The 72,089-nt window shown below is 38.3% G+C and overlaps 3 protein-coding genes across 7 annotated transcripts in view; 2 read left to right on the forward strand and 1 right to left on the reverse strand.

The window, feature by feature from the left end:
- Nucleotides 1–3,640: 3,640 nt before the first annotated feature.
- On the forward strand, nt 3,641–11,479 carry spi1b (Spi-1 proto-oncogene b). The gene is made up of 5 exons (XM_032560732.1): nt 3,641–4,044; nt 4,600–4,690; nt 5,742–5,938; nt 7,842–7,992; nt 10,279–11,479. Exons 1-5 carry the CDS (start codon nt 4,003–4,005, stop codon nt 10,590–10,592), a joined length of 795 nt encoding a protein of 264 aa, XP_032416623.1. The 5' UTR covers nt 3,641–4,002; the 3' UTR covers nt 10,593–11,479.
- Nucleotides 11,480–13,903: 2,424 nt separating this feature from the next.
- Nucleotides 13,904–46,997, forward strand: mybpc3 (myosin binding protein C3). Of its 5 annotated transcripts, XM_032560146.1 has the most exons (32): nt 13,904–14,044; nt 17,886–18,155; nt 20,818–20,943; nt 21,272–21,349; nt 21,793–21,941; nt 22,273–22,390; nt 22,480–22,528; nt 25,424–25,483; nt 25,608–25,610; nt 27,102–27,274; nt 27,363–27,495; nt 27,628–27,630; nt 27,717–27,841; nt 27,919–28,024; nt 28,699–28,865; nt 29,979–30,144; nt 30,248–30,354; nt 30,453–30,482; nt 30,561–30,700; nt 31,055–31,126; nt 32,984–33,143; nt 33,233–33,337; nt 34,939–35,127; nt 37,814–37,948; nt 38,156–38,323; nt 39,046–39,134; nt 42,864–43,059; nt 43,152–43,291; nt 44,550–44,709; nt 44,805–44,941; nt 45,870–46,056; nt 46,614–46,997. In XM_032560146.1, exons 1-32 carry the CDS (start codon nt 14,020–14,022, stop codon nt 46,649–46,651), a joined length of 3,804 nt encoding a protein of 1,267 aa, XP_032416037.1. In that variant the 5' UTR covers nt 13,904–14,019; the 3' UTR covers nt 46,652–46,997. The 5 variants fall into 5 exon arrangements, with proteins under 5 accessions (XP_032416037.1, XP_032416038.1, XP_032416039.1 ...); XM_032560147.1 differs by lacking the exon at nt 25,608–25,610; XM_032560148.1 differs by lacking the exon at nt 31,055–31,126 and having other exon boundaries at nt 13,905–14,044.
- Nucleotides 46,998–49,984: 2,987 nt separating this feature from the next.
- The window catches only part of lgr4 (leucine-rich repeat containing G protein-coupled receptor 4), a 29,668-nt gene continuing 7,563 nt past the window's right edge, over nt 49,985–72,089 (reverse strand). The window contains exons 2-18 of the mRNA XM_032560151.1: nt 69,053–69,124; nt 64,568–64,639; nt 64,040–64,111; nt 61,557–61,772; nt 59,905–59,976; nt 58,862–58,930; nt 58,296–58,367; nt 58,085–58,156; nt 57,840–57,908; nt 57,668–57,739; nt 56,133–56,198; nt 55,971–56,042; nt 55,801–55,872; nt 55,580–55,705; nt 54,169–54,266; nt 53,355–53,408; nt 49,985–53,229 (exon numbers count right to left, since the gene is read on the reverse strand). Of these exons, the coding sequence (XP_032416042.1) occupies nt 51,824–53,229; nt 53,355–53,408; nt 54,169–54,266; nt 55,580–55,705; nt 55,801–55,872; nt 55,971–56,042; nt 56,133–56,198; nt 57,668–57,739; nt 57,840–57,908; nt 58,085–58,156; nt 58,296–58,367; nt 58,862–58,930; nt 59,905–59,976; nt 61,557–61,772; nt 64,040–64,111; nt 64,568–64,639; nt 69,053–69,124 (2,752 nt within the window). The 3' untranslated portion in view covers nt 49,985–51,823. The remainder of the gene's footprint in view (nt 53,230–53,354; nt 53,409–54,168; nt 54,267–55,579; nt 55,706–55,800; nt 55,873–55,970; nt 56,043–56,132; nt 56,199–57,667; nt 57,740–57,839; nt 57,909–58,084; nt 58,157–58,295; nt 58,368–58,861; nt 58,931–59,904; nt 59,977–61,556; nt 61,773–64,039; nt 64,112–64,567; nt 64,640–69,052; nt 69,125–72,089) is intronic.

Genomic DNA, 72,089 nt, shown 5'->3' on the forward strand with positions numbered 1-72,089 from the left:
GGAGGAATTCAGTGAACAGCAAATACTGAATCAGCAGATGGTTCAACAATCCAAGAATACAATTTCTTGGTACAAAAGTGAAAATAGTCTAGGAGTGTAGGGAGTTTGAGAAAATAACAGTACAAGCCTGAAAACTACCAGAAATGTTTGTGATCTTAGGAGCTTCAGTCAACACTTGATAATAAAAAGTCTATGATGTGAGCAAGAAAGAGACTTAGATAGTTTCTGGATAGTTTTGGTGTATATAAATGCAATTTGAGTCTTTCTCATGCAAAAAAAGGAAAATAATTACAAAATAACATTTTGGGATATTTTTGGAATCAGTTTATGCTCAAGAAAGCAGTCTTAGATCATTTGAGCTTTGCAATGTGGTGGATTACCCTGCTGGAACTGTCCATGCAGAAGAGGAGTAGAGTATGGGATGGGCATGGTCAGCAACATTACCCAGGTAGTCTGGGACATTGAGTAATGCGCCATTGGTAAGGGGCCATCGTGTATGAAGAAACTATCCCCCACACTATTACACCACCACTAACTTTCCTCCCTGTTATGTTGCTGTAGTTAAACTTCTGGAAGTCGACTCAACCAGTCCTTACTGCCATGTCATTGACTATTTTGCAACGGAGGGTAACAAGCAATTGAGCAGTTGTAGCTAATTTGTTCCTAATGTGTCAACATTTTCTTAACCAAGATCTCTAAAAAAAAAATGTTCATCCGATATACTGCACATGTGTTGCATCTCCACAAAGCTCTACAAAAACCTCTATCTATCTTTGAAAGCTCAGAAACATGTAACATTTTAAAACTCCTGTGATAGATAATAAACTCCTTCTGTAGGAGTTTTAAAATGCTGTGCTTTACAGCTAACTACTCCCCAAATTCATCTGGTTTGCTAATTAGAAATGACTGATAAACTGACAGTAACATTAGTTAGACTCATGTTCAGCAACCTTCATAGATGCCATGTAACATTTTCTTCTGTTATTGGCTCAATGTTGATATGACTTTTTATTTTATTTTTGTTTCATGCTTGTATTAAGCATGAAACAAACCAGAATCTAAGTTTTGGATCAACTAAAAATAGTCATGATGGAAATAGTGCTGGTCTAGCAGTAGCAGCAGCAGCTCTCTGTGTATTAATACAGTCGGAAAATGCTGCTGTATCAGTTATGCTCAGCCAGCTGTGATTAAGACGGACCAGTGAAGGGGTTTGGCCACACTCTGTGTGGTTTTAACAGCTCTCCAAACAGCGAACTCTAACCAAGATGATCTCTCTACAGTTGAGTTGAAAAAAAAAAAAAACTCAACAAAAACGCTTTTTCGCATCATATAAACATAAGTGCTTATATATAAACTCATCTTTATCTAACACACATGCTGCTGAATTATGCAATGATCATTCATCTCCCTTTTCTCTATGTTTAAAAAGACTTTGTCTTTTGTGCATAGAGGAGAACTCTGCAGATCAAAATAACTTCAGTATTTTAAACATACAGTAAGTAATCTATTCACTGCTCTGTCTTATCACAAAGCTGCATTCTTCCTCTTGAACAAGCAGCCCTAATAATACACATTCAGATTTGTGTCGCATGCTTACTGTAGTATTCAACTGGTAGTTTAGCATAAAGGATATGTGTGTTTATTTTCAGCTGTTACAGTGGCCTCCTGTGACACTTGTCAAAGACACACCTAACCATAATGTCAACCAGACATTCTGACCAGAGTTTAACAGAGCATATTGCACATAAGCATGCTGATAGATGAAAAACGAACCATCTTTTATCAATTTGCTAGTATGACAGAAGAGCTGTGCAGTTCCTCTTGTGGATGGTTCCAAACAGTGACTTCTCTGTGAACTGCTGCAACACTATAATCCTAATCTTCATTCACAGCTCAGAGTGGTTTCAGCAGAGAGACTGTACCTTCATCTTATCTTCCAGCTGTGCATGGGGATATGTTGTGGCTCTGCAGAGAACGGTGTGGGGTCCCGGCTTATATTTTTTATTTTATTTTTTTTCTAAATTAAAGAAGTTTAAGAAGTCTGTTGGTGCAACAAGACTGCAGAATTGAGAAAAACTCTTAACAAAAGGAGGGGACTAGAAAATGTGTTATGCATATTTTAATGTATTTCTTTGAGGTCGTGTGTGGGCGTGTGCATTTTCAATGCATCTGACTCAGTCAGTCCATTTTTAAAGTCTAATTCAACAAATTACCATCTTGTGTCTTCTTTCTCCCATTTGGACCCACTAGACATGATACAAGTTATTCTTATAGGGTGTTGAGGAATTAATAGGATGAATGGTCACAGAAATGTCCAGATAGTAAGGAGGTATATTTTATATAAAAACTTTGTTTTACTTTGTTTTGTCTTTATTTTTTGTTCATCTGGTTCCTATTTGGGCTTAATGACTCCTTTAAAGCCTGGCATGTTGAAAACTTTGATGACACCTGAAAAATTTTGAATTGCCACCTGTTGGTTTTTAGAGTCACATAGCCACATTTCATTAAACTAAGCTATAAGTGGAAAACAGAAAATTACTTTCACTGTGCAGTTCTCAAAGTACCAATGAAAAACTCGCCTGGCTTCCCCAAACAGAGGCATAGTTGGTGCAAATTGACCAAAACTACAAAGGTACGAAATGGCAAAATAATCAGTCTACTTAAAATGTCCCTTCTGTTTACAATACTAAGCAGTGGGTTTCATTTTTGTTCTGTTTGTTTCAGGTCTGCAATCAGAATCTGAACGCATGATGGCTTACCATGACACACATGCCACCCAGTTAACAGACATTGGACATTATCACACCTTAATAAATCATTACTAAGGCACTGAGATGAAGCTTTTCTATGCATGGGAAGGAATACTGCTTTCAAGTTTGTCCAATAGTCAGAACTCGTGTCATTTAACTAATTTTATGTGTAGGAACACGCAGCAACATTGAATGAAAATCTCAGGGGTGCTTTTCTGTCTCCAACTTTCCTAACCAGAATTCCCACTTTAGCGGGCATTCATGTTTTTTTTCCCCACTGGGAACCTCAAAGATATTATTTCTAGTTTCAAAGACATTGCACCCCAACTCTCAGTTTCTGGAATGAATCTCAAAGCTTCTTCCTGCTTAGCTGGGGGTCTCCTGTGCTAGCAACAGGAAGGAGACCCTTTAGATTTGCTGCACAAGTTAACAACTTAATCGGTGAAGCAGATAAGGATTTACATTGAAATTTTTCATTTTAAAATTTGGACTTTGGAGGATGTGTTTTGGTAAATCTAATTTTAGACTTCCTGTATTAGCTTTTGCTAACAGTATAAAATGTTTCTGACAGAGGTTTAAACCCTTACAACTGAATAACAAGCTCTCTTTAAGCTCCCACCACACTAAAAACTGTCTATTGTGTTCAAAATACATGAACATACATAGATGTCCTGATATTGTGCATCAAAATATCAAACACTGTTTAAAATGAATGTGCAGAGTGTAAGTTTAACAAGTTAAATATATTCACACAGTAGTTCACAGTAGGCTGTTTATCACCTGTGAAGCAGATCTTTGAGTGAGAAACTGTCGCTGAGGAGAGTCCTTGATGATGATTGGCCACTGAGGGAGGGGACAGTATATTCTTCACTGATAAATGTGAAGCTTCATGATCTTCTCTGACAAATCATCAATAGCCAGGAACCTGTAGCAGGCACACTTGAATGCTCCCACCCACCGACATTTTACAGAAGTTAAAAGTTCCTTTTTCATTTCACCGGCAAACAACAACGAGGCCTCGTTCAGTTTGGTCTTTGCCTGACAGAGCAGCAGGCCTACGAGCGCGGCTAAGGTCACAAGCTTCTGCTATACAATAAGAGTGAGGGAGACATTTTTTTTTGGAGTTGGTTTTCGTTGAGTGAGAGGAAATTTTGAAACATTGTGCAATGGTGCCACAAAAGTTTTGAAAGGTTGTGAGAGCGTTTTTGCCAGCAAAGCGTCTGAGAGTCGGGTTGCTGGAGAAGAGGTCTCCATGTTGCATCCATACAGAATGGAGAGCTACCTCATCCCTCCTGTAAGTATATTTTTTTCTTTCTTTTTTTGTTATCGAAAACCTCAGTAGTCTTAGGTTGTGACAAGTGAAGCAGTTCTGGTTCAGTCTGATTTAAACCAGCTTTGACAAAGACTGAAAAATCTATTTCATAAACATGAAAATGGATATTAGATTTTTTTTCATATTAGTTGACTTATTGTGGTCTCTGCTTCAAGTTGAGTGAAAGACACAAATTGTAAGAGTCTTTTATACTACAGGCGACATGAAAATGAAACCCAAAAGTTCGAGGGAGTTTCAGAACTACAGGGATAAAAAAAGAAAAAAAAAGACTCACAATTATTCATGATTACATTTAATTTATAGTCATTTTTTCTAATTTCATTTAAATGAAGGCAGCTGCATTGTTTATGTGAAGATTTCACAAAACAGAAGTCTTTTTTAATTAAGTTTATAGATTGATGTTTTGTAGGAACATGCCGCTTATAGAATTAAATATCACTAGAGGAGTAACAAAAATGTGTTTTCTTTCCCTATGTTTCTGAAAACAGTTTTTTCTCTTTCCATGTGTTCTTTCAGCACACAGAAGAAATGTACGAGTCTGACATCTACAGACATCAAATTGCAGAATATTATAATCCATATGTATTAGATCCTGATATCCAGGCAGGTGAGTTTTAGTTCAACATCAATATTTAAAACGGTGACATTATAGTCAAACTGAAAAAAGAATCCCATCTGAAGCTGAAACAAATACATATGAATTTTTATTTATAATTATTAATCCAATGAAGGCAGATGGTTTCCAACAAATTGGTCTTACTGTTCAGAAGATCTTATTTTTCTTTTTTTACTTTGCCAAGTTAATCGTCCAGATGTTTTATATTTTAAGTCCATGACCCAAGGCGGTAACACAAACTTTTTTGGTTTATTGTACATAAAAAGAAAGCAGCGTGTGCAGCTGGAGCGCACCACATTAGGGTGTATGGAAACACAGGAAACAGATGCCTTTTCTTTCGGCCGCTACAGCTACAGACATAGAACAACTTTCGCCCCTTGGGGTTTTTGTTAATACATGAGAGGGTGCTTTACTTTCTCTTGAAATCAACTGTTTTGAATGTTGCACCAAAACAACTGAATTTGGGTGTAAGTGGGAGGTAAAAAAATGTCTGATGTGGGCGTTGGATAAAGTTTAAAAGCGATCCTGGAACAGCATCAGGTAATGGAAAATGCTCATGTGGATGTAGTAGTGAAAGAGTGGCTTTAAAGTTTTGCTTGAAGTTAGCTTAATTCAAATACCTTGTACTGTATTTGATCAACTTGTTTGTGTTGCAGCCCACTCTGTCTATTTTTAAATTTGTTAGAGTTCACACTTTAGAAGCATGAAACAGGTCCAATTCAACAATTGCACTTTCAAAGTGTAGGCCTTGTTGTTAAGTCCAACAAGCAGTATGACTTAGCAGGGTTTAGTGCAACTCTATTGCTTCTAATGGGGTATTTTTAAATGTGCTCAGCCCGACATCTACATGAGTGTCTCTGCTTTATCAACTTTTGTCGAGGGCATTAGTTTGGCGTGGAGGTGTGACTCTAAATTAGTATCCGGGGGTTGCCGTCAGTCAGAAGACAAGCTGAACATGTTGAGAACCACATCAGACACAGTGTGAAACAGAAAAAGACTTCTGCTGCTACCATTATCACTTTTTGCCATTGCCTTTGTTTAGATCACTGGGACTACCATTCGCACCCGCATGTGCACCCCGTCGAGTTTGAAAACCTCCAAGAGAGCAACTTCACAGAGCTGCAGAGTGTCCAAGCTCTGCATCCACCTGGGCTCATACGACACGATGCCCTGCGGTTCGACCCAGAGAACCTCCTTGACCCGAACCTAGCAGCACATTCACATGTGCTGCAGCAACCAGTGAGTTTTCCTTGTCACCCAACAACTTGAGCAACACATTTCAGTTGTGTTGTCGTGAGGTGGAACCACAATATTAGCTCTTTTTGAGGCGATGACTACAAATGAGGAAAAGTTTTCCTCAGGAGGACGACTTTGACTGATCTTAACGTTTACTTGCCACGGCTCTATCTGTGAGATAACAGAGAAATGATCAGTGAACAGAAATCTTACGTTTGCTATACACTTCTATCCTTGTACCACTAAACACCCTTGTTTTCTTATAGCTTAGAGTTTGGATTAAAATCACATGGGAAAAAAAAGACAGATTTGAAGCAGCAGAGTCTGCTTTCAGGACGCGGAGCTAAAATCAGGAAGTGAATCTTTGGGTTACAAGAAACACTTCAATTTTAGTGTTCTTACTCTTTTTAATCAGTTCAAAAACAGCGTTTTCTCTGAATAGATAATGTCGACTCAGCTATGCTCTTTTCGCTTCGACCTCTTTTTGTAAGCCATTGAGCTATAACAGAGGCCTAAGGTTTTTGGATAACATTTCAGCTCAGCATTTTCAACAAATAAACATCCTAAGTCTGAAACGATTTCACTTCTGCACTGCGTATTTGCAGCATTTTACAAGCTACTTTTCCCTTTAATATAGCAGATGATTAGTAAAAACAACCTGCACTGTATCTCTGTGTCAAAATGTACTACAAAAGTTATACTTTATGCCAGAGTTAGTAGATTAGAGCTGGAATTTTTAAGGATTTTTACAAACAATTTGCAAAGGGCAGAGAGCATGTGTGCGTTCGGTAGATTTTCTAAGTTTCACTGGAAATGCAAAGAGTTTTTCCAGTGTTTAATGTTAAGATAATGTGTGTTTATTTAAGGGAGGGGAAAATGAAAGGTGTCACTTCAGTAATAAAAATGTCATATAAAAATACAATGTGAAAACCACTGTTCCATTGCAGCTCCGTTGTCCTCCTTTGACTAGTCTTTTTTTTTTTTTTAACAGAATGTTATTAATAGATTGACAAGCTTTACCCGGCTAGGCACACAGATACCGACGTGTGCACACATCACAGCTCATGCAGAGAAAAGTTTGTGCCAAAGTCTTTTACTCACAGTGAGAAATACATAATAGAAACCCAACACAGTTTGGTATTTTTGTCCGCTGTTGGAGGTATGGTGTGAAATACTGCGTCTGTTACAAAGCAATGTAACTTCACCCTGAACATTTAGATTTAAAAATGGAAAACGTTGACATAATTACAGAGAACTTCAGATACTATGTAAAATATAATGTGAATCTGAAATTACAAATTATTTTTTCAATTATTGTAAACAGGGATAATCTAACATTTTCTATACTTTAAAAGTATTAGAGAGTGACCTGAAACTTGTTACATGTTTTAACAAAAATTGGCTAACAATGGAGATAGTGATTCAGATTAGGAATTTAAAATATGGTCCGTCATTTATTTATTTATTCATGTAGAGTTATCCTGTGTGCTTCCAAAGTGTGATGGTATGTGGGGCACCATATCTGTTAGTGATGGATAATACATGTTGGTTCTGTAGTAACAAAAGCTGCAATCCAGATAAGATTTGTTGTGTAAGAGGAAGATATTTCTTATTTAGGCAAGACAATGCAACCAACAGATATTACAACAGTGTGGCTTCTTAGAAAGACAAACTGGATTATTGTTGTTGCCATGACAAGACTGTGTACATTTTAAAAGGAAAAAAAGGATATCTTAATCTTTAGAGAGATTATACATTACTGAACATAATTTTTAACTCTGTGTATAATACAAAAATAGGAATAATTCCCATAGCAAAGATAGTTCAGTTATTCTTAGGCATTTTCTATGACAAGTGAGTTTATAAGTGAATTGTACTGATGTGAGACTCTTTGATTCTCATATAGGTAGCCTTCTTCTCTCGAACTGTATATCCGCCCCGTGTATCCCAACGCAGCTCTGATGATGAGGACCACGGAGGAAGGAGTCCCCCGCTTGAAGTGTCAGATGAAGAGTGCTTCAGAGATCGAGTCCCTTATGTCACATCAGCAGAGCTCGGTAAGGATTCATACTTCCTTTTCATCTACAGTGACGTGTTCTCAAAAAGCCATTCATAGTCTTAATTGTCTGCAAATCAGAATTTGCATGTAGAAAGATTTGCTCTTAAAATAGCAAAGCCGTCTCTCTCTCTGTAATAAAGCAGATTTGAATAGAGCAATTTGCATTAAAAAAATCCCCAATATTAAATTATTTCTATTTAAGCTGCACACTTTTTAGGGCGGTGTTCAATTCTCAAAACCCACTGTTATTTGTGACATGGAGATGGCATGAAACAAACACATAGGTGCAAGGAAGTATTGAATGAAAAAATTAAATATTACCCCGCAGGGAAGTCTATAGCAGGGGGGCAGAATGGAGAAGTGCAGAGCAAGCAAGCGAATGCACAACCAGGACACCATCCTCTCCCCTTTTATAAAGTGTGGACGTCACATTTAAAACATCTAAATACATAGTAGAAACAACTTTCTGCGTTCCTGTTACACGCAAAAGCTTGAGTCTTATCAGGACCCTGAGTTTACAGAGGGCAAATATTTTTCCTCTTTGAACACCTCTGCACCTGCTTGTGGTTGAAGCAAGGGCAACTCTGAACAGTGACGCATAGGTCCAGGTCGTTCATCTCTGCTGGACGTGATGAGAGTGTTTGCATCCACACGCCTGTATTTACTGCGTGAACAGGTTTCAAGTATTTTCTTTGCAAAATGAGCTGAAATACTAAAAACAAACATGCAACAAAGATTAACTGCAACGTGGGCAAATAAAGAAGAGAGTAACACTGCTGACATATGCACGTCCCGCTGACGTTAGTCTGCAAGGTGTTGTTGCAGACTAACTGTCTGCAACAGTTCCTACCGAACTTGGTAGGAAGGGATTTGAGAGGCGGTTTAGTTTTTCATTTTGCGGGTTTATTGTTTAAATTTTTGTATAGCACATTGATCTGCTTTTATTATTAAGGATGCTTTATAAATAAGATTTATTGGTTGATTGATTCATTCTTTGATTCACTGGATCTACATCCATCCAGTCGCACTAAGAAATGTAAAGATTGGTTGGCAACTTGGATTAAGTACTTTGGCTTTACTTTGGCTAGACAGAAATGACAATTGGCAGGAAAGAGAGCTGAAATCCAACGCACAACCTTTTGATTGCAAGATGACTACTTGCCCCATCTCTTAACTCTGAAGATGTTTCATATCTCATTAAAACAACTTAAATTCTGAACATGGGTTGGAGGTCTCAGGCTTATGCAACTTTGCAGACAGGATAATTGCACCAATATGGTCACTGAATTTTGATACTTGTTTCCTTTGTTTAGAACTGAAGTCTCGAAAATAAGAAGTGAAACATCTTTAAGTAACTTAAGGAAGGGGTCCAATTGCCTTTTATTTAAACTCTTGGAGCAACCGTCACAGCTTGGTGAACTTTCACCCATCAGCCTACATGTTACCATTTCCAGGTTGTTCAGGCATCAGGAATTTTGCTGTGTTATTGTTATTTATGATTGATCAAGTAATAGCATGTTTGTGTTAATCTTAATAAACTTGACCAACAAAGTAAGAAGGGAAAAGACAAAAAGCTTTCTTATCTTATTTGTTTCCGACCTATGTTGAGTATTTACTCAGCTTTTTTGTTTTGCTGACAACTTAAGCAAATTTTGTAGAATGGACTATTGGTTGCACAGCTGTTTTTGACAGTGCTGGTTTTCCATGTTTAACTGAGGAAACAATAAAACTACAGTATGTGACTACATATTTATTGTAGATTACAGGAATTACATTATATTTATACATATACATTATAAGTGTTTCAATGTTAGAATGTTTGGGGGATAATTTTCTCCATTCAGCATAAATGTGACTGTCACCTGTGTGTTTAATTTTGGTTAAATCCGCCACTGTGTCTGTCAGCAATATTTTTGTCAAGCTATTTGAACATATTCGTATTTATATAAAAATATAATAAATGTATATACAGAGAGAGAGAGAGAGAGAGAGAGAGAGAGAGTTGGTTTTAGCTGTGTTTAAGTTGAGGATTGTTTAACCACTGCAGTTTATTAAAATATTGTGGTGGCAGTTTCTATCTGAACTAGTCAAAGGAACAAAAGAGTAAGAGGAGAATGGGTGTTTGTGATTTGAAAATGTGATGAGATGCGTCATTGACACATGTGCTTAGTAACCAGTGGTTTTTTCATAAACACATGACCAAAATATTGAGACAAGTTGTTCTTCTTAATGTATTTAGGCAAAAGATTAAAAGTAATAATGCAACACCATGCTATTTCCAAAGGTAACAAAAAGAAGATCCGTCTGTACCAGTTCCTGTTGGACCTTCTAAAGAATGGAGACATGAAGGACAGTATCTGGTGGGTGGACAGAGACAAGGGGACATTTCAGTTTTCCTCCAAACACAAAGAGGCCCTTGCACATCGCTGGGGAATCCAGAAGGGAAACCGGAAAAAAATGACATATCAGAAGATGGCTCGCGCCTTGCGCAATTATGGCAAAACAGGCGAGGTGAAAAAAATCAAGAAAAAGCTGACATACCAGTTTAGCGATGAGGTTCTCGGGAAGAGTCATCTGGAGAGAAAACCTTACATGTAGAGTGTAAAAATTGTTTCTGGTGTATCTGTTGGATAGCATTATAGAAATGAAAAAGATGATACTGTACAGTACCAGTCTGGTACTTATCCTGGCCATCCCGCTTTCATGATCTCCTGACTCGTTCTTTGAGAATATGTGGAGGGAAACCACTTGCTGAGCGTTTCAAAGAGACCTTTAGAGGCCAAACTCAGTGAAATGCATCAAATAAGAAGTATAAAAAGGGTTGTTTTAACAAAATGAAATAATTAATTTGACAATTGGGAGTAGTTTCTAAGTGAAGTGTTAAAAAAACACAAAATAAATTACATAAATGAGTTAAATACAACTTCATAAGCAAAAGCAACCAAAGCTATTAAAAATACATTTTGTTCCTTTTCTTTCCTTCATATTTCCTGTGATGCATTTTTTCCTGTATTTGCCTTTTTATTTAAGAAAGTAGACTTGCCCATAAGGTTTATTGAGGATCCTACAGTTAAGTCGTAAAACAAATTTTATGTCTGCAGCTAATTTGTTTATCTTATGACAGTCACTCTGTCCTTCTTTACCTGTCTGAATGTTATTAGGTTGTAGATTTGTGCTTTTATAAGAGCAGCATCAACTTGAGTAGCAGAAGACCATCACATTTTGTTGGGCCTTACTCATTTTCTCCACTTTCTGTGACTCTTCTCGTTTTTCATATGAACAAGTTCTCTTAGTTGTGTAAATTTACTATGTTTATGTAGCCTCTTTATATAAGAAGGTTAGTATTTAAACAGCCTGGAGGCAAAGAGAGGAATAAGTGTAAAGATATCCTCTGTATTCAGGTAATATTGTGCCTTGTTATATTCCAATAATTGTATAAACTGTACTGAAAATTGCTTGTAAAGAATAAATTGTGCATTAATTATTGTGTGTGTTGTTCTATTTGCAAAGATTACATGGAGGCAACTTCAGCAAACATTTGAAGCTCGAAAAGAAGAAGAGATCAAATATGAAGTTAAAGAGTGCTAAGTTGTTCAGATGAACTTTATTATCTATCATTACATCTTAAAGATAACAGCCAGACAGCTAAACTTTAAGGAACTTTGAGGCTAATGGAGGCCTGAGGAGGTGAAGTGTCTTGTCACTTAATGGTTACTATAACTGAATCCTAACAAACTGCAGGCATCGGCTTTCCGCTCGTGGCTGGTGTGACGACTCTGCAGTGACACGTCTGATTTCTTCATGTCTGTCGCTGCAGTGACAAACTTTACGTCTGTGTCCAATTATTGTCTCTTTGTTTAGAGAAAGTGTTTCATTGAAGACATTAAAAGACAGACTAGATTATGTTTTACTGAATTCTCTTGAGATATGTTGTGTTTATTTCTTTACATAAACAGAAAATATACATTTTACAGTTTTATTTGTAGTATATTTAAAACCAGTAGCAGAATTCACCTAGAAGGAATGACTAAATATTACAGACCTCAAAGAAATAATATTGTTTTAAAAAGGACTTACCAATTTCGTTAACATGTGCAGAGCAGTGTGCAACTATAAACCAACTCCAGGCTTCTTGAGAGCCAACAGCTCCCCACAATGGTCAGCTTGCATCCAATACTAAGAGATGAGAGCACTGAATGAAACATGACGCAATAAAATGCAGTGTAGTGAGCTGGTCCACTTATTGAGCTGTTATACATGTTGAAGGCATGTTTTGACCTGTATACACAGCTGTGCAAAACTTTTAGAACAACTCTCATCTCTTTTTTTACATTCATGTAATTATTGCAATGTTTATGTTATGTTAGTCTGTAGTTCTTTAAGGTTTCTAATGTTCAACACATTTTCAACTACAACCTCATTGGGTGTCAGTCACCTGGTTGGTGCCCAAATCCTCTTCTGTCTGTCAAACTGATTTATAAGAACTGAGTTTATGTGACACAACTAACAAAAACTATTAATTTCAGAAATTCGCTGTGCAATAAAGCAGCCAAAGCTCCAAGAAAAAACTCTGAATGGCCTTTAGAAATGAAAAACAATAAAACATAAAAAAGAACAATCCATATTTATTGGTTCTATGAAAATAAAAATATGTATAAAGTCTTAAGATGAGTTGATGTTTTCATTTATTAGCATCATGTCTCACTAATATTTGTTTTAAATATCTATTTGGAAGATATTTATTTGAAGTGCAAAAAAATCCATGCTTAGAAATAAGTTTTTTTTCACAAAATCACTGATGCCACAACAAAAACTAGCATGAACATGTACAGAAGGATCACAGCATTGGTTTTTTTTTTACGACTAAAGCATATCAAACATTAATGTTTCTTATTTAGCAATGATGGACAAAGGTAAATTGTTTCATATAAGATTATTAACAGTGATTACTCACATGAAATGACATTTAACATCACTGGTACAGAAAACCTGACAAACGTCCAAGTCCAGCTTCCTGTAGCATTTAATCTGCCCCAAATGTCTTGAGAGGCTCCAGGAGCAACAAATATACGACCACACATCGCTACTGTCAAAAGAGTCACTGTTATAACAGGGATTTCCCCAGCAGGTGCGCTTTTGTGGTGCGTTCAAGTACAATGGATTTAAGAAAAGATCTCCAAAAAGTAAAAAAAATTTAATCAAAATTTGGCATGAATTAATGAATTCATAATCTACAACAACAAATTTAAATGATTTATTGTTATATTGAATAATCCTACTATATATACTTTGCTTATTTCCTCTTCGATCCAAATTTCCATTGAATTTTATTCTACCCCTTTTTGAAATATTTGAATATACTCTACATTGTTAAGACAATATTTATATGTTTTTTGTTTGTTTTTCATTATTGAAACATACTGAATTTACTTATCCATGACTGAACTGAGGTACATGATTTTTGTGTACTGATTACACCTCTTGTCTTGTCAGAAGATCTTTACCCACCTCTGTAGCAGAATAGTGGTTCACCATCAAATACTTGTTCAATTTGTAGCTAAAGTTTGACACCTGAGCTTCCACTGAAATTTAGTGGTGGGTCCAGACATAATCCACAGTCAAAAAGAAACAACACACCACCTTCCAAGTCTCCTTGTCAGAGGTAGATGGTGACAGGGTGCAGCACAAAACCTTCTCTTAAATTCTTTGTTCTAATTATATCCCCTGTGCTACGTCCCTTCCTCACACTCTCAAGGCCTATCATTCAGCAGAGGTGGCGCGGAAAGGATAGTCGAAATATAGCTCAAGGTCAGACATGACCAGGGTTGGGTGGTGGGAGCCAGGTCATTGCTCTGATGGAGAAACAGTGGGTGTTTTTTTTTCTTCTTCATACTCTGTTAGGTCTGAGGTGGAAAATGGCTGAAGGAGTGGGCTGGGTTTGGAAACAAGACCACTATTAAAGGCTGAGGCTTGACCCCGGGAGCAAACTGAGTAGCACTGCAGAAGAGAGAGGATATCGTTCAGGATGCCAGAACCGGCCAAAAAACCAGGTATGTTTCTTCATTTAGCCGCTTAATGAGACACTCAACTTACAATAACTTAATGTCTTACCTCACATTATGTCTGCTATTGTTACAGTCACACCAAATGTACGTTGTTTTTTTTAGGAAATTAAAGAAAAATGGAAAATTATTTCAATGCGCTAAAAATTTAGAAAGTATTTGTGTGAATTGGATAAATGAGACAAATATAAAACTGCATCATAAGTAAAAAATAAAAGCTTGACATGAGTTCAAACTTAAAGTCACTGACAATATACAGAGTTAACAACTGTAACTTCTACATTATAATTTTAGTTTTGCTAATTACATTTGTTTCTCTGTTTCATAATTCATACTGCTGGTTTTAAGATTTAACAATGCCCAGGTGGGAGCCAAAAGAAGCACACTAGGTGCAATAATGTGCGCCATGTTCAAAGTGCTTTCAGCAGGAAACGACTTGGTCACTTCAGGAACTCTTGTCAACGCGCTCCAAGGTGGAGGCTTTGTATGAGATGAACTCCACACTTGTCACATTTCTGACATGGCTGCATACACAAAATGATCCAGAGATCCAAAATCCCCAACAGGATTCCAGCCTGACAAATGATAGCCACAGTTTCCCCTTTGAGGGTGAGGATGAGCTGCTTGTTTGTGCTATCGGATGGCACAGTGGTGTCCAAATGGCTCACTTGTGTGTGGTAAGACCTGCAGTGTGAAGGATTTGAGCAGCACAGAAACTGTTTGGATCATCTTGAGCCTGCAGTTAGACTAATAGCTGTTATTAACACCCTGCGGTCTGTGTGATGCAGAAATCATTTGACAAGCAAAGCTAAATAAGGAATCCACCTGTTTCTTTTTTTAAACAATATTCATTCAGCTTCTATTATGCTAAAGAAATACACCCACATTTACAAACTTAGGGAACATATTGATATTTTTCCCATGACCACATTAACTTAAAGTGTTTGTTTGTGATGTGAATAACAAGGCACAACATCCTGGGCATCGTGCTTTCACAGGATGGTACAAGCTTTCAGAAAAAAATTAAATAGCTTTAGCTTCCTTGTCCAGTCAACTGTTAGTATGGTTCCCATGTTGTACCCATTATAATTCCTGTAAGAAAATATGATTATAAACATTGTCTGGGCAAAGATGCCAGTTCGAACCCCCAGGGGCACCGCCAGGAATCTTGGGCCCCATGACAAAAAATGAAACCTTTCTCCCCTATATGGCGCCCCTGCGAACCCCCACTCTCTGTGTCTCAGTCATTGTGACTGCTTCGTTTCTTTCAGATTGCCTCAGGGCAGCTGTGGCTACTTGTAGTAGCTGACCTTCAGCATGTGAATGGGTGGAAGTCTGACCAAACATAGTGAAAAGTACTTTCTAGTCCTCAGGACTAGGAAAAGAGTTATACAAGTAAATGCCATATTCCATTTATTTAACCCCGAACAGGGATAATTCAAAACACAGCTGAAGACTACTAAGGCATTTATTATATTTACAAAAACAAAAAACTGCATGAATTTAAAATTAATTCAGATTCTTTAAAACACTATTATTTCATGTTAATCTGAAATTATTTTTTCAGTGTATAACTTAGAAAAAAAAACTAAAATCCCCCATCTGCAAATACGAAAAGTAGGGAATTAATCTGCATATGATGACGTCTCATAGCAAGTTAGTAAACAGAAATAGCTTTAAGAATGCCTGGTCAAAGTGCATTACAATGAAATTCATGGAAAGATAACATGCAGTGGAAAGTATTTTGACAACCCCTGTGGAAACCAAACTAGACATCCTTGAACATGGGTTGTGTTAAGAGTCTTCTTAAGAAGTGTGGCTTTCTATGTGACATGCGAGTAACAAAACAGCGACACAGGGAGAACATATGACGCAAGTAACCTCAAATATGGAGAGGAAATGTGGTGTGTTGAACAAAGCCATTATTGCACAGTTTATAAGATGCCTTTAAGCAAGCATGTGGATCTGTGGAACACACCAGTCAAATTTATGACACTTGTCAGGTTGGAGATATTTTGAAAAATCAAAGACTGCACTATGGTGTGTAGTGGTTTGCATTACTCCACTACAGAAAGATCCACCCAACCATCCATTCATCCATTGGAGTTTAGGTTCCTACTTTTTAGATGATAACACCCTTCTAATATGTTGTGATGGCTGAAAACCATCAAAAATATTTACTGTTTTAATATGCCTTGCTGGAAAGTTATGGTCTTATACGGTTGTATTTTATTTTTTAAATTAATTTGTTAGTCTGATTTTATTATTTTCTCATTTATTGTTAGTACCACATTGTACTCCTATGCTGAATTGTCCCACATTTAAATCTGTAAATAGCATCTGTATCTATGTAACATACATGCAGTTCAGGATTCCAGGCACACCATGCTGTGTGTTAAACACCTCCACCGTCAGAGCTTTCAGTCGCACTATTTTTAGACCCCTTTTAAAGACGACAACTGTTTGCCAGCAACAACTTTTCCAAACAGGGACAAAGCAGGAACTTTAACAGATGGCGTATTACGCAGGCACAGCGAGAAGACCTTTACAAGGAAATATCATGGTCAGGGTATCGTTCTTTCTGTAGGTCGTTAAAGACACTTAGTCTTGCCATTTTTTCTCTCACATCAGTTTTTTGAACATATTGTGTTTCTGATATTTCAGAGCTTCCTATTTTGATTTATGACTCACAATCAAAAGTATTTTAGCCCATAGACTTAAGAGACACCCTTATTTTCACCCTCAATCTGAAAAAAATGTTGGTCAGCATAATTTAACATCAACTGCATTTTTTTTATATCAGTAGTGATTTCAGGGGCATCATTCTTGGGTATTTCATTTTAAAAATGTTCACATCTTCTTTGAGAGAGTTAGAATAAAGTGTCAGTTTTTTCTGCTGGGTGCTTGTGTTGCAATAGTTGGATTTCTGAAACGTAGGATGGAAATCAAGAAGGTTTATACATGTGTGGGTGTATGTGCAAGGAGAATGGATTAGTTCTTTTAAATAGGAATAAATAAAGAGGAACTAATATGAAAACTGGACATGAAACTAGCACTACACAGGCAAAGATAACAACAATGTAGAAATCTGACAAAGAGAAATGCTGCAACAAATCTAAAGAGAAATTTAAGACAAAAGACGACAGATGTAAGCACAGTGCAGAAATGGCAAGAAAATAAGATGGACGTTTCATTTCATTCTTCAGCACTAAAGCAAGAAAGACCAAATTTTTTGCATCAACGCCCCTTTGTTGGACACCACACATGAATTAAAAAAAGTTCTGTCCATGTGATATTTTGAGAACAAGCTGCAAGAATGACTAAACCAGGACCATCAGAACAAAATTAAATTAGGAGTGGACATTGTTACAACACGAGCAAGGCAGCAAGAAGAGAGAGAATTTTGTTCTTGTAGCCCAGGGAGAGAGAATCTTACTTTGCAGAGCATGTACATGTGTTTAAATATGTGCAACCTTTCACTAGCAACCCAAAATAAACCCTAAAGTGTGCAGGCAGATTTGGGTCACTTTAATAGGATGTAACATTGATGTATTGTTTTGAACAACTAGACATGCACATTTTTTATTCTGTTGTTTATAATGAGTCCTTTTGTTTATTAGCGTCTATGATGGCTCCGAAGCTTTTAATCTCAGCTTTCCCCTGCGAAAAGAGATCAACATAAGAGGAAGCTCCATATCTCTTTGGCATTGACACTATGATTGATTAATCACCACTCAGCAAAAGAACGAAGAACTGAATTCCCTAATCAAAAAGATCACACTCACTTTTCTACGCTTCAGTGAGTGTACTTTGACTCCAATGTTTTTAGTTTCAGCATTTGCCAAGAAACCAAAGACTCAGGAGGCAGAGGAAGGCTCCTGTGTGGTTTTTGAAGCTGAGACAGAGAAGTCTGAAGCTAAAGTAAAATGGCAGTGCAACTCAAAGGACGTTGCCAGCAGCAATAAATATGCAATCACAGCCGCTGGAAACAAGCACTCCCTCACCATAAAAGACATCACCATGGAAGATGCCAATGTCTATGCTGTGATTGCTGGTGGTTCAAAGGTCAAGTTTGAGCTGCGGGTCGCATCAAAGCCAGGTGGGAGACTTTGATGCTGCAGCTGTGCATTTGAGGCCTCTGATCACTCATCCACAGCTCGTGTAGCCGTCACTGAGCACAAAGCACAGCACTCAATTTAGAAAACCACTGAGGCAGTAAACACTTGATGCACTGCATGCGCTTGATGTTACCATGATTCTACATCCTCTGATCAAATTTCTGAAACAGCCTGATGTGTTTTTTTTGTTGTTGTTGTTGGCTTTTGAAGAGTTAGTAGAACATGTTGAGAAATTAACGTTTTCTCCCACTGAAGGTTTTCAACTAATAAATTAAAAGCCAACCTTTGATCAGAGTGAAAGCTACAAATTTTCAAAAAATTGGTAGCTTAAAGTCTATGTTTATAACTAGGAGAAAAATGGAGCAGCATTCACCTGTCGAAAAAACTAAAACATTCAAAAATAGAAGCTTTTCTTTACGCCATAATGAAAGAATTAATTTGCCATTTTGAGAAACAATTTAGACCTAAATTTAAAACAGTACTTCTTTAACACTCCACACGTTTTTAAATAGTTGATTATCCTTCTTCATTGTACATAAAAACACAAATTTCAAAGTGAAGAAAACAGATGTGCAAGTAATAATAGTTTTTTCCTCCAGATGAAAGTAAAAAGCTAATGATGAGTGTTTTCTTCACGTTACTCGGTTGTTCATTAAAATATCTGTGGTTTGAGGAAATGCTCCTAATGTGTTTATTTTCCCCATTTGTTTAGAAATTCCTTAAACGTACCAAACAGTCCTTTAACGAGTGCCAATTGTGTTTCATTTCTTCCAGAATATTAGCACTGCATTTTCCCAGGTTTTGCTTGCACAACAAATTTGGAAGTGTTATTTCAAGTCCTAGGGAGTTGAATTCAACACGGTGAAAGTGTCTATATTGGTCCACTCTTGATTGTGTTAAAGTAACACTTTTAAAAGTGTTATTTGTGATAGAGTTGAAGCAACACTCTGAGCAGTTGAAACTTGACACACATCAGTGTTGATTTACTTAACACTAGTGTGTAATGTCAAAAGTTAACACTACGGATGTGTTAATCTAACACAGAAGTGTTAAATATAGATCAACATAGAAATCTGAATTTTAAACTACTACTGGTCGGGTGTGCTGTGGTGGTGTAGGGGTTACGCACAACCCACATATGGAGGCCTTAGTCCTCAACATGGCGTCGCAGGTTCTTCCCGGCCTTTGAGGCATGTTTTCCCCCCTTCTCTCATTACCCATTTTACTACCAATTCACTATCAAATAAAAGCCACTAGAGCCAATAAAACCTATATCAAAAAATACTACTAGCAGTCAATAATCCCCAAATTCACTTTAAAAAACATTAGATGTCACTTGAATCTACAAAAACACCAACACACGTTGCAGTTTTGAATCTACTTGTATGTCTTAGCTTACAGAAACATCCTGGACAGCATTAAAAGTTCTTTCTTAAGAAATGTGTGGAAGTCATCATAACAGGCTTCAGTCACCAACATGACGTACTAATGAAGAAAAAAGGCAGCCAATATGTCATCATTTAGTGTATGTATAGAAACATTTTGGCTTAGCTTTGATCGCATAGATCAACCCACCGGTCCAGCACAGTCACTCTCCCCATTATGCCGTCTGAAGCCAAAAACATCAAAAAACGACTCCGCAGCTAAATAATGTTAACTCAAATGGACTTTCTTACAGTTTTAATGTTCGGTTAACCACCCGACACCTCGTGCTACACCTGCTTGGCTAGCTGCTAACAAAAATACTAAACCAACGGTGCTGAAGTCCAGTCCTCGACTACGGAGCCCTCTAGGGGACATGGGGAAAAAATTTTCTTTTGCGAAACTTTTGCGTTCCCTTGCAAAAACTTTTGTTCCCTCGCAAAACATTTGCGTTCCCTCGCAATACTGTACTGATCAGTTTTGCGGCATTATTGAATACTGTAAGCCTTTGCAAAACGGAAAATTAATGCATCCATAAAAAATAATCAAAAACATGATAATCTTAACATGGAACTTATCTTGTCATGATAAGCTCCAGACAAGACGCCATACTGCTGTCCCCGCTCCTCGGGCAAACACGTGACGTCACAGATACGTCACAATTGTGGGAGCAACTCTGTCTGGTGTTGATTTAAATTTAACTCTCCGGAATAACAATAACTCTTTAGGAAAACTAACACTCATGTCGTTGAATTAGACTAAACAAGTGTTGAATTAACACTGTAGTGCTGTGTAGTGTCACTGACTAACATTGCACCAGTGGACTGTCACTGTGACGTACTTAGGATGTTTATATTTTATAATGTAAACGCAAATGTTTTGAAGAAAACCAGCTAAAAGGCAGCAGCTGTCCACTGTCCGCACTGCCGCCACGCTCACTCTTCCATCACGGTGACCTGGACCCCGACACCAGCACATTATTTCCTCATGAGTAACCACCACTCAACAGACCCTGAGCACTGTCAGAGAGGCCACTGATAACATGTGGAAAAGTTAGCCTGCCACTTAGATATGATAAGGCAAAAGAAATATTTAGAATTTAAATGTTCAGCCCAGCGTATTTGCCAAATAAATACTAACTTCCCAGGCATAATGTTTACTTTCACTGCTTTTTTTCTCTTGTGTGTGCTATTGATGCCACCAAAAATAAAATCAACACAGAGGTTCCAGCTGAGGCCCCTGCTGGTGAACCTGGGAAAGCTGACCAGGCTCCTGTTCCACCTCCTGCAGCTTCCACACAGGGAGAAACCTCTGCTGCTCCAACACCAGATGCTCACCCAGCTGAGGGTAAGTTACTGTGTACCATCATCAGGCTTCCATTGCATTTTACACTGAAACATTTGTACAACAGAAGAACTCTTTACACTGAAACAATGTAAAGAGATTTTCTTCACATTTGAGTGCAAAAAATGAGTGTTTAATTGTCTGCAGCATATATACTGTATATAATTTGTTTATTTTCAGCAACTTTAACATCTGTAACTGTTTCTTAAAATATAGACTGAATTAGCCGACATTAAATGCAGATCTTTGTCATGAGGTTTGTTCATTTTTTACTTTCTTTCACTTTGTTTTTAATTAACTTGACCTTGGTTTGGATTGGATTTTTCTTTAGATGCGCACCCTCCAGACACCAGACAGGACTTGACTGGACTCTTTACAGAGAAACCTCAGTGTGGAGAAGTCACTGTGGGTGAGTGGACTGGATGTACCAGACATTGTTTTGAAGGAAATCTTAATTCAGTGCTTCATGGTTTTAGTTTTACCAAGTAGAAAAAGTTCAATATGGTGAAGAAAAACAGAAATAGACAGATGCTGGTCTCTCATTACAGTGTTACCAGTGTTTCAGTCCAATTACTGAATCAGAAATGCTAAGTTAAATTGCTGTAAAAGAGACAGACCATTGTTGTATTTCTAATTCGTTGACAAACAATATAACATAATATGAACTCAAACTTCTCATTATTTTTCATTTCCTCTCCTTTTCTTTTCCACATCTTCACCCATATTTTTGAAGCAGCTTTAAGAAATGACAGAATACATTACTATAAGCAGAAATAATAATTTAGAAAAATGCAACAATGCTGCTAACTTTCAGAATTTCGTCATTGCTGTATGTGTATTTCTTGTACGAAGGTGAAAATATTACATTTGTGGCTAAAGTAAATGCTGACTCACTTCTGAAGAAACCCAGCGTGAAATGGTTCAAAGGGAAGTGGATGGACTTGGCCAGCAAGTGTGGAAAACACCTGCAGCTGAAGGAAACTTACGACCGCAACACCAAGGTGAACAGAAGGCATACTAAGAAACATGTTGATTGTTCATCATTTTAGTGTTGATTGGTTGTATTTGTTAACATTTATTAGCCATAAGAATTTGTAGAAAACAAGTATAAAACTATTAGAGGCAACCTATTTGTAAATTCTGTACTTTTTTTTTTTTGCCAAAGTTAGGCAAGCTCTTTCTTCAGACACCTGTGCTAATCACATATTGAACTGCATATGGGACTCTCTGTATTAACAAAGCAAAGTTGCAAAGTTTTTGGTTGTTTTCTTGAGTAATATAGTTCAGTATTTGTATTCTTGAACCTTGTATCGTCATTATCTGTCGTTTCAGGTGTACACATTTGAGATGCAAATCGTTGCTGCTAAGCCTAACTTTGCTGGAGGTTACAGATGTGAAGTTTCATCCAAGGACAAGTTTGACAGCTGCAATTTTGACCTTGCCGTACATGGTGAGTGTTGCGTATGCTTTGCTTTCGATGTATTATGATTAAAGATGTTTCAGGACAGCTGATCAGTTTGGGACCTGCTCTTGTTTCAGAGGCCCGAGCTCCTGAAGGTCTGGACATAAGAGCGGCTTTTAGACGCACGTAAGTGACTCGGAGTACATAAAAAGTTTTTATTTACATAAAATTATATAGCTTGAATTAAGGATCTGCTGATCTTTTGCTGAATTTGAGCTAATATTGTCTTCTAATGTTGTTTGAAAGAAATAATTTGATATTTTAATTCTAATTTGAAAAAATCATAAACTTTAAAGTCAAACACAAAATATCTTAGTTAGAGGTTAATTCCTACTACTGATGTTATGCTAAAGAGACAAGACAAAAGTAAGTTGATGTCTTACTAAACTATAAATGCCTTGCTGGCTAAATGGAAAAATGTTTATGTCTTATCAATGTAAGAGAAAAAGAGTTTTGGCTTGAAGAGTAACACTGATTTTAAAGAAAATAAAGTTTTCTTTAAAAACTTCATTTTAAAGGAAAAATGATTTTTTTTTTAAAGAAAATAACCAATATTATGGATGTCTAACCAGAAATTACTTCAGTGTCAAAAAGCCCTTACATAGGTGCTAGAGGGAATAGCTTCCTGCATGGCTTTGTAGTTGTACTTGAAATCAAAGCCTAGCAGTAAAAAATACTAATTTTCTCCACAGAATTCAAGTTAAGAGTTTTATATTAAGTAGTGCAAGTACTGAGTATAAAAATGCATTGGATTAATATCATAGAATGCGTGGTAAATATCTGTGAAAAATGCTAACTTATCAGGAGTGAAGGCGCTAAGAAGAGAAGTGGAACAGCAACAAGGTAGTAGAGATTTGGTGCAACCATGGAGGCTCGTTGTCAAATTCTAAAGACTTGGATTGTTTAAAAACAGAGAAATTTGCATCAGGAATAGAGGCTTTCGCTCTCTTTCCCGGACTCATTATTCTCTGCGTTCAAGCCAAACAATCCAGTGTTTTGGATTTCACAGCCGCCAGTTGACCGAGTTTTGAGACTGACCACAGGAGGAAGATCAACAGAGAGCTAAACCCAGAAGTTAAATACCAAAATTAACATGGTGTTAACCTTTAACTTCATGATTTGGTGTTCCAACCATTAAATAGCTGGCAGCAGCATATGTCAGCTTCTTCTGATCCCCTCCTGAGTCTCAATCAAAACAGCCGAGCCAGCTGCCCAAGCAGCCATGTGGCTGAGTGAGATTTGACGGTGGTGTTATTGTACTGAAAGTGCAGGATGTGCTAAGACATTCAGGCTTTTCAGCAGCAGACCACCGCCTGGGGGGGTTGCCTCACAGAGGAAGTGCAGCTACAGTGTGTTGTAACTTCACCACACAGAGCAGAGACTCACCTTCACATGCTGTCGGATCAGAGATTGGAGATTATCTCGTCTATGTCCGTTTTTATCTTTCATCCCACTGATAAGAAACAAACACACGCGCTACGGTTGCCTGCTTTGCTTCACGACTGTTTTGTTTTGTCATTGCTTGGGTTATGGCTGCAGCTTGGTGAGATGGTTTTGTGCTTTTAGGATATGTAGAAGGTCTTGCTACATATCGCATCTTTATGTCATGTTTTTCTCCCTACCACCTTTTTTCCTTTCTTCGCTAGGTACCATGTGACCTCCCAAAGGAACAATCACCTACTGCAAGACATGACCAAATCATGAGTTGTTAGCAGCTGATGCTGATGAGTAAAGACAGGGTTCCTACACATTTTCCATTTTTAAATTCCAGCTGTTTACTGACTCATTTTAAAGCCTCCAAGATTGTGCAGAAAAGCCCATTTATAAACCCAAACAGCATGCATGTAAGATAGCAATATTTCAAGGTTGTCTTGTTTTGATCATGTTTCATATTTAATATCTTGTGATATAGAAATATTCATATCTCAAGCTTATTTAGCAGTGATAAGATTCTTATCTTTCCTTGACCTCCTTTCTCATGAGCTCATTAAATTGAGATAACTACATCTTAGGCTTTTTGTCGTTATAGTCGTTTAACAGTTCAGTTACCTCCAGATTACAAAACACCAAGCTTGTTTTGTCCTGACAACAGTTTTCCTATCACAGTAACATGGCATAAAACAATTTAATGATTTTTTTGTTGTTACCACAGTTCACTTATTCAATTATCTGGAGTTGTCACACAGAAAGTTTCATTATCACACAATACTGAGACCCCCAACTTCATTTGGTCATGGAAACAGTTTTCATCACACTATTATGTTAAAACACAGAGACCTTTAATTTGGCAATTGCCCCTCATTCATTTAAATATTTAGCTCTTCATCTTGTTATTTATATGAAGTTTCAAAATCTCATTTTATCAAGATAACTGTATCTCAAACTTTAGTAACAGTACCATGATTTTTAATTATCTTGAGGTAACATGACCTCATTTTGAACCAATGTTGAGAAAACTAGTGTTTAAGGGTTTTGTTGTTTTAACGGTTTAAGTTTTTTTCTTTAAGATAAGAAGAATCTTACATTTTTTTGCCACTCTAACTGTTCTATTGTATTGTTATTTTGAAATATCACAGCTAAAATTCACTCTTGAAGAAATGGATCATTATATTTATATTTACCCAGAAATCAATACATTGAACTTGGCAGTTGGTTCAGTCTTCAGGAGGAAAATGTTTCCCATTGAAGTTCAAACAAGTTGCTATATGTTATTTCATTCTTTTCCATACTTATCCAGACTGGTAAAAGTTTAAAAGTATACTCTATACTTTGTCATTCTTCTGAAGCCTTTTCAAACTATTAAATTGGGAGAGACTTGTGACTGCAAAACCAACACCAAAACAGTTGTGTACATCTCTGATAGAGCAAAACCACACAAGGCATTTTTAATTTTGCATAAAGCAAATGGAATATAAAGTGTTTAATTAGAAGGAAACATCTGCAGTGACACATTTCTGTTCTTTGGAGAATCTAAATGATTAAGCCATATGCTAAACTGTTGATGCTTTTTGATGTCTGCAGTAGCACAGATGGCAAAGACGATTCAGGAGAGCTGGACTTCAGTGCCTTATTAAAAAAGAGGTGAGGAAATCAACATTTTAAAAAGTTCTACTTAGAACAATGATGACTTTTTTCGCTTTCATAAAAATGCCTGTTTTTTTTCTAATTTATTTTTTATTCTTTCTGGGTGATCCTCTGTCCACAGAGAGTAAGTAATTTCTATAATTGCAAACTATATAACAGTAATCTATAGGAAACAAACTTATGATCACTAATAACAATTTCACTTAATCTTTCTACTGAAAGTCAGTCTATATATACAGTATATATATATATATATATATATATATATTATATATATATATATATATATATATATATATAATATATATATATATATATATATATATATAACTTCTTAACCTTATATTATCATAATAATGAAATCATTGCAAAAAAAAAGCAAATATTAAACCTACTTTTTGCATGGCGTTAGCATGTGTTCCGACTCATGTTATTTGATCCTAAATGTGTGCAGTTTGCTGAAGTGGAAAGAGAATCCCTTCATTCCTAATTACATAATATCTGTATTTTTCTTAGTTGTCAGAATGCTGCTTTTGTTTTAAAATATTATTCTCTGCATGAGGGAGAGCCTGCTGACATGTCCACAGGTTGGAAATTGTATTTATTTTTTTCATAAATGTAATTGATTCAGAAACCACTGCAGAAAAAAAGAAATTACTTTTGAAGATGGGATCATTTCTTAAGATTGTGTGAGCTTCATCCTGTGGTGTGAAAAACTACTACTTTATCTACTTTTATTTCAGTCTTTAGAGACTTGATTTGGACCAGAGGTGAAAGATTTGGGATTTGACTCCCCATACAGTTGAGAATTACTTTAGCTTGGGAAAAAATTACTTCTTCTGGTAATTAATTCTGGTAAATGTAATTTTCTTCTTAAACAAATTACTCTTAATTAGTCTTTGGCTGCTGCTGTTGGTATCACTGAGTATGTGGCTAAATATGCTACCCTGGTGATAGTCTTGCAGATGTCATTATATTGAGACCTGGAGAAGGATGACATTTGATCTAGTAAAGAGCACAATACCTCCATAGCATATCAGGACCAGCTGATTCAAGGTTATGCTATGCTTGGTGCACAAAACACAACACTGCACTGGAGTTGACTGTCTTGTGCAGCTGGAACCTTTCATGTAATGTTTGCCAGCCCTCACATTCCCATCACTTCCAACTCTGTGCCACTGTGACAACTGTTAATTCCATGATTCGACCACCCATGTAAAGCTGTAATGGGATCCTTGTCTGGGTTTAGTGACCTTCACTCACTACTGAGTGACAAACTCTTGAGAAACACCTTGATAAAACTCCAATCACTTTTGATGCCATCATTTCTGCCCTCTGGTGCTTCTTCTCAACATGTCAGCTCCTTGCAAACAGCAATCATGTTTAAATTTTTCTATTTTTTCTAAGTTTTTAGCATATTTTTTAACCATAATATTGTAGATGATTTATTGTTTTAATGTATTTTGGACAAAAATTTGTACAACTTAGATTAACATAAGCAGCCCTACTGGCACATATCTAATTAGTCTTTTCAGTTGTAGTTTTTTGTTCATGATTTATGTTTCAAAGTCTTTGCTTCATGCCTGATTTTAACAACATTATCCGATTGTCTCAGGTCCATCAAACCGGCACACATGAACACAGATCCTGATGTTGACGTGTGGAACATCCTCAGTCACGCTCCCCCCTCAGAATTTGAAAAGATTGCTTTCCAGTACGGCATCACCGACCTGAGAGGGATGCTCAAGAGGCTTAAGAAGATGAAGAAGGAAGAAAAGAAGAGTGAAGGTCAGTATGCTGGGATTAAAACAGGGATTACTTCATCTGAACCTGCAAAAACTTGAAAGGCTGATTTTCATTTGCTATTTATATTTAGCATTCCTCAAAAAGCTGGATCCTGCATATCAGGTGTTAAAGGGCCATAAAATAAAGCTGGGAGTTGAGGTTGCCAATGAAGATGTGGAGGTGAAGTGGTTAAAAAATGGACAAGAAATCCAAAAGTCTGGAAGGTTTGAACTTACTTGCATATAATAAGGACGTTCTGCACCCATGCATCACTATGTACTGTACTTAACTATGAATGTTCACTTCTCTCCCCTGCATTTGGATCATGATAACCTATCCTTTCATTACATCTTCAGCAAGTAAGTATCTTCTGAGTTTGGTTGAAAATTTTATAAAAAGCAATCCCATCTTTTTGTGCTATAAAAATATTCTTGGTTTTCCAAAGGTATATCTTTGAGAGCGTTGGAAACATGCGCTACCTTACCATTAACCACTGCTCCTTAGCAGATGATGCAGCTTACACATGTGTCATTGGAGAGGAGAAATGCACAACAGAGCTCTTTGTTAAAGGTAATAAATAGTCAGAGGCAGTTTGGACCAAACCAACATATAATTAACTTCATGTTTCTCATTTGTTTTGTCTTTAGAGCCTCCTGTTACAATTGTAAAAAATCTGGAGGATCAGATGGTGATGAAGGGTGAGAGGGTAGAGTTAGAGTGCGAAGTATCAGAAGAAGGAGCCAATGTGAAATGGTGAGATGTTATTCTCTACACTACAGTTTTAGTAGTTAGTGGTTTGGCTTCGTGCTAATGAATCATGACTAAAAAGTAAAAAAAAAAAAAAAAAGTTGTAAACAACCATGTTAAACATAATTGCCAAAATAAAATCTGTTTTCCCACAAAAGGTGTACTGATAAAAACCACATTAGTCAAAAGCAGACAGAAATGTTTCCACAGTCATATCAGATGGGATTTACTTCAGTATGCCTTATTTTTATTGGCTCTTAAACATTTGATTACATGTTTACCAATATCCTAATAACTTAGATCCCTTAAACCAGTGTTTCCCAACCCCGGTCCTCAAGCACACTGTACTACATGTTTTAGAGGTTTCCCTGCTTTAATGTGCCTGATTGAACTGATTGCAGTTCAACAAACAAATTGATGACTGTTAAATCAGTCATCAATTGAAATCAGCTGGACTGAAGCAAGGAAATACCTAAAACATGCAGGGCAGTGTGCCTTGAGGACCAGGGTTGGGAAACACTGCTTTAAACAACTTTGATAAACAATAAATGTCAGAGGTCTTGAGTTGAAATGGCTACATTGTATATGGATAAAAGAAAACAAAACACTGAAGAAGATCAAAAATACCTCAAACACATGGATTGACATTATCAATGAATGGTGATGTATTTCTTGTCCAGGGAGAAAGACGGGGTTGAACTAACCAGAGATGAATCCCTGAAATATCGCTTCAAGAAAGATGGCTGCAAGCATGTGCTGATCATTAATGAAGCCACCAAAGAAGACGGTGGACACTACAAGGTCAAAACAAATGGAGGAGAGTCTGTAGCTGAACTGCTGGTGCAGGGTCAGTGTCATACTTTGGCTGTTTCTTCTGTCAGTGATGAATTGTCCAAATACACATCCCATCATAGCTAGCCAGTAGTTGTGCAGCCTTGTCATTCTTGGCAGGTTGACTTTGTGTAGCTTGCGTAGATCAGCACAGGTTCCGGCACCAGGAGTATGTCAGCTAAAGTTAGAAGATGTACACGTGAACACCTGAAAGGCAGAGCTCCATTCAGTACGTGCTGGTTCTCTTTCTCGGTTTCTCAACTCTCGGTGAGTTGTTTGATTGGAAGTGAAAAGGAAGAATATGACCTAATTTATGGCATTATTTACTGACATTTTATCCCAGTCAGTGATTCAAATGTTACGTTTCCATCCATTAAAAAAAGTTTGAGACAATTTAAGCCTCTATATACAAATATACTCCATCTAGTTCCACCCATGACTTCAGTTCATCTCTTAAGGTACATGTCCTCCTTTTAAACTGCAAACAACTTTGAATACATGCATGGCTTCATAAATATTTTCGCATTTTTGTTTTTCTTAATGTCAAATTTTAGTCCAGTTGTTGCACTGTGGATAGCTTTCCCTTTATATTCCTGTCTTAAATCTGTTTTGATCTCCCAGGAGTTTTTGTGTATAATTTGAAGCCCAGTAGCTGCTCCTGCTGTTTATATCCCTTGTTAATTAAACTCTAACCTGCCAAGAATGACCAGCTGCAACACTGAGACAGGGATCAACACTTCAGTCCATGGCAGAGTTTCTAGTATAGCGCCATTCCTACCATATCTGCTTATTCTGCCTGGGCAGTGTGCTGACTAGCGTAGCCTTTGAATTTCACAGTGGACAATATCTCCCTGCATATTTTCTTATGATATGAAGAAATAATCTAGAGCTCCTGCATGTGTTTTTCAGGAGATACCCATTTTATTTTCTTCACAAGTCATACACACTTCCTCTTTTGTCTCCGTCGCATTGCTGTATTATAGAAAACGATGCTTCACACTGGACCTTTATTATCACACCACTCCTCAAATGGTGCCCCTGTAACTTTTTCCATCAAAGTGTAAAGGCCTTGATGATTTTCCTTCTGAGCTCCTTGAACTTGTGTTTTGTTTTTTTTCTGACTCCGCAGAGAAAGAACTGGAGATCTACCAGAGCATTGCGGACCTCACGGTAAAGGCAAAGGATCAGGCGGTGTTCAAATGTGAAGTGTCGGATGAGAATGTGAAGGGAACTTGGTACAAGAACGGTGTTGAAGTCAAACCCAATGCCAGGACAAACATCTCCCATATTGGAAGGTGATGACACTAAATTTGCTAAATTGTGCTTGTAAGGTAACATGTACATGTTATGTAGATCTCATGTTCAGTGACATGATTTTCTAAATGTTTAAACACACAGAATACACAAACTGACCATTGATGAAGTGAAACCTGAAGATGAGGGAGACTATACTTTTGTGCCAGACGGCTATGCTTTCAACCTTTCTGCTAAACTCAATTTCTTGGGTAATAATTATTTCTTAAGCTTGGAAATTTCAAAGTCATCATTTGATCCTCACAAGCCAAATGTTTAAAGAATTTTTCCTTTATATTTGATCTTTCAGAGGTGAAGATTGATTTTGTGCCTCGCCAAGGTACACAATTGCAAACTTATACTCTTGCAGAAAAATAAAAGTCAGACCCCATTATAACCATATGCATTACTTTTGAAGATCCTCCTAAGATCCACCTTGACTGCATGGGCCGCACTTCTGATTCAACAATCATAGTGGTGGCTGGAAACAAACTGCGTCTGGATGTCCCCATCACTGGAGATCCTTCTCCGACAGTGATCTGGACCAAAGGAGAGAAGGTAAAAGAGATGTAACACCTGGTGTTGTTAATATTCTGACAGGAGCCATCTGTCCAGAGAGCTGTAGGTAAGATCTGGCATCTGAGACCTGCTGAGAAAGTTTGTCATTCTACAATCCTGCAATTTAAGATGCAAACAAGAAAGCCCAAGCGGATTCTAACATATTTATTATAAGCTCAAAGGATGCTAATCACTTTTAAAAACCGTTGTATTTTCATATATTCATTTTTGCAACAAGCATGCTGTGCCCCACTAATGTCAGGGAAACTAATGCATTGGCAATGATCTTAGGTGAATCAGCGGTTTCCCACCCTCCGTTATCAGCTTTTACTGCTTTGCTGTCCTTAACTGTAGGCTAGCTCTGTAAAACCTGATGGGGAAGAAAACGCAGGGCACTCAGCCTGTTGGACCCTAAATGATGGAGAGGTAAGTGCATGATTACACTATATATATATATATATATATATATAATATTGTTTTGACTTATTTGGTACAAGTCTGCATGATGCCAGCATTGAGCTTGAATAGCCTATTTGAAAAAAAGAAAGGAGTCAAATTTCCAAAAATGTTTCAATGCAAGAAAGATGTTAGTTATGAGAAAAGCCATTACTTGTGAATTAGTTAACCTTTTATGTTTATATTTCATTAAAACCAATTTTAAATTTGACACCAGGCTCCTCACAATCTAAGGAGAATATTTGTCATCAGTTAAGAAAAAAAAACTTTTTTTTCATACAACTATACATTTGTCATGTTTTTTATGTTGAATAAGTCATCCCCTTTATGTACTGTAGATTTTAAATGTAAAAATGATTTTCATATCTTGACTTTAATTCTAATTTGTTGTGTTCATCAAGATGGTTGAATGATTTTTCCATTTTGTACATATGATCAATAAAAGTACTTGTGATGATGCTAAATTGAAAATATAAAAAGTTGAAAAAGCAAAGTTAAAACTGAGCCTTGTGGGCTGCCATAGATAATTTCTTCTTTTCAATTATTAAAAAAAATATTTATTCAAAAATCATAATATGTCATGTGAAGTATAATGAAAGCAGGCTAAAATCTGGACTGGTTCAGCAATAAGTAATAAAAAAACTTCTTAATATTAATCTTTGCTTTTGTGGTTTAAACTGTTTACAACATAGCTTTTTTGAAAATTGGATTCCTGTATATATAAATTAATATAACTAATTTACAGACACAGGAAGAAAACGGCATAATCATTGTAAACAGCTAGCTTTGAAAATGCTATAAAATTGTAATAAGACCCTAAAAAACTAATGTTTCAACACTACCAATTTGCTGTTTAACTATGAAAAATATTATAAAATACATTTAAAATATAGATGGTATTTTTATGTTCTTGTTCAGTTTTATGCACCAGTCAAAGAGCATGATACTAACAGCATGCATTATCTTTGGTCAAGGTAAGCTTGTGTACTGAAGCCTCTCAGACAAAGATGACAGGAGACTGAGCAGTAAGTATGTTTTGCATAGTGGCTTTAAAAAGTAACAACATTGAAAAAGAATTTTCATTTTATTTTATATTCGTTAAATACCTTAAAACCCTAACTTAACCCAGATTCCTGTTGTCCAACATTGATCTAAAGAAGTCGGTGAATGGAAAGTTTGATGAAGAGCTTTTTGTTTGTTTGTTTGTTTTCACTTCATTTCATCAGGTTCATCATGACACGACTGGAAAATGTTAGAAAAAGAATCAAATAAACTACTAACATAAATACTCTAAAGCTGTGCTGAAATTAGTTTTAGAATATGAAAGTTGGGTTGCACCATGGTACAGTTGTTAGCAATGTTGCCTTGCAGCAAAAAGCTACTGGTTTTGAATCCAACCCTGGCCTCTTTCTGGATGGAGTTTGCATGTGTGGGTTCTTTTTGGGTCCTCTCACTCCATACCAAAAACATGACTGCTAGGTTGACTGATCCAAGTTGTCCTAATTTGCCCTGGGATGGCCTGTCAACCAGACCATATCCTGGCTCTTGCCCAAATACTACTGGCAAAAGTGCCCCTCCTAGACCTCCCCAACCCACACCTGCAATGATAAGTAAGTATAGATGATTGAATTGCATGGTCACTTTACCAAGTGGCTCACCTCAGTGTCTATCTCTTTGACAATATCCAAAAATCCTTACTTAAGCACAATCGCCTCAGCTCAGGCAAGTTATAGTTGATTGTTTGCCAACTGTTTTACATAAAAGTATTATACCACAACGTCAGGCCTGGGTTTTTGCAAAATGAGTTGACTCATTTGTAATGATTAGGTCATCACAGAAGGAGATGGCAGGGTCCATGTGGAATCCACCAAAGGCCACTGCATCTTCACTATCGAGGGTGCCGAGAGACAGGATGAGGGGATCTACTCTGTCGTTGTTCGAAACCCAGCAGGGGAAGACACAGCTGATATCAGTGTCAAGGTTGTTGGTAAGACAAAGACACTCTGCTCATTGATAAAGATAAAATGAACTTTTACAACAAACATGTTCTAACTACATTACTGTCTTGCCACATAGATGTTCCAGATCCTCCCCAGGCTCCTAAAATCCTCAGCGTTGGGGAGGATTCCTGCATTGTTCAGTGGGAGCCCCCTCTTTTCAATGGCGGAGATCCAATCATTGGTAACAACACTACTAAATTGTTGAAATTTGCCAGTTTATGTAACAAATTTTATTCCATGTCATTTCAATACATTTTGGAAAAGTAGACTTCCATGATATGCCTTTTTTTTCGCCTGAGACTCAGAAGAAAAAAAGGTTTTGGTATTTAGTGGGTTTTTTTCTTCATACTTTAAATACTAAGGTTGAAAGAAACGCATTGCAATTTTTCTTTTGTCATAAAAAAAATTATTTAGAGTTTATCAAATGTCTCATATACTGGTCTTGCTTACATACAATTTGACTTTACTTAATGAGCTTTTAAAACCGGTCAATTCCATTCATTTTCATTTTCTAAACGCTTAAAACAGATTCCTACTTTTTAAAATTGACGTTTTAAAGAAATTGCATGAAGAAGTGCTTTCATAACTAAAAGACTCTTTGCACCTACAGCGCTGACGTCACATCCGCATGAGCGAAATGTGGCTTTCTTGCTTCCGCTTTGGTCTTTCCTACCATGACAGCTAGGAAAGACAAAATTGTATTTCAGACGCAAATAAAGCAATACCGTAAACATTGTTGTCTTCCAAATATAATGGGCTCTTAAGTTTTCATGGATTTCCAAGCGATCCTGAATTAAGAAGACGGTGGCTTGTAAATATTCGTAGCGACAAGTTAAAGCTAACGCCACACAGCAAAGTTTGCAGCCTTCGCTTCACTCCGGATCAGCTTCTGCAGCCTAAAACGACCGCGGGGAGACGGATGGTAAATAAATGAGCCATCCCTGTGTTATTTCCATAGAATCACTTCTGTATTCAGCCCAAAAGAGCGAGTGTATGGGAACGAGTGAGCAGACCAGGTTCAGACAGCCGGCCAACTGATCCGCCTGTACACCCTGCTGTAAACACCAACCTATTTGAGCTCTTCATAAGGAGCATGCAAAAGTAATACAACTAAATAACACGGACATTTTTTTCTTAAAGCATCAACTTTGAACCTGAACACTCAGCTGAATTAGAACTCTGACACCAGAGCTGCCCTACTTTTAAGCCATGGGGCTTGTTGTGCTTCCTCATGCTTCAGAAGCAAAAAGCCCAAACCGTGGTCTCTGACACTAACGACAACAAACACACATTACAGCAATATACATCAAAATAAAGACAAAATAAGGTAAAAACATTTTCGGAAGACAATTCATAGAATGAATGAAAATGTTTAGATACTTAAATAGCATATTTTTATAATAAAAATGTTTGAGAATATTGCCTACTACTAGCATAAGCTAAAGTTAATGTTAGCCACAAAGTTTAAAGAAAGTAAACCTCACCTTCGTATCCGTGAATGTATAACGAGGCATCTTAAAACCTTTCTCCAGCTTGTTTGTTGGGGCTTTGGTTCCTGCCTTACAAAAACGATGTGCATCGATAATTGTTAGCTTGGGCAAGCACCTAGTGTAAAATGCCATTTTCAATAGACCGGAAGTGACCGGGCCGCTTATCCCTGAACACGGAAGCAGACGTGGAAAGAGTGTTTTTGCTCAAAAAATGGGTGTAGTAAAATGTTTTATATGCTTTATATTGCATGTACATAGACAGGAATATAATGTGCTGCTCTTGAATGCTAAGGTTATGTCGTGGAAAGGAAGAAACTGAGGAGCTACAGGTGGATGCGACTGAACTTTGACCCATACCCTGAAACAACCTTTGAGGCCAGGCGCATGATTGAGGGCATGGCATACGAGATGCGAGTCTATGCCGTCAACAACATTGGCATGTCTCATCACAGTCCAGCCTCCCAACCATTCGTGCCAGTGGGTGAGTGTTTTTAGGAATCTCACACCAAGTAATTTATTTTTATTCATACATAAATTACCTCATATGTTTACTAAATGTTAGTTGTTGGAAGTCTGTCATAAAGACAATTTGATTAAGACAGGAGGAACAAAAGAGATTTCAAATGTCATACAATGATTTTAGAAATCTTGTGTCTTGCTGCAGCAATATTTGCTGTGTTTAGATCAGACTCAGTTTAGTCTGATCTAACTAAACTGAGTTGGATCAGACTAACTCTGATCTAACTGAGTTAGATCAGTTAACTAATCTAACTGATTAGTTTGATAACCACAGAGTGGTTACTCTATACCAGGGGTCTCAAACTCCAGGTCTCGAGGGCCGCAGTCCTGCAGTTTTTAGATGTGCCACAGGTGCAAAACACTGGAATGAAATGACTTAATGACCTCCTCCTTGTGTAGATCAGTTTTCCAGAGCCTTAATGACCTAATTATTCTGTTCAGGTGTGGTGCAGCAGAGGCATATCTAAAAGTTGCAGGACTGCGGCCCTCGAGGACTGGAGTTTGAGACCCCTGCTCTATACCCAATAGAGGAATTAACACTGTGTAATGCTAACATTTCTGTGACTAATGCTAAAAGAACCACTACAATCATGAAGCTTTAACATGCACATGATTCATCTTACTCTCAGTTCCTCCTAAAATCCCTTATTTTGATAATTTGAGTCATCATGGTGTATATGTTTATGTTTGCACAGTACGGACAGTTAAAGACTCTTTATTTTACAAGACAGATTCAACTGTGGGCTTGTGGTTGAAAGGCTGTCTATATCTAGAGCAGTGCTGTTTACAATCGTACCTATCAAAACATTGCTGAAATCTTAATTTAATAGTTTTGCTATGTGTAGTCTGAGTAACTCCTTATTCAGAATCAGTCCAAGATTATTTTGCTTTCTAAAGTAAAGACAGCAAAAAGACAAAAGGAACTGTTAGAGACAATGAGAAGACGAACTCAGAAAACAGACAACGAAACACACAACATGCTTGATAAGCAGCCATACAGTCACTGGAAAAATGATAAAACTTCAGCTTCCCAAGGTAGCAGAGAAGAAACCAGTGGAGGATTTGATGCTTGTGGAAGCAGAAGAAGAAACCAACAGAGCCAAGAGCTCTTTAACTCCTGCAGCCAGGAGATTATCACCAACAGCACCCCCTGCAGAGTTAGCCTTCAGTCTGGAGGTGGGAGATCCAGCTGACAATGAGAAGCCAGCAGGAGGGAGTGCAAGTTTTCCTGCAGGGAAGGAAACAGTGGTCTCCAAGGTATCTGCTGCAGACAACATGTTTGCAGAAGGAATTATTATCTTTAGGTGTAGTTTTGTCTTGTTGCTTTTATATTCAACCTGCCAAACAATGCAGGAGTGTTTGTGTTTTAAAATCCAGATGATAGTGATATTAAAATGTTAGCTGAACTACAAGAAAATTCTTTCCATCTGAGTTTTATAGCTGATGGTGCCGGTTAAGGTTGTTCTGAATCGTAAATGATTTGATTATGTATCGAGTAGTGCATAAAAACAGGTTCCAGGTTATTGTAACCCCCATTGCTGTCTAGATTGGCTCAGCTGACAGAACAATAACACTTTGAAAAACAAAAGAATCAGTTGATGCTAAGTTGACCTTATGACCAGCTTCCAGAAACATGCAAAGCTCAATTTAGCAATCCATCACATGCTTTGTCTATTTCCCTATCAATAATGCACTTTCACCTTTTGCGTTTTGCATAAGCTGTTTCAAAGGGATGTAACAGTGGTTTGCTTTTGGCACCTCTGCAGTTAGAGCATTCCGTGGTTGTAGCCAATAAACCAAGGTCTTTTTATGCACATCAAAATCATGTCATTTTATCCCCACTAGACGCGTAGCACAGCAGGCACTTAGACCTCAGTCTGACAGTGAACTGCAGGTCAGACAGAGAGCTCATATTTCTCTGCATGAAAGAAGGCGCCACTCACAGGCTTACAGGGTAACAGACTGTTAGATAACTGGTGTCCCACTTAAAAACAGGCTGGCTGATTCCACCCGCTGTGTGTAACCAGTGACTCGTTAACAGAGATGAAAATCATGCAAGTCAGTCGACACTCTGACTTTCACAGGTGCCCCTTTTTAAGGGGTTTTAACTTTACACATGTAAAGACATCAATGGCCACGTCTGGTGTAACTTTATGTAGATTCAAGCTGCCTCATTTGCTCTCATTTTTACTTGCATTTGTCTTTCTGATCACATTTAGTTTGAGCATAAAAATCAATATCCAAAAACTTCTGCAACATCAAAATCATAAGACACCAAAAAGAAGAAATAATGATGATGCATTTGCATCATCAGCATTGGAGTTTGTTCTCCAGTGCTGCCATTTATTCATTAGAATTACTGAAACAAATTTACACTTTGTGTTGCAGGCTCACCTGGTTACACACGCACGTTAAGGCAACACGTTAGTCTTTAGTTCTCCTGTTCATTTTGATGTGAATAAAAAAATAAGTCAATTCCAATAAATTCAAGGGAGATTCAGACATTCAAACATGGCTGAATGCTCTGCAGGCATGTTAGTGGCGTCAATCAAACTCGTCCACTTGTTTAGGTGTTCATTTAGTACCTATTGCTTTAATTCGTTAACCACCTAAGCAGGCTCTTTATCTACCCTCTGCCGCTCTCTCAGCCCCTACTAGCGAGCCCATCGGTCTGCACGTTGAAGACATCAGCGACACTTCTATCACACTGAAGTGGCGAGCTCCGGAGAGGATCGGCGCTGCTAAGCTCGAGGGCTATGGGGTCGAGTACTGCAAGGAAGGCAGTAAGTGCTGCCACCTGCATGCTTCTGATAAGGGCAGCCTATTTTAGAGTTTATCTCCCGAATGGAATACTTGCAGCAAAATGGCGCGTGAGCTGCACGACTTGTTCATCTCATGTTCATAAATAATATTTATCTATCTTAGCTATTAAATAGTAATGCAAACATGACAATTATGTGACTTTGACTTGTATTCCTCTATGGTGGCAGCTGATGAATGGATTCCAGCCATCCAGGGTCTTACAGAGAGATCATCGATGACTATCAAGAACCTGACCACAGGAGACAAACTGCTGTTCAGAGTGCGGGCCTACAACATGGCAGGGCCCAGTTCTCCGGCAGTTCTGGCACAGCCTGTGACTATCAGGGAGATCATGCGTGAGTATTTCTACAGCGGATTCTTATGACGTCCCTGCTAAGCTTATTCAGTTTCTCATTTTGCTTTATGTAAGCGGAGCAACCAGGAATCTGTGAGGTGTTTGAGTTCTCCAGGGACAAATTTAATCATTCCCAAAGTCTTCCAAAGGGGTTTGTTTTTTTTCTGCTCAGTTTCAGTTTATTTATACAGCTACGGATAAATTTGCTGAGCACAGCCTTCCATACGATTTGATATTTTTATTGTGACTTACCAGACCTTTTCCTTTTTAATTAACTACTTGACTAATTTCAGATATTTTTTTCTTGTTTTTTAATCCCATTGGTTAGTTGGACCTTTGGAAAAACAAATGTACCAGTCTGATAGACATAAAAAATACAGTGCACAATATTATAAATGAGACATAAGGAGTATTCTTTTAGTGTTGAAGGACAATATCCATAATCAATAATGAAGGTTGTTTTGTTTTTTTTACTGTAGGAAGTACAATTTAGTTTTTCAGCTTTTACTCCCATGTATTCAAACAGATGATTGAGATTACTGATGTGTTAAAATTAGGTAAAGACTAAACAGTAGTGACAAGAGTTTATTAAATCACCAGTGAAGTGACTGTTTTAGGGTACTTGTCTATTTTCAAGACATGCCGAGTTAAAGATCCTCCTATGAGCCTCACAGGTTTCCTAAAAATGTCCGACTGCCCACTTTGGTCTTTTGTTTTCAACAGAGCGCCCAAAGATTTGGCTTCCACGAAATCTCCGGCAAACCCTCATCAAGAAAGTTGGAGAAACTGTTAACATTATGATCCCGTTCCAGGTGATTTACATTTTAATTTTACTATTATGTTCAAAAAACAGTAAATACCTCCCCACCCAGACAGCTAGTAAATATTATTATTAAAGACAATAGGAGTCATTGTCTAGTGTTATGATAAATTCTAGAGTCTAGATATATAATATAATATATATAAGATATATATATATAATATTAACATGTGCATGTAGGCGTGGGGTGAACAATGACTTATTACACATGTATTGCACATTAGTGTGTGGGACACATTATGTTTCATGTTATATGTGATGAATATTAAAATTGCACATTGTGAACTTTACATTTTAGAGTGGTGTACATTAATTCATCTGAGCGCTGAGATAAAAAAGTCCCTGAATTCGGTGGCCCCTGCTGGAGGCTTGCAAGAAAGGTTGCAGGCTGATTGTGTCATGAAGTGGTGATGTGTTGATGGTTAGGCAGATGCAGCGGACCCAGGTTAGATGAATATGATGATTTTTAATTATAAATAAGTCCAGAAACACGGCAGCTCGCACAGAGACACACCGACGACGAACAGACTAGACATTGACGAGGACCCGACGAGGAACAAAGAACACAGGTGGAGTTAAATACACGGGAGGGTAATCACAGAGACGAGACACACCTGGGAACAATCAAGGGGAGGACAGGACAACGAAGAGACTTAAGGACACAGAAAACTCTAAATAAACACAGAAAAACACAGATCCTGACAGTACCCCCCCCCTCAAGGGCGGCTACCAGACGCCCACAAAACAAAAACACAACAAGGGTGGGTGGAGGGGCGCTGGACGGCGGGCCAGAGTCCAGAAAAACACAAAACAACCCACCGTTGTGGGCGGAAACACCGGGAGGGCCAAGAGTCCAAAAACAACAAAAAACTACCCACAGGGTGGGCGGAGGCAAAGGAGGCGGGAACCATGGAGGTGGTCTGGCGGTCGTCCGCGGCGGCGGGAACCACGGAGGCGGTCCGGCGGTCGTCCGCGGCGCTGGAGGCGGGAACCACGGAGGCGGTCCGGCGGCCGTCCGCGGCGCTGGAGGCGGGAACCACGGAGGCGGTCCGGCGGCCGTCCGCGGCGCTGGAGGCGGGAACCACGGAGGCGGTCCGGCGGCCGTCCGCGGCGCTGGAGGCGGGAACCACGGAGGCGGGAACCACGGAGGCGGGAACCACGGAGGCGGTCCGGCGGCCGTCCGCGGCGCTGGAGGCGGGAACCCCGGAGGCGGGACCACAGGAGGCGGTCCAGCGGCCGTCCGCGGCCCTGGAGGTGGCGATGATGAGCCCCGGGGGCCGCCCACAGACGGCGATGACGAGCCCCCCGAGGTAGGGTCTCTGGTGGAGCACAGGGGGTCTCGGTCGGAGCACAAGGGGTCTCGGTCGGAACGGTGGGGGTCTGAGTCTCGGGTGGAACGCTGGGGGTCTCGGTCTCAGGTGGAACGCAGAAGGTCAGGGTCTCGGGTGGAACACAGAGGGTCTCGGTCTCAGGTGGAACGCAGAGGGTCTCGGTCTCAGGTGGAACGCAGAGGGTCTCGGTCTCAGGTGGAACGCAGAGGGTCTCTGGAGGAACGCAGGGAGTCAGAGTCGGAACGCAGGGAGTCAGAGTCGGAACGCAGGGAGTCAGAGTCGGAACGCAGGGAGTCACGGTCTCAGGAGGAACGCAGAAGGTCAGGGTCTCAGGAGGAACGCAGAAGGTCAGGGTCTCAGGAGGAACGCAGAAGGTCAGGGTCTCAGGAGGAACGCAGAAGGTCAGGGTCTCAGGAGGAACGCAGAGAGTCTGAGTCGGAACGCAGGGAGTCTCGGAAGGAACACTGGGAGTCTCGGAAGGAACGCAGAGAGTCGGGGTCTCGGAAGGAACACAGGGAGTCTCGGTAGGAACACAGGGAGTCTCGGTAGGAACACAGGGAGTCTCGGTAGGAACACAGGGAGTCTCAGTCTCTGGTGCGCCGGCTGGAACGCCGGCTGATTCGGCCTCGGGTGCGCCGGCTGGAACGCCGGCTGATTCGGCCTCGGGTGCGCCGGCTGGAACGCCGGCTGATTCGGCCTCGGGTGCGCCGGCTGGAACGCCGGCTGATTCGGCCTCGGGTGCGCCGGCTGGAACGCCGGCTGATTCGGCCTCGGGTGTGCCGGCTGGAACGCCGGCTGATTCGGCCTCGGGTGCGCCGGCTGGAGGTGAGCCGGAGCGGAGCCTCGGGGCCGGTTGCGGGGGCGAGCCGGAGCGGAGCCTCGGGGCCGGTTGCGGGGGCGAGCCGCAGCGAAGCCTGGGAACCGGCTGCGGGGGCGAGCCGCAGCGAAGCCTGGGAACCGGCTGCGGGGGCGAGCCGCAGCGAAGCCTTGGAAACGGCTGCGGGGGCGAGCCGCAGCGAAGCCTTGGAAACGGCTGCGGGGGCGAGCCGCAGCGAAGCCTTGGAAACGGCTGCGGGGGTGACAGCTCCGGAAGGCGACGAGGGGCCGGGTCCACCGGCGGCTCACGTCGCTGTCTCCGGGCTGACCGTGGAGGTGGCGGCTCCGGAAAGCGACGAGGGGCCGGGTCTGCCGGCGGCTCACGTCGCCGTCTCCGGGCTGACAGCGGAGGTGACGGATCCGGAAGGCGACGAGGGGCCGGGTTCACCGGCGGCTCACGTCGCTGTCTCCGGGCAGACAGCTGAGGTGACAGCTCCGGAAGGCGACGAGGGGCCGGGTCTGCCGGCGGCTCACGTCGCTGTCTCCGGGCTGACCGTGGAGGTGGCGGCTCCGGAAAGCGACGAGGGGCCGGGTCCACCGGCGGCTCAAGTCGCTGACTTCCCGGACGGAGGAATCGACGGGGGCCGAATCCGGGGGGTGCCAACACCAGTCTTGTCCCCCGGAATAGCTCCCGCTGCAGGTCGGCGAGGGCTTCAGCTAGCTCCGTCTCCTCCCTGCCAGATCTCCGCCTCCCTCCGCTCTGCCTTCTTGGAGGGAACCTCACTCCAGCTGGGTCCATTTTCTTAGCAGCCTCACCGTTCGGTATGGTCGGGTCCTACTGTCATGAAGTGGTGATGTGTTGATGGTGAGGCAGATGCAGCGGACCCAGGTTAGATGAATATGATGATTTTTAATTATAAATAAGTCCAGAAACACGGCAGCTCGCACAGAGACACACCGACGACGAACAGACTAGACATTGACGAGGACCCGACGAGGAACAAAGAACACAGGTGGAGTTAAATACACGGGAGGGTAATCACAGAGACGAGACACACCTGGGAACAATCAAGGGGAGGACAGGACAACGAAGAGACTTAAGGACACAGAAAACTCTAAATAAACACAGAAAAACACAGATCCTGACAGATTGCAGTCTTTCATGATGCATTCTGTCTTTATGAGACAGCTGGGTGGTGTAATTGTCCCAGATTGCTGAGAGAAATGTTCCAGTGATCTTCTGAGCTCGCTTCCTTCCATTTTCCAGATCTCTCTTCCCCTGAGCAGAGCAGCTATCACACCAGGATGTGATACACCTCATGATGGTTCAGTCCTCAGAACACATATAGAAACTCCCTTCATTCTTTAATAGTTGCAACAAAACAATGTTTTAGATCCAATTTTTAATCCTTGTACTAGACTAGTATTTTGTTTCAACCAAACAACTATCAAATATTAGGAGTCATTATTTTGTCAGCCTTTGTTAAACAGTATTGCAGTGGTAACGCTTAGTTAAGTGTCATTTAAAGCTTTACATCGCTGCATTTTGAGCTCAGTCTTGTCTTTGTCTGCAGGGTAAACCCAGGCCAAAGGTTACGTGGAGTAAAGACGGAGAACCTCTGGAGCCCTCAATCGCAAGCGTGAGGAACAGCGATTTCGATTCCATCCTCTTCATCCGAAAGACGGAGAGAAAGCACTCTGGCCAGTACGATCTCACAGTGCAGATTGAGAATGTGGAAGACACAGCAAAAGTCATGCTGCAGATTGTTGGTGAGTTAGTTAATGGACAGCATCTAAAGTTTAGCTGGACTGAATTTCTGTAATTATTTCTTAGTCATTATAAAACGATACTATCCCTGTAGATCTCCCGGGGCCACCAGAGGTCCTGAAGATTGCCGATGTGTGGGGGTTTAATGTGGCACTGGAATGGAAGCAACCAAAGGACAATGGCAACTGTGAAATAAGTGGCTACACTGTTCAGAAAGCTGACAAGAAGACCATGGTGAGAATCTATGCTCTTTGTTATAATGACCGGGTTGAAAACATCAGAGTAAAGTTGAAATGAATATTTTATTGTATTGCAATTAGATCTACAAAGCATAAAGCTTAGTACATCATTTTTGTGTATTGCTTACTCACATAATGTTTTTCTGTTATTTAAAATGTCATTTACTTAAAATGACATTTAAAATGTTATTTATTATTTATTTATTTGTTTGTTTGTTTGTCATAAAGGATATCACTGGTCTCGCAGCGCCACCTGTTTATTAATATGATAAAATGTACAATAATTGTGGATGTTTAAAATCTAGCTCACATGTAATTGTGACAAAGACCTTCAATAGTGGAAAAACAAATACTAAAAGGAATGGTCATATTGTTAAGACACCTAACACAGACAAAACTAACAAGTATTCTGTAGTATGGCTTTTGGTATGTTTTTATTAGAAAAAAAACATAAAAAAAAAAAAAAACACAAGTAGCAACAGTCCCCTGAAAAAGAGAAAGGACAGACTGACACTCAAATACTATTTAAATAGAAAAACTACCACTTACTTCCTTACAGTAAAAGGACAAGAGAGAGAGAGAGATTTATTCTTCAATTATCCAATGCCGAACATGTTGTCCACTATGTCCACCAGTAATGATGAACCAGTTGGCAAAGATCTCCTTCTGCCACCGTCCTCCACCTCAAGCTGCCAAGAACAATGTTATCCAGGAATGTCCTAATCTTATCCTCTCAGCCTTGACCCGGTCTAGATAGCCTGTGCAGTGACGCAGAGACATTGTTCGCCAGCCAGCATGGCGGTCAGCTCTTGTTTCACCGCAGTCATTATTAGATCAAATTAATTTTACTTCCAACACAATGAGCTTTTAGGTGGTGGTCATCATGTTACCAATAAGTCTACCTGGTTCATGTTAGAGAGAAAAGCACTGAGGTCAAATGTGCTTTAAGGTTGCCTTATATCCTGTTTCAATCCTGCATCTAAGAAATAGCCTGTACCAAAACGCCTTCGGTTTCTGCTACAATATGAAGACAAGTGGAAGTTTTTCCCACATTTTTCATTAGGGTTAAGATATATTTTTGTCTTCTTCCGATTTCTCTTACTTTTGTAAGTTCCGTAGAAGAACAAAAAAACATTTGAAACAATACATCCCTAAAATTGCACATGCAAAGGACAGACAGATAAGAAGTGATGTTTTGGACCTATTTAGTTTGATCAAATCTCATTGAAGCATTTTATGTGCTTCACATAAAGGAGTGGTTTACAGTCCATGATCACTACAGACGAACACACTGCGTGGCGTCCGACCTCATCATGGGGAATGAGTACATCTTCCGCGTGTTTTCCATCAACCTGGTGGGCCTCAGCCCGGAGCCACTCACCACAAAGGACAGTGTGTTCATCCAGAAATCAGGTCGGCTCTGTCTTATAACTCGGGGAAAATGATAGGAAGTACAAGAAGAATGCAATAGAAGAAAAAAGTTACCTAATCTTTGTGTGTCTCAGCAGGTATCGACTACAAATCTCCCACATACAGGGAGCATGACTTCTCAGAGGCTCCCAAGTTCACACATCCTTTAGTGAACAAGTCGATAATAGCAGGATACAACGCCACCCTCAGCTGTGCTGTGCGAGGAATACCAAAGGTGTGTGTCTTCAAATTAGTTCACAAAAACTCAGGTTCTGTATTTGACTAAAAAGGATGTTGGTAATTTAATTTAATTTATTGCTTGAGCTTAAGGACACAGCAGAAGTAATCTCTGGGTGCTTTATGGGACAATCAGATTCAATGTATATACATATGAAAAAAAACTCTCCAATTAATTTTGATCCAGTCAAATTCACTTTAAATAAAGTCCTGTCAAACACAAATCTAAATCAAATCCAATCAATAACAAATTAATTCAGCATGTAGCAATTAGTAAAGAGCAGTTCATCTAAGGAAATCAGCAGCCACATTATATTGGTGCTAAGCTGTGAGGAAAGAAAATATACAAAAGCACAGAGCGAGGCGTATTTTTTTATGGATAGAAAAACAACAACAACAAAAAAATTACAAAAATATTGTCATTTTAGATTCAGGACACTGAAGTCAATTTAGTGAGGACACACATCTATTCTGTCTAGCATAAGTAGCTTAAGGCCTAGTTTGTACCCGCTAGTCTGTAAATTTCATTCTCTGTACCCATCCAGTTGGGTTTGCTAGGGATTTGTACGGCTATCTGGTCCAAATACTTCATCTCCCACAGCTTCCTGTTAATGAAGTGATTAAAATATTTTACAAACATTTAGTTTTGACATTGAAACACCAAAACTATGCAATTCAGGGCACAGATAAACTGTGAAGACCAAACAATTCTTATTCAAAATGACTTAAACTTGGCAACAGAAAAATATATCTCAACAAATGGAATTAATAATAGATTAGCAAATTACGATCACTTTAATTAAAGCAAATTTACAACCAAGCATAATCTGTAGTTAGATTGAACCAATGATGGCTCAACCAATAATATTGTTAAATAAAAGTGTAAAAATATCACATGACTGTTATGTTTTGTTCTGCCTCATTAGCCCAAAGTGACCTGGTACAAAAACAAAATGGACATCTCCAATGAAGCCAAGTATCGGATGCTGTCTAAGCAAGGTATTCTGACGCTGGAGATCCGTAAGCCATGTCCCTTCGACGGCGGCGTGTACATGTGCAAAGCTGTCAACGACAAGGGCGAGGATGTGGTGGAGTGCAAACTGGAGGTCCGATGTAAGTGGCATGCTGGTTTCCATCCATGCAAAGGTAACCCGTTTTTTTTTACAGAGTAATAAACGGGTCTGGGGAAAGTTTTGGTAACTTTCTCCAGAAAATAAATGATTTATAGTCATATATGAATTATTAGAGTATCTGCAACATCCTGTCTCAAATTTCCATATTACCAAAAACATGATTAAAGTTTTTGCAGGTCTTCTTGTGAGAAAACTTACAGACTTGCAAAAAATTAATTCAGAAAATTAGGACTTTATATTTTAAAAAAGAATAATATGGAACAGTGAAAAACTGATATTTAAAAACTGAAAGGTGAATATCCTCAAATGTACTATACTAAATATACCAATTGAATAGAGTTAGTTAATTTTACTCCAAATCACCAAAAGTAACTTAATGCAGGTTTAATTTGTAAATTTCCATTCTTTTTTAACACAAAGGGGCAAAGGAACAATCAGTTTAAATTGCTGATTGTTCAGTTTTGCAGTTTTCTTTGTAATTTCATATAATGCTAATATATTTTAATGAGTTAATGCATATTTATTTCTGATTTGCAGCTCAGATTGCTAAAGAAGAAAAGAAAGAGGCCCAGTGAAGGAGAGTTTTGTCTTTGAATGAAGAGGCGATGAATCGATCTTCAGCAGGATGACGGCTTAGAACCACAAGATGCTTAAGTTACATCCCTGAAAGTGCTTAATCAATAACATCTGTCTTTTTTCATCTGCTGACATTTTGGGTTTCTTTCAGTGACAGAATTGGCGCACTAATGCGTTATTTTGAAAGTAAGTCATAGTTTTATCGGAGTAGTTGCTGCTCTTTTCAAGCTACAAGGATTGCGATTTCTGTGTTTAAAAAGTTTATTTGACTGATAATAAATATAAAGTGTTGGATGATGATGTATGGAGCAGTGTGTGGATAAAACCATAAAAAGTCCAACTTAACTGCTGTTTTACTTAGTTGTGATTGAACGATTCACCTTGCATAAAGGAATTTTGGGCACTTGCAAATCATCAGTGAACGTGTGAGGTGTTCTCCTTACGGTGCACAGCAGGATGTGTGTGATGGAAAGAATGATCTGGGACGTCTCCCAATGAAAACATTTGTCAGCAAAATGAAACACATGCTGTCTTTCGGCTTTTACAAGCTGGGGCAAGTTATTCCTCTGATGCTGTGAATGTAAATATTTCCTGCCTTGATGTACAGCTGCAAAAGATCCACTGAACTTTCCACACGTCTCTCTGGCCACATAAAGGGCCAACAGTGCCTCTGTGTCTGTCAGGTGTTTCGACACTTAACCAGGTCTTACAAATTATATGTGCAAAGGACAGCAAGGTACTGAGAAAAGTTTGATTTATCAAATTAGTACCGAAGATTATTTTTCTACTAATCATTAAGACAGATCAAGATGGCAGCAATGGTAGGATAGCATGACCACGCTGGACGAAACCACGCAAATGCTTTGAACCATAGCCAGAAACAGCAGTAATGTGACACCATGCAAGTAGGAATGTTCTCATTACAATGCTTTTTCCAGATGCTTACAGATGTAAGACATAAAGCTGGTAATCCAAAAGTTTCAATGTGACCGAACAGGATTTTTTAGAATCATGTTCTAAAAAACATGATTTTTTTACAGTTCAAATACTGTAAAAAATGTTTCAGTTCACTGCTAGGTCTCTGCAGCCAAAGCATTTATTTATTCCAAGCCTGAATTCTTTTGCATACATATTTACTTTTTATTTCTCTACATGCAATTTTTTATTTATTTTTTTCCAAAATAGAAATCTACCTAAAAAAATAACAATAAACCAACACATTTGATATATAGACCTACAGAACACAGAAGCCATATTTTTCAGGAGAGTAAAACACTAAAGCAATATTCATATTTAATATTAAATAATTTACAGTATTTTTCCGACTATAAGCCGCTACTTTTTTCCCCACGCTTTGAACCATGCGGCTTATAGCCGGGTGCGGCTTTAATATGTACGTTTCCAGTTTTTAAAAAAAAAAAACTTTGTAGATGCAGCTTATAGTAAGATGCGCTCCATAGTCTGGAAAACAAAGTAATATTTAATATTGTCAATATTAAAAACAACTAAACATGCTCACTTCAATACTGTTTTGCCTCAAAAGTTGCCAGAAGGTAAAAAGTATTTTTTTTTAATCGATAAACAATCATGTGACTCTTTCCTTTCTTGTTAAGTATCATTAACTGTTACTGTTGTAGTTTCCTGTATTTGCTGGCTGTGCTGCAGTACCAACACTAGCTTGTATGCAAGCTGAAACAAGTGGATATTTAGCTCTCTAACAATGCTACAGCAAACATGTTTTATTATAATCTCTTTTTTACAGTGTACAAGTCTATATTGCTACCTGGTTGTGTTGTTTTTGCCGTCACTGAAATGTCTAAGATGCAACCGTTGAGATCTAAATTAGATTATGTTTTTATTTTTTAAATCAAAGCCAAAAAGTTAGCATAAAAATGTTATCTTTTCTACTCCTCTGTTGATCAAAATGGATTCCTCTTTCAGCCACCACAAGGGGGAACTGCAGCCCCTGTAGCCACCCTTCTTGTGCTGATGGTGAGAACTGGGATTCAATCTCAGGAAAACAAACACCTGGTATGATTCATTTAGAGATATTTACCTACTTTACTCAGTTATCTTTTGATTGACCATGAAAACAGAGCAAGTCAGTAAAGATGCTGATATATATTTGTGGAAACAAAAAGCTTTTTCCCAGTGTCAAAGGATAACAGGTGTGATTCTCCCAACTGGCTGATCTCAGTACTGCTGACAATACAGAAATTGAGAAAAATTTGTGATTTTTTAAAAAGAGCTTAACATTTTTCTTATTTCATTTTTTTTTAATCTCTTGTTTCCTTGCATTACTTTTTTTATGTAGCAAAACTAAAGTTAAGAGTCTGCAGTTTGAGAAGTTGAATTTGGCCAAAAAGTATGTTTTGTTTTTTTTTTGTTTTACTTTAGAAACCGAATTTCTAAAGTAAAACTTACTCCTAGGAATGCAAGGAAAAGATATATTGGCTTGGCCATGTGCTATAACTAACAGTTCAATTCCACACAACAGTGTAATGAAAAAATGAATGAGTATATTTCATATTTAAATATTTAAAACTGAATGAGCATAAAATAAGATCCATGTTTTGTTTTTTTTTTGTTTTTTTTTTTCAATTTTATTCATTCACAATTTAAAGAATTCATTTACCTATTTGAAAAGAAAAAACACAGGGAGATTTGACACAAAACTACAAGTAAGATTCAAATTGAACAGAAATAATGTAAAATATTTCAGCTAATATATATTCTGTAATTTTGTATCTATGAGAGAAAAAAAAAGGTCATATTTAAAATTTGGTTAAGAAACAGGAAAAAAAAAATCACAGTATACAGTACATAGATTCCTCCCACAACTTGTACATTACTAAAATGATGCACAGCCAAGGTTAACATCATAAAGCTGAGGATGCAAACAGTGAAAAATAAAAACACTCTCTTTTACAAAGCACTGCTGGCAGCCTCAACAACCGAGGAGGTAGCTTCCTTAGCAAGCATCCCATTCTTGAGTTTCCTTTTCAAATAATTTACATTAAAAATATATATAAAAAAAATAAACCACTGAAAGATTCGTACATTTTCAGGAGATCAGATGGCAAAACCAAACCAGACATTTTGGTTGATGTGTCTATAATAATCAAATTCAACGCAGACTGGAGCCTAAAGAAGACGTGAGAACGTCTCGGTGCTGGAGGAGAGCAGTTCCCTACATTGCCTGAATTCCTGAGCACTCACATGGCGTGCGCTTGTGGATACATGCTCCGAGGGTGTAACCACCTCAATGCGTGCAGTCATGCTTGAGCACACTAAACATCCGTCAGACTCTGTCACGCCCAGCCTCAACCAGGTAAGGATGAAAAGACATCTACATTTATTCACTTTGTAATACAATAATGCTCTTTTTGTCACATACATAAAAAAACTAATTAAGGATACAGTAAGAAATCACCAATAATGGAACTTGACAGGAGAATAAATATGTTATCTCATACCATATTTTACCATTTCTTACCATAATGTATGCATTTCAAGCCACAAAAAAATGTGGATATATGTAGGAGCAGTTCTCCATACCTTCTTGTTGACTCAGCTGGTTGCCAGTCGTTAACCAGCACAGAAAGTTAATCTCATTCGTGAGTTTAACTTGGATGGAGACTTAATTAAACTGAATTGTACCATAACTGGCAAGGATTATTTAACGAGGCTCAAAATAGACAGAAGATACAGTCTATGCAACACTATTTCATTACATAGTCTGGAAATAGAAAAAAAAAACACAAAAAAAACAGAATGACAAAACCAGGGGAAAAAGTTCAAAGTTTTAAAGAAGGTGAGATTTTCCTAATTTGACCTAATGAAAGACGGGAATAAAACGAGAGGCGCTGTTTTGGTGAATGCTTGGATTATAAAGACTTATTATTCAGAGGCCACCACAAATCCGCCTCCACCCAAACACTACTGTCTGCTTAAACAATAAATAACACGTGTCAAAGCGACAACACACAGTTGTTAAAACAGTGATATCTGCTACTTTTATCACATTCTTAGTATGAGAAGGTTAAAGCAAAAAACTTTTTTTTTTCTTACAGACTGACCTCTACCATTCCTGCGCCGGTGTGCGACAATCACGTGCTCATTGGCTAGTAGTTATCGATGCTAAATCATTCAACTCTCACAAGGTGAAAGTCACCAGGGTTCCAACACACTGATCATTTAAGAGACTCAACTTTCCAGCGTTCTTTTATATGTAATATTGAATTTCACTGAAAAAAGGGAAATGCAGGAAAAGAGACAAAGGAGGAAAGGAGAAGGTCATAAGGTGACAATAAAGGAAGAACATAAGGAAGAAAAGAAGGGCGGTATAAGACAATAAGAGAAAGAAAAAAAAAGAAAATGAGGATAGATATGGAACAAAAAGTAAAGACTGAGACTGAAGGACATAAGTGTGTAGGGAAGGAAATGACACAACGAAGAAAAGATGGACACAAAGTGGGAAGGATATAAGAAAGAACTAAATTTTTAGAAAATGGGAAAGAGAAGTCTGAAAATACAATTACTTTTCTTATTTTGTTTTTCCAATCTCATCTCAACCTGGAAAATGTGTCGGAACCCTGGATCACCTTAAACATTCACACATACACACACAAGAAAACCCTAAAAAAATCTAACAATGATTATTACATTTGCTACATTTATATATAAAATCATCAAATTAAAAAAATAAACTTGCTGTGGAAACATGTTAAAATTTGATGCATGATACATTAACAGAGCTTATCAGTACAGAACATACACAAAAAATCATTACATCTTTGACCCCCTTTAGCTTGCGTCGTTATCATCATCATCATCATCATGTCAGTTGATCGCAAGAGGCAGGCAGGCACCGGTGGTCAGATTTTCTTTAGTTGAGCAGTTTGTAACATGAAGTACTCAGTTCATTTCATCTAGAAATGATCTTTCAGCTGGAAATTCCCTTTCAATGATTGGTTGCATCTTTGCTAACAGTAATTACAAACATAAGTGCTTGATGAATTGCAAAGGTAGTTGGCACATTTTCTGTTCTGACATATATATATGTATCTGACATACATATTTATATATAAAAATTACATAATCTTGAAGAATCTAAATTCACATGACAGACATATCTGTGCACATTGACGTACTGGAGCAATGAGGCATCCTTAGTCTTTGACTCGAGGTATGTTGTATGAGTAGTGTACAAGAGGAAGTCCTCTGCTTTGGCAGAAGCAGGCTCTGCCGCAGGCTTGAACCTGGTCTGAACTGTCTGAAACAAAAGAGTCCCCCTCATCAGCGTACTCGGACTGAGCAGAGGGCGTGCCGCTGTCTGCCCAGAACCCCTCGGAGCGCGGGCATATCGCGGCTCCAGCCAGAAGGGTGGGACAGCTGTGAGACTTCACTAAATGTCTGCAGACCGACGAGGCTGAGGGGGAAGAGCAGGTCCGGGCACGCAGGGCTGCCTCGCACTGTTCGCACACAGTCTCTCCACAAAGCTGAGAGTACACACCACAGTCAAAGCCCAGGTGGGAGAAGGATCCCTCGTCTGTGAGCTCAGACCCTCCACCGCCATCGTCGCAGCCGCTTTCAGTGCCGGCCTTCACCTCTTGTGTCAAACCCATGTGACCGCGCAGCCTTAACCAGTCCTCTTTGAAGGCTGGGCTGAAAAACACATACAACACCGGGTTCAGGCACGCGGGGAGGGGGAAGAAAATGAGGGTGACGGACTTGGCAATTTCTGGGCCACCAGCTGTAGAGCCGGTCAGGAGAGGGGCGAAGGAAAAAGCTGCGACGGGACAGAAGAAGATGCAGTTGGTGAAGATGAGCCAGGCGACATGACGGAGGGCGCCGGTCTGCTCTGGGTCCGCCAGCTCCACCCTGCCGAGGTGGCAGTAGAGCTGGGTGTAAACTGCAGCTGTGAAGAGGTAAGCCAGGGCGTTGAGCAGGACCAGAGTGACAGTGACACTGAGAGCCGGACTCTCCCCACCAGCGAACGGCAGGCAGAGAGGAGAAGACGACTGGTCCCTGAAGGTCAGAAGAGGCAGACATGCTCCGGCCGCCGCCAGCAACCCCAGCAGCCCCGCAGCCAGGCCAAAGCATTGGTAACCTCTGAAGCACCTGCGATGGCTGCTGCCGTTCCTCGTGGGCGACATCAGCACTTTTCCTATGATCATCCGGACCGCCATGCTGCGCTCCACAGCTGCCAGCGCCAGCAGCAGCACCGACCACTCCGAAGAGAACACAGCAAGAGCTCCGGTGATCTGACAGCCGGGACCCATCTCCCACCACGCGCCGAACTCAGCGAAGGATCCCCATGTTGCCGCATCGAGCACGGTCAGAATGCCGACATACAGGCCAGTGAGCAGGTTGGCCAGGGCCAGCAAACCCATTAGCAGCCTGGCTGGTGACAAAGACGGAGTCAGGTAGTGGGAATAACCAGAGGCTTGGTGAGCGGGCGAGAAGGTGGTCACCAGCACCAGGCTGTTGAAGACCAACGACACCAGGCAAATAAACCACACTGTCAGACGAATCATCCAGTTCCCTAAGAGGTGCTCACAAGGCTTGAAGGCTCCTGAACACAGAAACAGTTTAGTGTTTAGAAATGAAAATGTAATAAGATAATTTAGGACTATCTAAGAATTCTTCAGCATTGTTTCATTAACACAGATACAAGATTAGAGATGCTTGACTGTTTACCTGGTGAAGGTGAACAATGCATTATCATTGAGACCTGCTCACCATCTTCTACACCTACAATGGCACAAAAGTAGACATAAAAAAGAATGATCAGACTATGTGAATGTGTATAATCAGCAGAGATGAACACAAATCAAGTTTTCTAAGTGCAAGTCAAATCCCAAGTCTTTCGCCCCAATTCAGAGTGACGTTTCAAGTTTCTAATGACTTGAAATGAACATTTTCTAATCAAATCCACATTTAGTGCAGCTCCAACTTTGATTTGATGCTGTAGGTGAATAACTAAAACATTTTTCCTTAAACCTAAATTACCATAATTTATTTTAAGATTTATAAACAGTCGTCTCTTAATTATCTGATGTTTAATTTATCATCCAAAAAACTAACTTATATTATTTTGAAATTTGTTCTAATGCAAAATTTACACCATCTAAGACAAATTACAGAAATAAATTAAAATCCATTCACGTTGAATTTATAAATTTATCATAAACAACGCTGTGTTTTGGTGTCTTAATAATGACCAAGTTAACACCTGTTTATTCATGTCTTCATTTTGTCCAGTGTATCATAAAATATTGCATTAAATATAGTTTGGATGGTTTCCTTCTGACTCTGAGCCTGAGAATTGTTTTATAATACTGCGAAGTCTTATTTTCTAAATCCAGCTTTAAAACCTTTGTTGTTAACTTGTGCTGTCTCTCATAGAGGATGGATTCACGTGGTTTAGTTCAACTAATTCTCTATGTATAAATTAACAACAAAGGTGTCACGTCAGCTATTTATTTCTAAAAAGACGAGCGTCCATTCCCACCTGTGGATTTCTTCATGTCTGTTTTCTCAGAAGACCTCATCACTGAGTCGCATCCAATAAACGCGCAGCATTGGTAGGCATAAGGGACCGAGATGGACCTGCAAACAATAATTTAAAATAAGGTTTTTAAGAGTCTGTTGTTGATTTGGGCACATCATCGTTAAAAAATACTCCTAAAAAGATTATTAGAAGTGTGTGGCTCAGCAAATATTTGGGCTTTCTGATTGTTTTCATCCAAATATTTGGATGTTTTCCTAAAATAGCAACAAATATGCAGAAAACAGGTTTGCCTGACTTCCTCATTAAATGTTAACACACAGTTGGATTCTGCTTTGCTGTCTCTTTGCATGCAATTTCTCATTTGTTTCCAGTGTATCAGCTAAAGTAAACAACAACAGAGCACTCAGTGTGAGTTTATGCAGTGCAGTCTGTATTACTCCTTTGGAGTGCTTGCGCTTTTGTGATACAATTTGTCCAAGTCCTAAAAAACACTCTTGCTACCTTAACCTTGGAAAAACACACATGTCATTACAAAACACATTTCACAGGCTGATAAGGTTGCCTTTCATTAAATGTTAATGTTTCCATTTATAGATTTGTTATTCAGTTTTCTTTCTTCCTTTTCCCCTTTGTGCTTTGGTTTTATCACTTTTCAATAACTAGTAACTCAACATTTTATGTTACAATGTATATTTCAAGAAATCAAATACAATACCTTGCAGAAGTCAGTTAATACCTCTTCAACTTTTTTCCATTTTCTTATGCAACAAGCACAAACATTAACATATTTTTTGCGCTCTACCAACACAAAGTAGGGCATAATCATGAGGAGAAAAAAATATTTTTTACACAAACGGAAATCTGAAAGGTCCTTTCCCTGATTCAATCATTTAATGAACAACCTTTTGAAGCAGTAACACCTCAAAGTCCATCTCTACCAGCTTTCAGAAACTGAAATTTTACTATTTTCTTGGGAAAATCATATTAATCCAACCTCACAGAGGGCATCAAAAGAAATGTAATTACAGGTTTAGGCCATTGTTGCACATGAACATGCTTTGAACAAAGTCATTCCATAGTAGTTCTGGTTGTTTGTCTTAGGAACGACTAGAAGGTAAATCTTTGCCCATGTATCAAAACTTTTGTAGCCTCCAAATGGTTTTCTAATTGCCTTCTCTTTAGTTTCATCCATCTTCCCATGAACTTAGTCTGCCAAATCATATGTTCGTATATTTGAAGTTATACCATAGTCTTTTTATTCTGAGATGATGAATTGAGCAGAGCTCTGTGAGAAGCTCAAAATACGCTGAGGTCTAATTTTATATTAAATTTAACCTGAAATGTCACAGTTCCACAGTCAATTCTGTCCTGGATGCTTTAAGCGCAAAACGAAACACGAGTTCATTCTCACCTGAGTTTTGGCAGGTTTTTTGCAGGAAGAACATTTTTCATCTGTGGGTTTCCTGAAAGTTTCAGCTGAATGACGGCGCTCAGTCCAGTTGTCGGAATGACAGACAGGGAGTTCATACTCAGATCTCTGCAGAATCATTTGAATAAATCCAGTTAATGTTTATGAAACATTTGCAAAATGGACAAATCCATGCAGGAGATTTGTAAGAAGGTTGTACTCACAGGTTGGTGAGTCCAGTGAGACTGAGGAAAGCATCTTTGTGGATAACTCGAATTTCGTTTCTACTCATGTCTCTATAAATTATCATATTACAAGAAAACACAAAAACATGGAGTAAAATGTTTGTTTTCTTGAACTTAGTTTTTGTTATTCCGTGTCTAAAAGCACTTACAGCAAACGGAGCGCTGAGAGATCCTGAAAAGTATCTCTGTCAATTTGTTGAATGTGATTGTGCTGGAAGCTTCTGCAGATTTCAAGAAGAAGTTTTGACATTTACTTTAGGAATCATTTATTGTAACAACTAACGGTATATTTACAAATAAATTCAACTCACATCTCCTGCAGCCGGCTGCAGCCCTGGAAGGACGGTAACTGCTTCACCTCATTGTAGGACAGGTCACTGTTTAAAAGAAAAACCCAGAAACCTCAATAACAAGAAAACCATCAACTGGGGGGAAATAATTATATAAACTGCTTATACCTCAGAGCGAGGAGTCTGCAAATTTTAGTAAGTTAAGTTTGATCTTTTTAAGATAAACATGATTAAAATTTTACTCTATTAATTATGAAATAAACGTAACAATATACATATTTTTTTTATAATTCACTTGCTTAACAGCCTAAGTACAACAAATATAATGTTACCTAACTTTCTATAACGGTTTAAAAGTTTCATGATAGTTACTGACAACAAGCTTCAAATAAGATTCTTCATTACAACCCAAACCTCTTCAAATAGACACTTTCCTGTAATGATGGAACAGAATAATGTAAAAATAATAGCTGAATTTTGAATTGTATGTACATTCAATCTCAAAGCAGTTTAGTCAGTTTAAGAAGCAGAATCATTCCTTAGGTTTGTTGGGAAGGCAGAAAGTCTGGAATTAAATTCATTTCAAGTGCTTCCCTGCATCATGGGGTTTGTAGTTCAGATATAGGATTACACGTGAAATGCTCAGCCAGAACTACAAAATACAACATAAGGGCATTTCTCAAAAAAGACCACGAGAGAATGGAAAAAAATGGGCGTATTTCAAATCTTTAAGGCTTAAAAAAAGATCTATGACTTTTAAGGCCTCACAGAAGTCATGTAGAAAATATGCTGCGGTTATATGCTGTCACAATTTTTATTGTCACTTAAATGTTCTTTTTGGTCTCTCACCCCATTAGATAGGTATAAAATAACACAGTATGCAATTAAACCCAAACTTTTCTAATAAGCATAAATACTTTTTGACCAGATATAAACCAAAATGTCATAGTAGCAACATTCAACTTGTGATGATACAGAGTATAAAAAATACATTGTTTAATTAGTAAAAGGTGATTAATTAAGACCACCTTACTATTCAGCATTGCTGCTGCGACCAGATCAACATCGGCATTTAAGACAACCTGAAGCATCAAGCTAAAGCGAACAGAAGGAAATCAGAGGATGAAGCCCTGAAAGCCAGACTGGATGACATGATTTACACTGACAATAGAAATACTCAGAAATTAATGGACCCCCTGCTGTCAGTCTGAGACGTATTTATAAAGTAGCGCTTCACAATATCAGCAAAACATGTACTTGCAATACTATTACTGATATTACAATGACAATGTTGATTACAATTAATCATCACAATGTCACCTCCACTCTGTCAGAATCAGCAACTAATACTAAACACCATCATTTGCATTGAGGACAATCCAAAAGGTCAAATTTATTACTAGCAAAAGTTTCATGCATCATCACCCTGAGTTATAATATCCCAGATTTTTGCAATTGTAATATTTCAGACACTAATACTGAAATGGTGGCCGTAATTGTATACATTTTCCAGTTCTAAAGAAGCGCATAATACTGTAACTGGAAAAGTCTCTTACAGTGTCTGAAGGAATTTGAGATCTTCACACAGATCAGCAGGTATGGATGATATCTTGGTACCTGAGAGGGTCCTAAAGATAAAAAGAAAGAAATAAACAAACAAAAATCACACTATTTACTTGCATCTGAAACACAAATAAGCACCAAAGAATAAAATGTTATATTACTCACAGACTATCCAGATTGTTAGTCCATGTGAGGATGGGGAAGTCCTTCATCAAACTGGCACCACGCAACATTCTGCAAAATGCTTAGAATTAATACTGGAATGTTTCTTGTAAAAACTGTGGCATGTGTTGATGGGGATGACAGATAGATGCTATAAACCAAATATAATTAGCTTAGGACCTGTTTTGACAACAGCTGACTTGAAGAGGTCACACAGATAGTAACTCGTGGTTCATAGTCAAACTTACAGAGAGCGCAGGTCTGAGAGATTTTGGAAAGCTGAAGCTCCCACAAATGACAGAGGGTTGTCATAAAAGTGTCTGAAACGAGATCAAAATAAGAGAGGAGAGCACAATGAGTATGGCACCATCTTCTGGACATTTGTTCTGTGCCTTAAACTTGTCTCCTTTAAAGATAAAACCACATGTAGACTATTCCTTTCTGTGAGTTTGACCTTACATGGTTCGCAGCATGGGGTTGTTATGAAAGGCCCTTTCTGGAATGGCAGCAATATCATTGCTGTGAAACCCACTGCAGAACAAAAGTCAAGGGACAGCAATTAGATGCTTATCACCACTGTCAGGTTAACGTGACAAAGACAATATAACGGAAAAGGACAAAATTAATATGATAAAGCAGTGAGCATAGTTAGTTCCATCAAATTAAGAAGAAGCAGAACAGAAGAAGCCAGAAAATATTATTTTAAAAATGAAAATAAATAAATAAGTGATTTTTCAACTGTTAGGTAAAGAAGCTTAAAGTAAAGCCTTCAAACTAACAGCCTGGAAGTTGAAATTTGTCTTTTTTTATATGAAATTAAGAAGCAAAATGTTGTTCGATATAGTCACATAATAAATGAATTACTTGTTCACTTGCAGATTTCTTTCATTTTGGTTTTTTTTTGTTCATCTTCTCAAATTTATAGCTCAAATACTCAAATAGTTGTATTTTTTAAGACATACGACACAGCAAAAAGCACTAGTTACAGCTTTAATAGCCTTTATCTTAAATTGGTATATACTTACAGTTCTTTCAGTTTGGGCAAAGCCTCTATTGCTTTAGGAAACTCCTTCAAGTTGTTAAAATTAAGATCTCTAAACAGAGAGAGAGACAGAGAGATTTGAGTCACAGTGTTAGATTGCTGCAATTGGCTCGTGTCTATGTAAAAATTATGGATTGCCTTTAAGGCAATTTTAATCAAACTTAAGTGAAATGTGGGGGAAGGAAGAACCTATTAGATTTCAACAGTTTCAGATGGATTTCTTTAATTATCATAACAGGGATCATAACTATAGCTTTCATGAACACATCCCCTTTGTTCAATAATACATTTATACATAAACTGATTCCAAAATGTGTCTTGTTAAGCTTTTTATTGGATTATGAAAATAAATACAAATAGAAATGTGCTTTCAAAAATCTGCTGTCAAAGTGTTTTAAAAAAGTCTCAAATGTTTCCAATGGCAGCCTCCAAAATGTCACGTATGAATCATCTTACAAAGCTACAAAATGTCTACGTGGTGGAATTAATTTTATTCGATACATTATATTTTATACACAGCCTGATGGTAATATAACACATTTTTTCCAATATAATGAAACAATTGGTGAAAGTGTGAAAGGATCACCATGTACAAAACATATCACAGACATTTTATTTTATTAGGATGTTAGACGATTTCTTAAAAAGGAAAATTGCCTTTAAATCTCCAATGTTCAAGAAATGAGCAACAACAGTTCAATTTCATATTTATCAGCTGACCATTCAGAGAAGATTAATGTCTTTGTCACTAGGTAAGGCTGTGAGCCAGTAGGAAGTGAACAGTTGGGAGGGAAATTTTGATAAGCATCATGTACTTTGCTCTATTTATCCTAGAGCAATTAAAGGAGGAAGTGGACACAATGATGTCTGAGGACTGTAGCAGAGATGGGTGGGGGAGCTGTTGGCACATACAAACAAGCGTCCAAAAACCCAAACTGACTCAAACTGATACATAAACACATGCAGGCATGCAAGTATACATCTGCACACACACATAAACAAAATACAAAGTAACTGTGGACTTACAGTGTCTCCAGGTTCACCAATCCAACGAAACAGTTGGCTCCTATCTCCGTAATTCGGTTGTTATGAAGATGCCTAGAAAAGCAAAATAAGTTGCATCTCTGAGATATTCAACAAGACTTAATAAACTGAACATTTAGCACAAATAATTTTTATGCGGAGCAGGGTCAGTAAATGAAGCATCTGTACTGTATTCGTACTCCACAGCAGAGCTGAACTCACTAATAAATTCAGGTCATTTCTTCCTGTTTATTCTGGTATGTTTATACAAACCTTCACCAGTACCACTCAGTGTGCATGGGTGCTTGGATGTTTGTGTTTGTCCAAATGTGGAACAGCAATAACAACTTTGGTGAAATCACACAGAATCTAATGTGGACGGTGCCGTTTTTCTCATTTTCTCAAATCATTATAGATGCTCTGACATGGATCCGTCAACCTCCCAGGTTACATGTGTCACATAAGTGGAGAATGTAGGTGTTTTAACTGCCAAACTTCTTCAAATGAGATCCTGCAGTCTCACTTAAAAACTGTCCGTCCAGTCTGGTCCCTCTGTTTTGAGCTGATGATAATTCTGCTATTATATTTGTGCCACCTCTCAGAGTAATGTTAATAGTTTGGAATGGCCCATTCTCTGATAGGGAATCTATAGGAGATGTCAAAAGGCCCCAAAGACTTGGAGTTCATCATCAAAGATAAATTGGGAAAAAGAAAAAGCAAAAAGCTGGTCAGCTGATTTTGATTGCTGTAATGCCAAGAACACATTTCCACTGGCTATTATTAATAAGGGAACAAATCATTTTTGACATGCGACTTTAATATTATATATACCTCTGGAAAAAATTAAGAGACCACTTAAAATGATCAGTTTCCCTGATTTTACTTTTTATAGGTATATGTTTGAGTAAAATGAACATTGTTCTTTTATTCTATGAATTACTGACATGTCTCCAAAAGTCAAAGCAAAAATTTTGTATTTATTTGCAAATGAGAAATGGTCAAAATAATGAAAACGATGCAGTGTTTTCAGACCTCAAATAATGCAAAGAAAACAAGTTCATATTCTTTTAGAAAAAAAACAATACTGATGTTTAACTCAGGAAGAGTTCAGAAATCAATATTTGGTGGAATAACCATGAAGTTTTCAATGGGGTTCAGTCAAGTGGGCTCAAAATTTTTTTTTCTAGAGCCTGATATGTCTGTCTCATTTGCAATCAGAAATAAACATCTTAGTTTAACAAAAAGCCAAATCTACCTCTGCCAGGGGTATAAGTAAGTAGAATTATTATTAACCGAGGTTCATAAAATGATCCATCATTTTATGAATGATGGATCATTTTATCAGTGTTCATCAGTGTTCATAAAATGATCCATCATTTTATGAACACTGACCTGTATTTATACTGCAGATTAACCAATGATAAACAAAGCCAAAGTGTACTTGATCTAATGAACAAATTTAACAGCTTATGCTGAAGACACCAATGTAAATAGCAAATTGCACTTCATGATCTGATGGTTACTCTGCTCTGTACACACCCTTCGCTATGGTAAACTCTCCAAAGAAACGAGTGAATCACATTGTAAACATTCAACGCCGCAGTGTAAAACCATATCCTAAACCACAATCAGACCAGAAGCTTAATAAGACTTACAGCACAACTAGACTAGTCAGATTTCCAAAGGCGTTGTCTGGTATATACAAGATCCGGTTGAGTGCCAGAGTCAGAGCTTGAAGATTTGACTGGTGTCTCAAGGAACTGACGGGGACTTCTGTCAGGTGATTGTCATCCAGCCACAGGTGGCGCAACTGTTGGAGACCTTCGAAGCTGTCGTCAGGAACGGTTGTAATGTGGTTGGCATCCAGGCGGCTACAAATCCAGAAAAAAAATTAGTGGATCAATCCCATGTATATGAAACTATACAGATATTAATGTTTTCAATGTCTTTAGTTCCCACATAATGAAATAAATGTATCGATTTTTTATTGAAGGGTTTCATTTTACAATTTCTGAAGTGCTCAGACTCACTGACACACATGTTGTCAATTTTCTTTGAGAACAGAAGCTTAGAATACAACAACCTTGATGTTTCTAAATATAATTTGCTGAATTAAAATAAACATAATACGATTCCATAAAACTTATGATGCTGACGTTTAAACGTTTTAATCAGAATGACCACAATCACAGCGCTGACTAATTATTACAGGGGTAAATGCAGGTTTAATATACGTGTCATTTAAATGTCTTTGAAAGTATTTAATTATTTTTTAGATGTGGTTTGTATGGTTGTAAGTATTCTGTTGAAGCTGCTGCTTTAAACAAACATCTTAGCGCCACTGTCAGGAAAAATATGACTGATACCAAACAACACTTGGACACTGCCAGTGTGCTGTGATTGCAGTTAATGGATTACAAAATAGCCACAGCAGTAAAACATTAGAAAGCATTCATCTGTACCTCCAACTGCTTATGAGCAAGCACTGTCAAATGTAAGGAGAGTAAAAGTCATGATGCAATCTAAGTTATAGGCAGACCTGTCCACTTCTTTCTTCTAATAATCAAAACAAAATTATGTCCACTGCAGAATCTCAACATAAAATAACACAAAATGTAAATTAAACTTAAATAAGAGATAGGAGATGTGGAATCCTTACATTTGACAGAGATTTCAGATGGACAAACATTTCCCTTGAGATGATTAAAAAAAAATAAAGTTGTCTTTGTTTAACCTCTATGAGCGTTCGTTTCACTTGAACCAAGCAGTTTTGTCCTAGAATCTTCCCTGAATGCGAGTCTCACCCTCCTTCAAAATTCCTCAAGTATCTGCGCTGGAAGGAAAACAATCTTGATTGACATTTAGCTATCTAAGGCTTATTACTAACCAAGTCTTTTCTTTAGCATAGTATATTTCTTTAGCAACCGAACTTAAAACTATGAATGAAAAAAAGATATCTGTTATAGACACGAAAAGGCAATTTAGAATACAGGAGATGTAAAGTGCAGGGGGAGGAAAAAACAAGAGTGATGGGTGAAAACTGAATTTTCAGCACATTTCGACAGCTGAACTCATTACTCCAAGTCCCTGTCAAGCTCAAAGGCACATTGTGGAGGGAGGCAACAGATACAAAGCTAAGACCTTCAAACTGTATCAAATATGAAGGCAAGTGGGGGAGGAAGCTTTGAACGATAACATTTTACACGCAGAAACAAGATGAAATACACAATCTTCTAAAAAAGAAAAACAGGACAAACTGAAAATGAGCAAAAATAATGTCTGAGTACACAAAGGTTATTGTTAAGAAGAGGAAAGTTGTCACATATAATCAAGCCTTCTCATAACAAATGAGGGCATTTTGTGATGCAGTAGTTATATACAAGAATGTAAAACCAAAATTCAACATGACTAACTCCAGCAAGACAGTCTCAAATTACGATATTTGCCCCTCAATTGGATATTTCAAGTAAAAAAAAAAACACCTCTTACAATAATCCCCAAGACTTGGTGATTATTTGTTTAGTATGTGAAATAAATGCAGACTACAGAACAGAATAGTCATTCAGGCAGATAACAAGTCAGAGTGTTGGAATGAATACTAGCAATAAAACCCTAACAAGGTCAGTGCAAACATTTTGGAATTTGGGAGGTAAAATGTTTATTATTGCGATGACACACGTCTGTAACATGTTATCTTGACTGTTAGCAGATAATCAGACGGAGTTTTGAATTAGATTTGTATAATCAACACTGAATAGAAAGCAAAGCTGAAGTGCTGGGGGAATTAAAGAGATTTATCTGTTGCTGCAGTGCTCATTTCAATGGTGTGAACTGCACATGCACTCTGATTAGAGCGCTCTGTACTTGACTTTAACTTTTCACATAACATGTACCAATTTATTTTATTTTTTTTACTGTGACAGCAGAGATACATAAACACATATGATGAAGATGCATATAAAATCTTAGTTCTGCTTTTGGAATAGCCTTGGGTACTTGTGGTATTGTGTATACTTGTGGTATTACTGCTGGACAGGAAGCTCCACCCAAATATAAAGGTTTTGCAAAAGAAAACACCCATAAATAATTATGAAAACACATATGTGCATATATGTGTGTGTTCATACTGAAGACTTACAGAGACTGGAGCGAGTGAAGGTTTTTCAACGCTGCATTGGGGACAGATTTAAGTTGATTATTTTGCAGCATCCTGAAAGGAAAAAGAAAAAAAAAGATTCAAATGTCAGCCAATGTCACACATCTAAATGTGTGAACCCGAAGTTCACACACTTAGATGAAAGCTTAATCAATGAACACAGGCAGGTGCAATCCAATTCAGTTGGTGAAGAAAACTGGACTACGACTTATTTATTTCTGTTGATGTAAAATCAACAGAAATGCCCTTTGTGTATCTTTTAGGACATACAATGTGTGCACAACTAGTCTGATGCAACCTGGCTGATGAAGCACTAAAATTAAAGCAGTTCTTGTATTCACTGTTCTGTTGGTGCTGCCTCAGAAATTTTGGGCCGAGATGAACAAAATGCATGCTATACCAAACTTCACTGTTTACACTCAGCCTGTCATGCGGAAAACTTTATATTGCCATATTTGTAAGTCTGTATGCAGATGTTTGTGTACATTGGCAGGGAGGGAGCATGCTTACAGGACTTTGAGCTGATGCAGACCAGACAGGGCGTCAGGGTGGATGAATGTCAGGTCATTCCCAGCAAGTCGTCTGGATGAGATAATGAGTCAAAATTATATTTAATTATTAAGCTTGTACACATTTCAAAAGTACTCAAAAACATTCACTATACTTTATCTCTTTGTATTGAAACTGTAAAGTACAACAGATTTTTAAATTAATCATCGCTTTAGTTTTAAAACTCCACATGCACCGGGCAGCTTAGGTTCCACCTCTCAAGCTGATTATGAAACTCAAAGTGACAAAGACATGTACCTTTGTCATGGACTGTTGTCACTTCTTCTATCACCCAACACAGATTAGACCTGCCTATGGATAACTATTTTGTTAGATCCCCTTTTTTAGTAACTGCAACTTCAACAACCAGTGGTCCTTTCACAAAAACATTGAAAAAATAGTTAATCCCTCTTAGGGTTACAGAACCTATATTCCAAGGAAACTGTTATTATCAAACAGCTGCTTCAGTGCGTGTCAAAATTATTTAAGAGAGGGGACACCTCCCTTTCCTGCTGGGAACAGGAAGTAAATAGGAAACCTGGGTGTAAATAAGCATGGGACAAGCTGACTGGGACATTGGAGCCCAAGTACACTATCTTGCCTGAGAGATTAGCAGGAGATTTATCGCCATGCAACATGAGTCAGACCAGGCCGAGTTCCCAGCAACAAGAGCTGCTATGTGTGAGGCTGAGAACCAGAACTGACTATGTTAGAGCACCAGTAGGTGTGAGAGATTACGCAACCCTGGCCTGGAGTTTGTTGAGAGTGCTACCTATCTATTCGTGGATATTCAAATGGGGAGTTTTTTTAGGTTTTTTTTACTTTGGTTTAGCACCACAGGCAAATAAACTGTGAGACTGCATCCTTTTAGAAAGTGTGTGTGTTGGACAACTTCATACTTTATGAGGTACTAAGACATGTTGCTTGACTGTATGCAATATATATAAAAACTAAGGGCTTGAAAAAAGCAAGAATGTGACTGATATCACAGGGAAGCAGAAACCTTTACCATTTTTATTCCAGCAGCCCAAGTCAATCAAGTTGGGGTTGAAAAGAATGATCATTTCTATTAAGTATAGAAAAGTACAGCCGTCTTATTTTTTTATTATATTAGTTAGTTTGTAGGTACTTTTAAGACATATTTAAAACGACAAGGTAGCATGCAATTATTTCACTCAAAACATATATTCACTTTTGTTCTTCTATTCCAATAAAACATTTGAGATGTTTTGCCATCTTGCTTTGTAGGTGCTAAATAAAATAAAATTATATAAAACACAATAAAATTAACTAAAATAAAATAAAACAAATATAAAATAGAATAAAAATGGCATGCAAAATGGCCAGTGGCTGCCTCTTATGACACTGGCTTAACTCAGAATATCTGCACATCATTAGTAGGTGGAAATGTAATTTAATCCCTCGTGTATTTTGCATTTGAGATATTTGTTATGAAAATAGTCAAGGTTTTTGAAAACCAACATGATGTAATGACATCTTAGTTACCCAAAGTCCCTGATAAATATTTGCTATTAATTTATGCTTACAGGGAAGCTATTAATTTAGATCATAAAATTCAAATCAAACAACTGCCAACACCAGGATATTAAAATACAGTGGCTGCCACTCCAAGTTAAAATGTATGAATAGACAGTATCTTCGAAAAACATTTAGGAAAAAATTTGATTGGAAACCAAATTAATCAAAATAATAATCTTCTAAAAGACAGTAAAATGAACCAAGTTTTATTTGGTAACTGCAAATAAGAACAAAAGATTTGACAAATGTTTCGGTTTGGCTACCGGTTTCACAACCGAAAGTGCTTCTCTACTTTAACCTTTCAGGTGATTTATCACCTGTTGCTCCAGGGCTTTGACAGCTGTCACGAAGAAGAGACACACTCTTCTAGTTGTGCAACACTACTCCGACAAGTCTACCTTACACTGTAAATTAGATGACAAAGTTTAAACTTTTTCTTTGATACATCATTATACATAAAAACCAAACTCCACCTCACACATATACACTCTCGATATGTTTCTACACGTTCAAGACAGTTTTTGTACCGCTGTTAAACAGGTGACACAAATGATGAAGTGAATAGTATGACTTCAATTCTTATGTGCATTTTTGCCAAATGAACACATCTCATTTCAGATACATACCTGCCCTGGTTTGAGTCAGTTTAATGTAAATATAGTTCATAATGTTTCTTTACTATTGCAAAAATATTCACAACTTTTCAACTTATTCCACACTTTTATGTTATAAGATAAATTTACTTTAGTTTTACTTTGTGGTGTAATAGTGAAGTAGAAGAAAAGCCAATAGATGGTTTTGAAAGTTTTTAGATAGTAAAATTTTAAAGAAATAAGGCGTGCATTTGTACTGCGCCCCTGGAGTCAATATTTTAAATTCAATCACCTTTGCACTTGCAGAGACTGACATTTTTACCCATTCAATCATAATTATGGCTGCATCTTTAGGTACTTGAACTGGAAGAATGCCAGCCTCAACTTAAATTTTTCAGCTGCTCAAACAGGCTTTTTCTATATTTAGTTCCCTCCATATTCCCATCAGCTCAGACCAGCTTCAACTTCCCTTCTGAAGAGAATCATCGCAGCAGCATGATGCTGCCAAGACCAAGTGTGGGGAAAGTGTGTTCATGGTTAAACTACATGCAGCAGTTTTGGTCTGACCTGACTAGAGCTCCTACATGTTACTTATGTCCCTTCCATCTCGTATGACTAGCTTCAAACTGGATTTCTTCTGGTTGTCTTGGTGATAAAATATTGTATTATGCCAGAAAATATTTTTAAAAATCTTTGCCCTTTATTGCTTAAACTCCTTGATTATGTGCTAATTTGTTTTGGAGTGTCAGATAAAACCCCAACAAAATACATTAACATTATTAAATTGTAATGTGATCAAATCTATAGGTTCAGAGTTCAAAATGTATGAAGACTGTTGAAAGGCATGGTATGTAGATAAGATAATCCAATTTAAAAAAATGTGTCAGTTTATGTTGTATTTAAACAGAGCAAAATATTCTTCAGTACAATGAAAATGTACCCATATTAACAGTTTTCTGGAATATAATACATTTCAAATATAGAAAGAAAAATGCTAATTGTTGCAGATCACAATACATTACTAAAACTGCAGAATCACAATGTTAAAAAATATAATTTTATTTTTTTGTTTATAAATGATGCCAGAGCATATCACAATATCATCTGCTCAGACTGATACTTGTGAAATGAAGTTGTGATTGCTACATGGATAGGATTATCAATTGCAGGTTACCATTAAGAATATAAACAAACTGCAAAAGGAGACAGACAATATCTCTGTCATCAAGTCTGTTGATCTTCTGGGCATTCAGCAAAAGAGGTTGCGTGACTAAGAAGGAGGAATATTTTTTTTTCTCGCTTGCTTCCCTGTCTCAGGATGGCCTGCACTCTGTTTTCCCCCTCTTTCTCTGTCAGCTCACTCTGTTTTTGCCCTGAGGGCCAATGCTCTGGTTCATTGACAATGCTGAAGACCTGAAGCAAAAAAGTCCTCCAAAGTTTACAGAGACAAGTCTTCTGATTTGTTCTCAGAGAAACAAAGGTTACACAAACACACAAATTAACTAAGGGTTTATGTCAATCAAACAGACCATCAGTTTTGATGAGTTAGGACAAGACACTCGTCGTGGAGAGATCAGGCGAGGTTTTAAGTCCCGTTGCGATGGAAACCATTGTTTTGCCCTTTTCCTTCCTGCCTTGCATTCCTCTGCACAATGCGATGAAAACTAAATTGCTTCTCAACAAAGAAAATTGGATTGGTGTAAGAAAAAGAAGCGGGTGAAGCTTCAGCCAGCTGAAAGATGCACAAGAGCTGAAAAAACATCTTAACAAAGGCCAGGTGGAGCAGGAACCTCTGGAGAATTTTAATTCATTGGTCATTTTGTCTTCAGAGGGCTGCATGTTACCTGATATCAGGCAGACTGATTTTTATCTTTGACTCACAGCAGAACTAAGCCAGACACTGAAGTATTTAAAGAGCAAAGAAAAAACATCCACCAAGATCAGATTTATGCCCATTCAACGAGGTCCATGCGCACAGATGTTTTTGTTTCTACCCTCATAATCCCTTAAAAGCAAAAATCCACATCGGATGTCACATGACTGTTGCTTCAATGCATGTCACCTTGCAACGCCTTTTTAACTGAGCTGTATGACATGCTTTATAACCTCCCTGGCTCAGTTCATGAACGTTGAGTGATTTGTTGCCTCATGCCTGTTTTCCACACCTCAGAAGGAGGGAACGCTCTACACCGATGCCGTGCGTCCTGCAGTGTGAATTCAAATACCCAGGTGCGTTTCATAAAGAACAGCGCTCATGTCAACACTGTACAGAGTAAATACATCCTTAACACGAGAAAGAAGGGCATGTACTCACAGTTCTTCTAGGTAGGGGAACTTCTTGAATACATTTGCTGGAAGCTCAGTGATGTTGTTCATACTCAGGTCACTGTGGAGAGAAAATACAAAAGCAACACAATGACACATTAGCTTAGCAGTCATTTAGTTTAAGATCTCGATGATGCTTCAAGATTGAGCTAATCAATGAGTTGTTTTACCTGTTAGTGATTAATAAAATGCTTACTTTGATATTTTTACTCTTTTCTCATTTTGCAGTGTCCTAGTTTTCATTTTAGACATGGAATCAAGAAATACTTACCTTTTGTAATTCTAAAATCAACATTGCTTACAGCTGTTTTATGTATCTGCATTAGTCTAAACTCAAGAAAAAGAATACCATGAAAAAAGCCCTTCTATTTAGCCCCAGGGATCTTCCTTTTTCGAATCAACAAGTAAAAACAGACATGTAGCTGCATGAAAAGTATGCATTCAGTACTTGATTTACTTCCTTACTAAATCCACTGTAAGTTTGTGTTTTTAAATTTTTACAATAATTGTAAAAAAAAACTTCTAACAGGAATAACGTAATGGCACTTAACAAAAGAATAAAAAAACAGAAGTTTGCCATCATGCCTCCTGAGGCAGAGATGTAAACAATGAGGGCAAATTCATGTTTCATCTTGATAAGAATGAATTCCCTTACCCGGCCTAAAGAAAAGATCCCTAAGATGACAACACAAAGGATGACATGGCAATAACTGGGATAAAAACCCTAAACAAAAGTAAAAAAAAACAACAAGCTTTTCAAATTAAGGAACCCTTTGAACCCTCCTTCCTTTTTCACTCCCCAACTGACCATCTTGAGTTTCATAGCCAGATCTCTCTCAGACCTTGTGTGTGGGCCCATGAATCCTACAAGGATCACATTGCTCTTCCTCTGCAGACCCAAATACACACACAGACACATATGCACACACAGGCTTTAAAATATGCTCCCTGACAGAACCCTCATCATCTCAGCGACCTATGTCCCATCTCCACTTACCTGCTTATCCAATTACCCTACGGACTATTCAGCTACAACGTTTCTATCAACATCTAGCTTACCACTATCACCTTTTACTACCTGGACTACTTCTCTGGTGGTGGTCTGCTGACAAAGCGTGTGTTTAGCTGCTAGTATTCAAATGGGTCCATCCCTAATTACATTTTTATAGTTTGTCTAAATTCTCAATGAATTGTTTACTGGTCTAAACCTTATGCAGGGCTTGGATACTGGAGGCCTCACAGTGACTATCACACTCTTTCCACCCTCTGTGCCTGGCTGCTTTACTCATCAAGGTCCTGGCCTGTCCCTGCTAAAACAGATTTCAAGAGGACACTAAAAATGCAGCTGTGATAAATGGTGACAGGCTTAAATGCTTCCACAAACAGGTATCTGCAAATTCCTATCCCATGTGCCCTTTGGATTTATTTCAGCACCGAAGCAGCAGATAATCTGAGAGAGAAGTGAGGCATGCTAATAAAAAAGAAAACAGAGACTTTTAAGGGAGAGGCCAGAGTTAAACATCAACAACTAATGTAAAGACATTACAGCAAATCTACTTTACAAAAATGGTTATTGAAAATGTTAAGCTTTCAAAATTGCTTTTCCTCATTTTAAAATCAAATTATTCATAGAACCCTGTTTACTAGCTTGCAGTGAATGGTTTTTAATATTTCTTTTCAATGTATATTTGCAGACAAAATAAATGTTCTGCATTACAGGTGTTTTAACAACCACAAGTCATGTCAGACATCACGTTTTGTTGTCAGTACACACACTGACTACAACTACATTATGACCACTAAGGGTGCACAATATAACATGAATATATTGTTAATAATCATATTTTTTAAGTTGTGAATTTTCATTTTCCATGCTATTGTAGTATTTAGCCAGTTGGTCAGTCTTACAGATGCTCAAACTGGACACAAATAACATTACCCAAAATGCTCAAGATCACAGAGTGATGGAAGCACAGAAAGAGAGAAAAGAAGAAAATAGGCATAGAGGACCAGGCATATATTGCAAGTGCCATTGTGATGTTAACCAATAATATCACTACCACAAGATTTTCTAATATCATGCAGCCTGAATGAGCGCCCAATTAACGTAAAGCTTTGTGTCGTTGATGTCTCAAGTTATTTAGGTAAGTATTTCTTGAGTCCCTTTGAATTTTGTTGTGTTTTTCTTTTGTTTGCAGTTCTTCAAAACAGTGGATGTTACTGCTGATACAATCTGCGTAACACTTGGTAGCAGAAGAAGAGTGTACGCAAGAAGTTGATGCCGATGGTGGCGATGGTGGTTTGATCCCCGTTTCATCCGCCTCTGTCGTTGTGCCCTTGGGAAAGACACTTCACCCACCTTGCCTGCTGGTGGGGTCGCAAGGCCCGGTGGCGCCCAGTGCATGGCAGCCTCGCTTCTGTTAGACTGCCCTGTGGCAGCTGTGGCTGCTATCCAGTAGCTTGCCACCATCAGCGTGTGACAGTGTGCATGAATGGGTGAATGACTGTAGTTTGAAGCGCTTTGGGGTCCTCTGGACTTGATGAAGCACTACACAAGTACAAAGCTAAAGTATATTTCTAACATAACTAACTACAAAGTTTTACCTTAAAGATACTTTGATCAGTTTTCAGAAGTGTATGCAACATTTTGAAGCAATTATTCAGTTTTGCTTATAGTCAAGTGTGCATGCGCTTGTAAAAACCAATATCCTTTTAGTTTCTACTTTCTACCTTGTTGCTTGTTCTTCTTGTTTGACGAGCACCACTCATAATGCCTGCAGACCGTTCTGGAAATGGGAATGCACACAACTGTCTGAAACAACAAAACACGCACCCTAGGAACAGCGCGCTTCTGCATGTGAGGACAAATATGGTGGGTATAAACTAGATCCAAGGCACAATCGTTATCACAACATCAAATATCAAAACGGATGCAAGTTGGATGGGCAAAATTATTCCAAGTGTCATGCAGCAACATCTTGTCCATATAAAATTAGCTGGTCTGAAGAATTGTTACTGTTAAGAAT

This window comes from Xiphophorus hellerii, chromosome 4, assembly GCF_003331165.1.
Source record: "Xiphophorus hellerii strain 12219 chromosome 4, Xiphophorus_hellerii-4.1, whole genome shotgun sequence".
In the NCBI taxonomy this organism is placed as follows: domain Eukaryota; kingdom Metazoa; phylum Chordata; class Actinopteri; order Cyprinodontiformes; family Poeciliidae; genus Xiphophorus; species Xiphophorus hellerii.

What these genes read in the sequence shown, in the direction of transcription:
- spi1b (XM_032560732.1), top strand. Translation starts at nt 4,003, where the DNA reads ATGTTGCATCCATACAGAATGGAGAGCTACCTCATCCCTCCT. An exon ending in AGATCCTGATATCCAGGCAG is followed by an intron (nt 4,691 to 5,741) that starts GTGAGTTTTAGT and finishes GCCTTTGTTTAG; the next exon opens with ATCACTGGGACTACCATTCG. An exon ending in TGTCACATCAGCAGAGCTCG is followed by an intron (nt 7,993 to 10,278) that starts GTAAGGATTCAT and finishes CTATTTCCAAAG; the next exon opens with GTAACAAAAAGAAGATCCGT.
- mybpc3 (XM_032560146.1), top strand. Translation starts at nt 14,020, where the DNA reads ATGCCAGAACCGGCCAAAAAACCAG. An exon ending in GAAGGAGCCAATGTGAAATG is followed by an intron (nt 28,025 to 28,698) that starts GTGAGATGTTAT and finishes TTTCTTGTCCAG; the next exon opens with GGAGAAAGACGGGGTTGAAC. An exon ending in GGACCCTAAATGATGGAGAG is followed by an intron (nt 31,127 to 32,983) that starts GTAAGTGCATGA and finishes TGTAATGATTAG; the next exon opens with GTCATCACAGAAGGAGATGG.